General features: G+C 43.2%; 2 protein-coding genes across 2 annotated transcripts in view; both read left to right on the top strand.

The window, feature by feature from the left end:
• Positions 1-9675, top strand: part of LOC148981809 (uncharacterized) — a 9814-nt gene extending 139 nt beyond the window's left edge. The window contains exons 2-9 of the mRNA XM_089129196.1: positions 6880-7197; positions 7268-7654; positions 7915-7945; positions 8789-8874; positions 9083-9111; positions 9203-9277; positions 9394-9462; positions 9572-9675. Coding sequence (XP_088985322.1) covers positions 6880-7197; positions 7268-7654; positions 7915-7945; positions 8789-8874; positions 9083-9111; positions 9203-9277; positions 9394-9462; positions 9572-9667 — 1091 coding nt within the window. The 3' untranslated portion in view covers positions 9668-9675. The remainder of the gene's footprint in view (positions 1-6879; positions 7198-7267; positions 7655-7914; positions 7946-8788; positions 8875-9082; positions 9112-9202; positions 9278-9393; positions 9463-9571) is intronic.
• Positions 9676-32630: 22955 nt separating this feature from the next.
• On the top strand, positions 32631-41399 carry LOC120468251 (uncharacterized). The gene is made up of 9 exons (XM_089129334.1): positions 32631-32691; positions 38479-38793; positions 39502-39715; positions 39784-39875; positions 40296-40445; positions 40654-40682; positions 40774-40848; positions 40965-41033; positions 41143-41399. The coding sequence occupies exons 1-9, from the start codon at positions 32631-32633 to the stop codon at positions 41248-41250; spliced, it is 1113 nt and encodes a 370-aa protein (XP_088985460.1). The 3' UTR covers positions 41251-41399.
• Positions 41400-72089: the final 30690 nt, after the last annotated feature.

Raw genomic sequence — 72089 nt, 5'->3', positions numbered from 1 at the left:
TTCTTGCACACATTCACGTTGTGATCTCAGAGTTGTGTATTGATACACACACGTTATACAAAAAAATTACACTTGAGAATCGATCATCCGTTTATTCGTCAACACCAAACGTTACACCACCTCGTTCGTGCTCAAACAACAACAACTGCACTTCCGGGAACTTCATAATATGAGTCACATTTTATTCCCCGTAAACAGTCATGTGAAATCTTAAACAATATTCAGCACAGAGGTATAATGTGCATGAACACATTTTTTAATGTCTTAAACTTAAACTCCCACTCTTAAAAAAATAATAATAATGATCTTTCAATTCAGCATACTAACAGGACTGAACAACAACTTCCTTGAACAGAAATATGGCCTAGTATATTTTAAGAAGCTCTCGAGTCCAACTCAAAGACAGACTGTTTTAATGGCTCTGGAAGCCCCAGACTCAATCTGAATAGTTATGCTCAGAGTGTCTCCCCCTCGATGTAACCCCTCCCCATTAAACTCTATGATAATGTGAAGGTGTGGGTGATACAATGAGGCTGATTGGATTACCATCTATACATGACACTGTTATGCTGATGAGATCAGGGATGGGGAATTTCCGGTAACGAGCTGAATCCTGTGCCTCATTTACATGCTTTGTTTCAGAGTGTCTACACCTCTATGTAACCCCTCCCCCTTGTAAGGTGTATGAACACAAAGTATTTTGCCTTTAGTCAGTCCCTCTATGGGATTTTAGCAGATATTAAATGTCTTCAGGAAGAGTTTCTACACATGGATTACAATGTTCTGCTTATTGTTAGCTACACCAGAGCCCGTCTAACGGAGAGCCTTGGCACTTCCTATTAGCCCCGTTGTGGATCATCTTGGTTGCAGTTCCATTATAATTCCACTGGAGGTGATTGCGGGCGAGCGCAGAATGATTGGGAGTCTATGGGGCTAAACGGCTAAATGTGTGTCTTTCACCTGCTTGTCGTTAAATTAACAAAGATTTTATTGTTGATTGCGCAAGTTCAAAATAGATTATAGGCCAAAAGTCGAATGAACGAGTACTTGTGTCCTTTTGATTTCTTACAGATTTCATCACAGTTTTGAACGGATTTTTAGAACAGATAAGTGAACTTAAAAATGCAATTTTCAGCTGAGTGTATTTTCTTAGCCCTCCCTTTTGAATGCAACTTTCAAATTACTTGACAAAAAATTACATCCTGAGAAAAGTGGATTTATGTGGGTGAAACCCCATTGACTCCCATTTATTCTGCACTCGACCGCGAGCGCCCCCGCATGGACAGAGACGTGTTACTGCAGCCAGTCCACAACCCGGAAGTAACCAGCCAGTGCCAATTCTCTTCAATTAGACATTCTCTGGCTACACCCAGCTAACACCCATAAAATGGCATCTGCCTGCCTCTATGGGACTTTATCATAGGGGTGTCCTGACTGATTCAGTGTGATTTCCAGATGATGGAGGTTTTGCAGGATGCATCTGAACACATTCAGAGAATAGCTCTTCTCAGAACAGATTAAAACACTGATAAAGCTGTGAAGCCCATTTGAGGAAGTGTCTAGAGACTGTGAAACATGCTGTCGAAATGTTCAGCGTTTTCTTATAGCCCAGAGTGTGGTTGTCAATCTTTTTTTCAGCGTGTCACACTATGTCTAAGTTCAAGTTTCACGGGCTGCATATCATTTACATTTAGGGCCAATCCCAATTCTACCCCTTACCCCTTCACTTTCCCCTAGCCCTACCCCTTCGCCTTCCCCTTGACCCTTGAAACAGAGTGGCAATGCGTACGGGTGAAAAGAAATGGGACACCACTACGCCTCCGTTAAACGTCATTATAAGTCGTCGCTAGCGCCTACGTCACAGGAGATGCGCCGATGTTTATCACAACTTCCAAGATCCCGTCGACAGCTGCAGTTATCTCAGTCGCGTGGGTTACAGCTATTTTCTTGCATCTTGTGAAGTTCGCAGGAAACAACGGAGACGACGAAAATATGTTGCGGGACTATCGTTAGCAAACTACAGTAATTTTAGCGATTTCTTTTTTTTTTTTTTTTTTACAAACGTTTCTGTGAAGAAACTGACCGTAAATATGAACACAATATTGAATGTAACATAAAGCAAATCATTATTTGTCGTTATAATACTTATTAAAGCCACAAATACTTAAATTTATGGGTCTCCTTTGTTGCTTGGGCAGCCAGCCTGGGTTAGCAGTGACACTTCTCATACCCCTTCGTTTGAAGTGTGCTCCCGAAAAATCTTCGTTTGAAGGGCTATCTGGCCCTTCACCCTAGCCCTCCCCCTCCAACCAAAAGAGAATTGGGACAGCCCTACCCCTTAACGTGGACGCGCAAAACAGGAGGGGAAGGGGAAAGTGAAGGGGTAGAATTGGGATTGGCCCTTAATGTCACCAATGCAAACTAACCAGATATTGAGCATTAAGGTATCTAAATGATTCCAGTTACATTTATTATTATTATTATTATTATTAGAGAGTATAATTCTACTTACCATTAATGGGACACCTGATGTTGTCGGGAGCAGACCAATTTGGTGAAATTTGTTTTAAAAGGAGTAACAGCACAATGAAGTTGCGACTGTAAGTTGCAGTCTGTAAGACGCGCACGGAAACGTGACTTGATGCGCGTCATTCCATTAGAGGCCGCGCTCGAATGAAGTTGACCAGCTTGACCACAGTGTTCATAACCTCCACGAAGTCTCCATCCACTAACTTGCTCCATAGTGCTTGTTGATGCACAGACTCAGCTACGATTTTTGGACGAAGCAGACTACAGCAATGCAACAGCAATAAAGAACACGGCTTAAAAAGATACTTCCGAGTCTCCTGGTTTTCGCTTCTGAGTTTTCAAACACTTTAGAAGTAAAAGTTCACAATAACGCGCATTCAAACTCTTAGCGGAACGGATATATTCCAAATTACGATGGTCAGTCCAGACAATAAAAGGGACGGTGGAGCCCTCTGACCACTGTCACCATTCCCCCAAAGCCAGGCGGATGGCAAGCAGTTCGCGATTACCGACATCGTAATTACGTTCTGCGGGAGAGAGTCGATGAGAAAAGTAAGCGCACGGGTGTATCTTACCATCAGAGGCTGACCGCTGAGAAAGAACGGCACCTACCCCACCTCAGAAGCGGCGACCTCCACCATAAACTGTCATCCGGAGTGAGAAGAATGGGCACAGAGGTAAAGAGAGTGGAGGTCTTCCACTCGTCCCCCTCTCTAATTCGTACGAGATGGGAAGCGTTACGGAGATCGAGCTTGGAAAAAAACGTTGCTTCCTGCAAGATCTCGAAGGCTGATGACATCAGTGGACAGGGATAGCGATTCTTGACAGTGATGTCATTCAGCCGCTGATAATCAATGCAGGGACGCAGAGACCCGACCCATTCTTGCAAACATAGATTATCCATAACACACAAATTAATGATATGAGCAATAATAGGAGCAATGATGGCAGCTATTGGTTTAAGTCAGGGGTTTTCTAACTGTGGGTCCTGGCCCATTTGTGGGTCTCAGATTGGGAAGAGGTGGGTCGCGTAATCACTATATTGGCTGCAGCTGAATTTACGTTTCATAAGTGACTCATACAAACAGGTTGACGATGAACCAACGTTAAAAAGAAATCGCTATATTGCTTAAGGCGGGCATACACTGTGCGATGTCTGCAGTGCCGGCGCTATGGGGGGCATTAGGGGGCAATGCCCCCTAAATGTATTTTGTGCCCCCCCAAATTGAATTATGATATAATTTACAAAATAATATCAGTTTAATTTAATTCACATTTCAGTGAGAAATAGTACAAGTATATGTCTACAAACGGCTCATTAGCTGAAAATACAATAAAGCCAACATAAAAACCAGTGTGACGCTGTGAGGAAACCCCCCTGCCGCCCCCCCAATCACGCACGTTAATACTTGAATGAAATGATTTTCAGTTGGCGCGACCGCGCGAGCTTCCTGCATTCAAAACAAAACAAAACAAAACAAATCAAACAGATGAAAACTCTCCAAAAATGGAAATTAGAAAATGGTTCAATACCACAGTTTCTCCTTACACATCGGATTACCCCATACAGCAAGACAACGACAGCCCGGCTTTGGTATTTGGTGCTTCTACCGTGCAGTGTTGTAGTCGAGACCGAGACCAAAGACAGTCGAGTCCGAGTCGTAAGTGTAGCTATTTATCTAACTGGCGTACTGTAATGTTCACTATGTGTTGTCATGTGATGAAACTAATAGTTTAGTTGGCCTAGTTTTTGCGCTGCCCATTGTCCTGAAATGTCACTCACTCCCGCCGTGGAGAAACAGGTGTTTAAGCCTATATTTTCTTGTAAATGGAAATTGTAGAATAATATCTGTGTATGTTGTGGGTGTTTTTTATTTGTTAAAGGTGTTAAAGGTTTTATTTGATAAAGGTAACTACATGATGCTTTTTTTAAGGCTACGAATGTAAATGCTTATGTTAGAACAAAGCAGAATAAAGATGAGTAACTTAGCTTTTTTTTTCTCACTTCCGCCATTGAGATAGCATATAAACGGCTATTCTGTCAGTGAGAGACTGTGTACATGTTCGTTAGCTTTGCTATTATAAAGCTGTGGTCAGAGTCGGTCTTGCAATTCTTTTTTTTTTGTATAGGCCTATTTAACCCTTAATCAAATTTCTTAAGAGTCGCTTGTCTTGCAACAATGTGTAATGTTTTATGTGTTTATTGTGTGGGTTGCATTACTTCATGTTAATAGCTAACAGAAAAGGAAGTAGCAATAATAAATATAGGATATCCAATATCCGAAAAAAAAGTCCCCATACTTACCTAGTGCCCACCCATTAAAAATAAATGCCCCCCTGCTAAAAGCGGTCTGAAGCCGACTCTGGATGTCTGTGCCATTTCAGCACGGTACCTACTCACACTGAACGGGTAAATCACATGTGTTACACATGTAGAAAGGAGCAGGCGTCGTTTCTGGTGCAACACATTTAATGATGAGCTGTTGCATGCAATCCTGCAAGACAGATATGATGATCACAAGACAATCACAAGTGAAGTTCCTCAACTCAGTGTTATCATCATCTCGTCTCTGCATTAACTGCTATATTACGCTTATCCAATTCAGGTCCACATTTTCTAATTGCTCATTAACATTCCCTGTTGTTCACTAAACTAAATTAAACAGTCACTTGCAGAGGCAGTTTGTATATCAAACATGTGAACATATATCTTTAGCCCCATAACATGGGCAGCAATAGTCCGCATCGGTCCAATCACTTGACTGTAGTAGATGTCTCCCGATTTCTGATCTTAGAAGTATTTTGAGTCTCCATTAAATGTTATAATCTGTGTCGCCGGATAAATCAAACCGTGTGTTATTCCTGATGTAATTTCATTCTCAGATCTTTAAACTGCGCTCTTCTCTTGGACACTTCTGCTGTTAAATCTGGAAAGATTGTGACATTCATCCCTTTAAAATGTAGGACTTTTCTTGCTTTTCTATTTGTAGAATAGCCTCTTTCACCGCATGCCTCTGCATCCTGACGATCATCGGTCTCGAACCATGTTTTGTAACAGACCCCACTCTGTGTGCAATTACCACTTCAGGTTTATAAAGCAGTTTATCTTTAAATACCTCATTAAAGAGGGATCACATGAATTCGGTTCGTTTCATCCATTCTGTCGTGCTTTCCGGACAAGCCCGACTCCTCGAACTGCAGTTGTAGTTTATTCATTGCCTCGTTTATTTCTTCCTTTTTTTTAGCCGTAGAAGTTATTCTGTAGGACAGACAGGACTGTAAAAACACTGGTCAACGAGTAACTGTGACATCCAACAATCTGACAACAAGACAGAGAAAGAGAGGCTTAGAAGAAGACAAGATAATGAGAGGAGATGAGGAACAGGTGGAGAGGAATGAGCAGAATGAAAAGAGAAAACAGCTGATGTGTGTGTGTGTGTGTGTGTGTGTGTGTGTGTGTGTGTGTGTGTGTGTGTGTGTGTGTGTGTGTGTGTGTGTCCAGCAGAGGGAGACAGAGAAGGAGACAGGATCATTGTTTCCATTAAACACTGAGAGAGTGAATAAGACCGCTGAGAAACAGCAGGAGAACAGGGGAACAAATGTATTATGTGCAATGATGAGAAAGAAGAAAAATGAAGCGATCTGGGGAGGAAAAAGGGAAAACTGGACAGAGCCAACACAAAGAAAAGAATAAAACAGAAAGGATCTTTCTCACCCGTTTCAACTAAACCTTCCGAATACAGAAGAAAAATGTAGAAAGAAAAGTCTTCCCTATACTTCCCTACTCTATCTATCAAAAGAACAATGACAGCGAACGGCACATGCCCCTAAACCTAGTGTGTGTAAACTAAATAAATCAGAACTAAGTGTGTCCGACGTACGTCACGTGACATCACTTCCCTTTTATATATGTAGAAATAAAGGCCAGCGCATCAGCCGTTGATTAGCATTATACATACGGGAAAGTAAAAGGAGGGAGTTGTGACCCCTATAGACAACAGTGTGCCGGATGGAAGAGCCGAAGTAAACTTCACAGAACTGCAAGAAAAACAACAACGCCAAAGTTTCCTTTTCAACTGTCGAGTAATTCCCTTGATGTTTATCAAACTTACGGGAGAAAAAGCACACTGATGGTCCACATCCTCGCCGTCTAGAAGCAAAACTGCTCCAGTAACTCCATGTATCCGCGCTCGCATCAACTTACAACTCAAAGAGCGATCCAAACTCAGCCGAAACTGGGCAGCTTTACAACAGAGCTTTAACACTCTCAGATGCAGTCGAGAGGACAAATATCATCATTTAATACTTCTGTTTATATCATCATGATCACTGACATATACTGTGTTTCAGGAACCAGTGGAGATGATCGCGTGTTCATCAGTTCTGGTGTAGATGTCTCTCTGCCCTGTAATAAAGATCTTTCTGACTGCAAATCAACATCATGGACCTACAAGAACAGCTTCAGAGGTTCAGGGAGAGTTAAACTGATTACTGGAGGGATAAAGAATAAAGACACAGAGAGACATGAGAGACTGAGTCTGGAGTCTGACTGCTCTCTGAACATCAAGAACGTCACAGTAGAAGATTATGGATTATACAGCTGCAGTCGATATGTGAACGGACAGAAACAAGGACCTGATGCTTATGTTTATCTGCATGTTCTTCATGGTGAGTTTATGATTATGTGTTCAATATAAAAAGAGAAGATTCTCCCTTTAAACTCAGATGATGATTGAAGAGTCTGTGATTTGTGTCTTGTGTTCAGTTTCAGTGTCTCCATCTTCATCATCATCATCTTCATCATCATCATCTTCATCCTCACAGACTGAGATCAGTCCAGGCCGCTCTGTGACTCTCTCCTGTCAGTTGTATTTATATACTGGATACTCCTGTAATTCTTTGGTCAGTTATAAAGGAGTTGAGCTGTTGTGGGTGAATCAGGCTGGTGTTGATCTGAAGACAGACTCCAGATATCAGATATCATCATCATCATCATCATCACATCCCTGTATCATCACTCTGACTACAACACTCCTGGATGAAGATGACAACAGAGAGTGGAGATGTCAGCTTACTCAGAGAAATCAACTCCAGACGTCAGTCAGATACACTGTCAAGTATTCAGGTGAGGAAACAGTGTTAGAAGAGCCTCATGATGTCAGGAACACTGAGGTCTATCAGTATCACTGAACCAGAACAAACTGAGGGAACAAAAGCTTCTTTGACTCTCACAGAAGAGGAACTCAAAGCGTTGCTTCAAACTAATGAACTGCAGTGAAGTCACAGTCCAACTGTTCACTCTTTATGTAATGTGATGATCACAGTTAAAATATGATGCTCATATTGTACAGTATGAATCATCTGAACTAACATTGATCTTCACAGATCAAGCTGATTCAACGACAGCAGTGAATCCAGTCCACATCACACACTCTCAGGATCCCTCAACTATAAACACACACGTTTCTAAAGGTACATCATCACTGTCTTTCTCACATCAGTGCTTTTCAGTGCGTAATGCTGGAGTTATCTTCAGTGTTCACTCATCTAAATATGACTGTCATATTCTACAGGACCATTGGCACATTGAGTTGTGTTAGCTTCATTTCATGGACTCGTGTGGTGTGTGTAATTAGCGTACTTATGCATATTACATGACATGTTCAGTATAAACAGTGAGAGTCGTGTGTTGATGAAACGCTCCGGTTCTTTCACTCGATTCTCCCAGAAAGCATCAGATGAAGACGAGATGTTGAGCCGTGAAGCACACTGGGAACCATGAGTATGCAGCATGCATTGCGGCGTGAAGCATGTCACCATTGTTGAGATTCATATGTTGATTCTTGACGTCTGTGTGTGTCTAAAAATCCTGTAATGTATTTAAAAATCAAAATTCAGAATGTCTGATCTGTGGCAAGAAAAGATTGTGTATAAAGTAAATATAATCAGGTCAGGGAAAAGATTAGTGTATTCTACTTTATGATGCTAAAAACCTATATCACCGGATCCTCTTTGTTCCTGGCTTTCTTTGCAATAAATGATGTGTTTCAGTAAACAATGTAGTTTGCTACGCCTCACCTCGTGTCCTCCTCATCCTGGATATTATTATGAAGCATCTCAACTAACATTCATCCTTTTCAGATCAAGCTGATTCAACAAAACCAGGCACAAACTCTCCTGCAATCACAGGTTCATAATCACATCTTCTGTCTATAATTGTCCTCAGTCTGGCCTGTCCGTCTCTGACTCTGAGCTCGATCTCTTCTTCAGTCATAGGGATTTCTGTCGCTGCAGTCGCTGTTCTCCTTCTTGCTCTTCTCTGGCTGATCTGCAGAAAAACAGCTGGTGAGATTCACATTTACTCCTTTACAACAATTAAAAACAGTTCAGATGAGCAAACAAACACATCACATTCAGAAACATGTGGATTATCTGAAATCTCCTGCTCCTGTAATGTCAATCTCAACGAGATATCAAGTCAACAATCATTTAATGCTTCAACAAACTCTGATTGTGCATAAATACTCATATTTCACGAGGCACTTGTTTTCAGATAATAAAGTCGGGACTGGCGACTCTGCGGTGAGTTCAGGAATGCAGTGATTTAGATTTGATTATTGTCTTTAAAGCTCAATAAAGTGTCATTCATGCAGTTGAACTGTTTATTCTGAAGGTCAAAGATGAGGATGAACATAAAGGGACGTATGAGACGATCAACATGTCCATTCCTCCTGATCTAAGAGCCGATGTGAGTCTCTAAATCATCAAACATTACGCTTTAAAAGCTTTTGTGTTATTCTCCATGTTATAGTGAGAGAGATGTGTGTTAAACTCGACTCTCTGTACGTTTGCATTGATGTTTAGGAGCAGACAGATGATGTGACTTATTCTGAGGTCTCTTCTTTCAACACAAAGCCAGTAAAATCACTGGATGTGAGTCGACGCCAGCACACGAGTTTGACTCTCAGATAAATGATGCTCTAATAATGGTAATAATAATCGCTGTGGTTCAAACATTGATGGACAGAATCTGTTCTTTCAGGATCATGATACCGTGACTTACGCTGCCATCAGAGGAAGAGAAGATAAACCGCAGGATCAACTTTACAAGAACAAGACCTTCACAAATACACATTAATGACACAGATCATGCCCACTGAGCAAAATGATGTCCAAAAGACGTCTTTTCAACGTCTTTGTCACAAAAGTCGGACGTTGAAAAGACGTCCACTGAGGGGCCGGAATGAAAGTTTTTATAACGTCTTTTTTCGACGTGTTCTGGACGTCTGAAAAAGATGTTAATGGATGCTTCGTACAAGGTTACAAACTAGTTCAAATGTGGCCATTTGCAACATTATTTATGGTATCATTTAGACAATTTATACTGTTTCTTGACCAAATAAACACTCTCATGATGCATTAAATTAAAACTCAAGTTTATTTCAATGTAATTTCCTTACATTGTTTAGATGGTGATATTTATTTTATTTTGAGTCACCATTGTGGTGATCAGTGTTTGCTGTAGTTGGGCGCTTGGTCCCAATAATTAGTATTCTAGCTTTTCTTTGGCTGTTGTAACTGTGTGTTTGAATAACACCAATGTTGTGACAGAGAAAGCCAAGAAAATTGACTCTCATCAGCTCCTTGTTGTTGTTGTTGTTAATGATGGTGATGATGATGATGATGAAATCAACATAAAGTGGGCATTTAACGTTGTGTTTAGACTTTTGTGTTTGTATCAGGAATTTATAACCACCAATGTTGTGGAACTGCATTAGTAGCATGGAAGTTGGACAAAAAGCAAATTTACACAATGTTTTGAGAAAATCTACCATAGAGTCACACACAGACATGAAGATTTTGCATATGATTCACAAAAATGGTGACAATAAATAAAAAAATGCTTCATGCTGCAATGCATGATGGGTAGCTTTCATAGTACAAAACATCCTCGATTCCCAGGCTTTTTTGTTTTGGTTGTCGCCGTCGTTGAGAATCATATGCAAAATCTTGATATCTTGTGTGTGACTATCTGATTCACTTTATTAAAACATATTATACACAGTGGTCATTATAAAGTTACTGGTCCAAATAATGCAGTTCTAAAAGGTGAATAATTATTTCAGATATAAAAACAGAAGTTTAGATGTTGTTGAATGCTTGCATTGCGTTAATTTTGTCATCATCAACAAGCAGCTGAAGACAGATGATCTTTTATTTTCTTGGCTTTCTCTGCACAATCAATGGTGTTATGCAAACAGTTACAACAGCCAAAGAAAAGCTAAAGTAAGAAGAATTGGGACCAAGAGCCCAACTAAAGCAAACACTGATCACCACAATGGTGACTTAAAATGAAACAAATATCACCATCTAAACCACATCTAAACAATGTAATGAGTTTTAATTTAATGCATCCCGAGAGTGTTTATTTGGTCCAGAAACAGTATAAATTGTCTAAATGAGGCCATAAGTTATGTTGAAAACATGTCCACAATGGCCACATTTGAACTAGTTTTTAATCTTGTCCGAAGGACCCATTAACGTCTATACCGGACGTCCAGAACACGTCACAAAAAGACGTCATAAAAACTTTCATTCCGGCCCCTCAGTGGACGTCTTTTCAACGTCCGACTTTTGTGACAAAGACGTTTAAAAGACGTCTTTTGGACATCACTTTGCGCTCATCACATCAGGAGCCGACGGGAAGATTTCATCCGGTGTTTGGAGGAATGAGTGTGTGAACGAGCAGATATTTGTTGAATGTGAATCATCATCTGGTCTGTCGTCGGTCAGAGCGCAGGATCTCCTCTATATCATCACCGCTACAGTAAAGATGGAGATTATCCGCTCTGGAAACCTTCATCCAGTAGCGGTTCTAGGCACGGGCGAACCGGGCAGTCGCCCGGGGCGGCATTTCTTCATGTCACATGGGGGGCGGCACGCACGAGCAGTTAAAAAAAAATCCTCTGTGCCGCGAAGGTTTTCTATTTTTTTACCATTTCGATTCAATTATTGGCAATGGCGCCCCTAATTGCTGAGAAGGTGCCGTGCACAGAAGCGATGTCAAGGGGGTCTCTTGATTAGTTCACGTATCGCGTCTTTTGCGCGCTCGAGGTCGTTATTTCAAATAGGCGATTAGGCGCACGGGAAGCGCGCTCATTATCCGCTCGGGGGAGGCGCGCTCATAAACTTTTCAGTATGGGAGTGCACGTGCACCCAAACACTTGGGTGTTTTTTCTCTTCTCCATAAAAAAATCTTTTAGCAGAGCTTCAGCAAGCGTTTTTCTGTGGTGGAAATACATTAGCTACTAAAACTTGTTTTTCATTGAGGAGAGCCCAGTGCATGGTTGTATAGCAACGACAGCCATGAGCAAATCGGTCCGAATTTTACTATTAATAATAAAAGATAAGCTACTGTGCATTATAAATGTCAGGAATGTATTTTTATTGACTCATTCTTTTTATAGAGATGATTGAATGCTGAAATATGAGGTATATATTTTTATAAAATCTCTTTTTGTGTTAACCTTATTTTAAGTTTAGTAGGTAAGATAAAAGACACTCCTTTAAAACAAATCTTTAATGTTATTAACTTGGTGAATTGATTGTGTATTAGGCTTTTTGTGTATGTGATCATGTTGGTCACTATAATCATGAAATGAAAATAATTTACATAATGATCAACTTTGTCTTTTTACAGTAGCCTATGCAAAGTACAATTTTCTATTTTCTAACATTCTAACATTTTAAGAGTGACATAGGGCTACAAAAGCTATTTTAGGTCTATAACAGTTTAGTGTTTAATATGAGAGCTGTTCAAAATTATTTAAGAGATAAGTATTGTGTTACTAAATAAGTATCTCTCAGACCCTTTTACTTTTAAAAACTCCATTTCGTGACAAATATTGTTTAACAAGCCATAACTAAAAGTGTGCCATATAATTCAAGGCAATAACCAATGCGCTAATGGTTACTTCCTCTCTTTAAAGTTAGATTAAACTAGCAAAATAACTGGATTCTATTAACTGTGTTTTTCAAATGAACGTTATGTGATTTTATTGTTGGGTTGTTGTTGTTTTGTTTTTTTTTTTGTTTTTTTTTTTTTGGGGGGGGGGGGGGGGCACTCGAAGGGGGTCTCGCCCTGGGTGTAATTGAGAGTAGAACCGCCACTGCCTTCATCTTCATCATCCTCTTGCTTCAGTTTGTATATCAGCGCTTTCTTCTACAGAGAGACGTCCGTCTGAGAAGTACATCAGTGCTTTCATTATACTGCCATAAAATAGTTAAAGTAATTTTCAGTGTGTATATGTTACGAAATTAAATGTCAGTTATTGCTTTTCTCACATGTGACAATAAAGAGCAAGACAAATCATGGGTTAAAGAAAAGTGTTTGTGTCCTCCATTCCTGTAGAAACACACACAACTAAACTTGCTCTTGTTAGCTGGAAAGTTGTTTTAAAATAATAAATTCGAGAGCTTGAAGATTTGAATTTGAGCAGAAAATATTGATGTTTGTGAACTGAAATTTACCCTCATAGTTCTGATGTGAAAGTCTGAATGTTTCGATTCACACAGACCATAAACTAGTCAGACGTTCCCAACTAAGACAAACGTGCAGCGAAGGGTTTATTATGATGAGCATTGCACTGACCTCGTACCGTATGCACACCGATGATGAGGAAACGATGGAGTCTGGTCATCTACAGCTTTCAGATGAGCTTCTGGAGTCGGGGTTTCATCCCTGTTATAGGAATTAAGTCTCATTCAGTGAGAGTCGGTAGTGATGAGTGAACTTCTCCATCTGTCCGTTCTACACTTACTCCCCCGAGAAAATGTGGATTTCTCAGACCTACATTTCTGCATTTTAAGGTGTTTGAAGGTCATAAAAATGGTATTTAAAAGCATGTTGCATAAAAGATTACAGATTCTTAAATATGAGAATGAGGATAAATGTTGAAATGAATGATGAATGAATGTTTCTGCTTATTGTTGACACACAATCCATATTCCGAACAGGAATGGCCTTAATGAGAAATCTTTCAAGGATTATTTTGCATAGATGTTATTTCAATCAAACACCAGTGCAATCTTTTTGTGTCCAGAGGAAAATGAGCAATTTATATATTAGCATTAAAGATTGGTTTCAGCAACTTGTTTCTTTCTAAGGTTAGCTAATCAATATTTTTGGCACTAATCTGTTAAGTTAAAGTTCAATTGTGCACTCATAAAGACAGTCAATAATGCAAGTTGGGCAAACACAGACCGGCGGAGTGATACAAACGGTGAAAAGGCTGATAATATTCAAACACATTCGAGGACCACACAAATATATATTGTAAAGGACCTCTTTGAGAGTTTAATGTGTGCTTTGAGTTGGGTTATTGGTCAAATATTTGTGTAAATCTTGTAACTTATTCAAGTATTTTGTATGTGCTTTTGTTATTTGTGTGTGATTGACTGGAAATTTGGTGCACCTGTAATACTGAGATTTGTCCTTTTGGTGACACCGTAGTTTTGCACAAGGGATGATGAACATTTAAGGGTAGCTGGCGGTGTGAATGGGGAGCGGCCGTGTGTTTGAGCCTACATGTGTGTATTTTATCTGAGATCTCGTGTTTTATTCATGAACTTGAAACTTGACGCCCGTTTATGACGGAAGGGGATTATCAAAATTTGTTTGCATTCCTTTGTGAGCGCAGCGAGGTATGATTGATCATTCATAATACTCTCCATATGTATGGTTTTATTAGATGTATAATTAATGTTTGTTTTGTAATGATGTTTGCAACCGTGAAACCAAGTGTGTGAAATTTTATATGTTTTCAATACAGTTTTCACGGTGCTATGGTGATGATGAAGATGAGTTGAGCTTCATGGTTTGGTGAACTTACTAAAGGACACCTTATGCATCAGTCGAGACTCTCTCTTTTGGATCCAAGGGCTATGAGTTGAGCTTATAGTTTATGTAATTAGCAAATGACATCTGTGTTAAATAGGAATATATTGTAATAATGTTAAAAGGCGTAAAGATAGAGCAAAATTTCTTGGTTCAATCATTGATGATAAACTTTCCTTCCAAGACAATGTGGATTTTATGGGCTACATAAGAAAACTAGACAGCGTTTAAGTCTACTTAGGAAGTTAAGAAATCTTAACCATTGTTTATAGATCAATGATTGAAAGTGTTTTAACTTATAATATTGTTTCATGGTATTACAGTGAAACAGAAGAATGAACTAACACGAGTAATCAATGAAGCAAATAAGATCATCGGCCAAAAACAGCACATTACAAGAGCTATTCACATTTTTTTTTTGAGAAAAGGGCATTATCAATATATTCAGCCCAGACTCATCCCCTCCATTCCTGCTTCGAGATCCTTCCTTCGGGGCGCAGGCTTATCCCTAATGTTTCAGAAACCCCAAAAGTGACCTTAACCCGACCATAACCCGAAAACTGGCTGCATGTAAACGTAGTCATTGTCTGTTTCTCCCTATTTGATCCCCTTGTGTTTGCTGTCCTGTGCCATGTCTATACCTTGTGAGTAGCTTGTCTTAACGAAGTTGTGATCTTGTAAAATCCTGCTTGTTCCTGTATAGTTTAATGTCAAAGTCTTAGTCTAGTGTTATTAGTCTTTATTTTCCCGACCAGTGTTGTTTGCCCCCTCGTGGGTTTTGTTTTCCCAGTTTTCTGTTATCAATAAACGTTGTGTGTTTGCATACTTTCTGCAATTGGGTTCATCTGCTATCCACATAACAGTGTGTATTAATTATTTATTTCTTATGTGGTTTGTAACGTGGTGGTTGTGCCAGTGTCAAAGATGAATTTCTGTCCAGTACATCTGAACAGACAATGAAGTTGATCAAATCAAATTCGCATATTTACTCATATTTACATATTTATGAATGAGACTCACTGTGAGGAACTGCAGGCACTCCGGCCAACGGTGACGTCACGTCCCTCTATTTATAATTTCTGAACATTGAATCTCAGAATTTATTCACCCTTTTCTCATGGTTTCTCAATAGAGTTCATACAAGTATAGAGTAGAAAAGCAATAATTCTAATCATTTGCTCAGTGACAACATGCCCCGCCTGCACAACTGGGACAAAGTTCTCTTAAATATAGGATTTAAACCCGGCTAGTCTGTCTTCTGCTGTCACACCAGCATTCAAGAACTATCTCAAGATATAAGATAAAATAATATCAGACTGCTACGGTTAAATAAATGTTCAGTAATATCTTAAATACATAGGCTATATATTTTTTAAATTCTATAGTGTTGATATGGCAACTAGAAAATTTGTCCGCTAAACTCCATAATGTGTCGCGTTTCAAATCAATGCCAGTTGGAACTCCTAATCAAATGATAACATTAATTACTGCCAGGTGGTGGTTAATTAATTGAATTAACGAGATGAATGCGTTCCTGATCTATTAGAGTCTGAAGAGTGGCTTGATAAGGGTTAGTCTTGGCTGATCTGTCCTCATGGCTGTGAGGGAGATTTGTGTTTGGAAGAAGCTCATTTTCACTCTTTTTCTCTTTGCTGTTGATGGACTTAAAGAACCAGGTCAGTACCATTAGGCTTTGAAGTGAACAGAAGCATTCTGTTTTTATGTTGGAGTTGTTTCCTAAACTTTACAGATGGTGAAAATAAGCTTTGTGAACCATTGAAGCTTTCCTTCAACACCATTACTACTCTTGGTTTGTTTGCCATCCAGTGATCAAATGGATGATGGTCCTGTGTTTTGTTTTTTCTGCTTTGCTTTGTTTCTGGTTTAGATTAGGTGAGCTATTGGCTGATCTGAACCATATACTCTTTATCATCTTTACAGGACATCCACTTTAAGCCACAAAGTTGATATTCTTCGCTGTTTGTTTGGAATTTCTCTTTCAGATGTAATGGTGTCTAAATCTGCAATGGTGTCCTTTTATGTTTGTAGTCGGCAGAGTCAGATTTGTGGACCTCCTGGTTCCTTATTTTGAACCTGGATCAATGCTTAATGGAAAGGTAAGCAAAATGTCATCCTTATCCCAGAAGCCTTCAAATTGTTTCCCTTTCCTAACCTTGATTATTCCTAACAGATATCCGTGACTCGTTTTGATAAGACTCCAGTTGCAAACAAAGTGACGGTGTCGATATGGCTCCAGCAGTGCAGATTCTGGTCTACAGCGTTCTTCCCAGTGAGAATGCAGCTGTGCTCTCTTACCACCCTTGACTCCAGCGTGGACCATCGGCCATTCGGCCTCCCTCTGTTGGACATTACATCTTCTTCGCCATGGACTTGCGGCCCATTCGCTACCCTACGGCTCTCCACCTCTTTCGCCTTTGAATAGCTCCGCCCTCCCTCAGGTTCCACCTCCATCTATGGTTGCTGCAGCTCATCCTCTAACCTCAGGATCGCTGCTTCCACTTCAGAGGTCGGCGCTGTGGCCTAGTAGCGGTCGCCTAGGTCTTTGTGTCTCACTGCCACATCGCTTCTCTGGCTACGTGGTGTGCTCAACCTCCATCACCTCTGGTAATCCCCTTGGTAGTGTTGGGACTCTTCACTCCATGGCTACTCCATTCTGCGCCGCCGCCGTGGGATGCAGTCCTGACTGTGGGCTGGGTCTCCGTCTGCCCTTCCCTGCTCAAGGCCGTCTCCCTGGCTGTCACCACCATCTGTACCAACCTTTTTTCATGGTTCTCAGTCGTCCGTCCCGTCCGCCCAAGTCTTCCGTCCGTCCGTCCGTCCCGTCCGCCCAAGTCTTCCGTCCGTCCGTCCCGTCCGCCCAAGTCTTCCGTCCGTCCGTCCCGTCCGCCCAAGCCGTCCGTCCGTCCCGTCCGCCCAAGTCGTCCGTCCGTCCCGTCCGCCCAAGTCGTCCGTCCGTCCCGTCCGCCCAAGTCGTCCGTCCGTCCCGTCCGCCCAAGTCGTCCGTCCGTCCCGTCCGCCCAAGTCGTCCGTCCGTCCCGTCCGCCCAAGTCGTCCGTCCGTCCCGTCCGCCCAAGTCGTCCGTCCGTCCCGTCCGCCCAAGTCGTCCGTCCGCCCAAGTCGTCCGTCCGTCCCGTCCGCCCAAGTCGTCCGTCCGTCCCGTCCGCCCAAGTCGTCCGTCTGTCCCGTCCGCCCAAGTCGTCCGTCCGTCCCGTCCGCCCAAGTCGTCCGTCCGTCCCGTCCGCCCAAGTCGTCCGTCCGTCCCGTCCGCCCAAGTCGTCCGTCCGTCCCGTCCGCCCAAGTCGTCCGCCCCGTGCGCCCAAGTCGTCCGCCCCGTGCGCCCAAGTCGTCCGCCCCGTGAGCCCAAGTCGTCCGTCCGTCCGCCCCGTGCGCCCAAGTCGTCCGTCCGTCCGCCCCGTGCGCCCAAGTCGTCCGTCCGTCCGCCCCGTGCGCCCAAGTCGTCCGTCCGTCCGCCCCGTGCGCCCAAGTCGTCCGTCCGTCCGCCCCGTGCGCCCAAGTCGTCCGTCCGTCCGCCCCGTGCGCCCAAGTCGTCCGTCCGTCCGCCCCGTGCGCCCAAGTCGTCCGCCCCGTGCGCCCAAGTCGTCCGTCCGCCCGCCCCGTGCGCCCAAGTCGTCCGTCCGCCCGCCCCTTGCGCCCAAGTCGTCCGTCCGCCCGCCCCGTGCGCCCAAGTCGTCCGTCCGCCCGCCCCGTGCGCCCAAGTCGTCCGTCCGCCCGCCCCGTGCGCCCAAGTCGTCCGTCCGCCCGCCCCGTGCGCCCAAGTCGTCCGTCCGCCCGCCCCGTGCGCCCAAGTCGTCCGTCCGCCCGCCCCGTGCGCCCAAGTCGTCCGTCCGCCTGCAGATGACCTTGAGCAGGGAAGGGCAGACGGAGACCCAGCCCACAGTCAGGACTACATCCCACGGCGGCGTTGCAGAATGGAATAGCCATGGAGTGAAGAGTCCCAACACTACCAAGGGGATTACCGGAGGTGATGGAGGTGGAGCACACCACGTAGCCAGAGAAGCGATGTGGCAGTGAGACACAAAGACCTAGGCGACTGCGACTAGGCGCGCGGTGTCGCAGAATGGAGTAGCCATGGAGTGAAGAGTCCCAACACTAGTCTCCCAAGTCTTTGAGGTGAAAAAATATGGTAAGTTGTTGTGTGAGGGCAATTCAATGACAGATCTGAGGCCTTAATCTAAAGCGCTTTGTTTCTGGTTTAGTTTTGCCCAGGTTTGACGTGACTTTAAACGCACTGCAGACCTACAGTGTTGCAGTTATGGGACTGAAAGTTGAGTCTTGTGCCAAGTGAGTGATGCTTTTATTTTATTGTGTTGTGGTTGGTCAGTTCTTTATCTTGTTATGATGATATCCAGATGTACATATGGCCAACCTGTACCTGGTCAAGCCTTAGTGGAAGTGTGCCGTGATCCATTTCCATACAGTCTGCTTCATAATTTGACCGGACAGTGCCTGACTCAAACTGCAAAGGTGTGTGACTCCTGCATTACTGCTGAGGGTTTTTTTTTTGCCTGTGCTTGACTTGTGTCTTTGTTCTCCTACCAGATGAATGTCACTGGCACCAAATTTGAAGACCAAATGCAAGACACATTTCTTGTAAATGTGAATGTTACTGAGGAGGGAACAGGTGAGCTATTGGCTGATTTGAACCATATACTCTATCATATTTAGAAGATATCCACTTTAAGCTACAAAGTTGATATTCTTCACTGTTTGTTTGGAATTTCTCTTATAGATGTAATGGTGTCAAAATCTGCAATGGTGTCCTTCACAAACAAAGCTGTATATCTCTTGGAGGGGAGCAACTGGCCCAACAAACTGCTGTTGAATCTAACCACAAACAAGAATTGATGGGCTGCGTTCTCCCTAAACACTGCTAATCTTAAGGCTGATCTGAATCTGGTGGTACGACTTGTATTTTGTAAAAAATTAAGACTTTCTCTAGCATGATACTGATTAAGTTTTATCTTCCCCAGGTGAGTGCTAATCCAGAGGTTTTTTTATGGTTATAAATCACCATACTTCACTACAGATACAAGGTTTGTTCAGCTTCTCCTACCTGTTTCTCCTGACAACCCATCGTTTAGTGAACTGACTATAGTGAAGCTCAATCAGCCGCTCAAATGTGGTGCTTCGTTTCCAGTGACCGTGGAGTATTCATTTGTTGGAGAGGCTGGTAGCTACAGCGCTGACAATCAATATGGTGAGTGGACATTAGTTTTGTAGTTAAGTTTTCTGGTCTGTTTGTTCCACAACTAGCACACCTATGTCTTCTGTCAGGTCTTATCCAAAGGAGTGATCATCCTCCATGGATTTCAGACGGTTAAAGCAAAGGCTGGTGATGCAGTCACAAGTGGCTCTGTGACGTTCCAGCTGTCTGTCAGCGTTGATATGGCTCCAGCAGTGCAGATTCTGGTCCACAGTGGTCTTCCCAGTGAGAATGCAGTTGCTGCTAGTGTGCCGTTTGACACCGATATGCATTTCCAGAACCAGGTACTGTATGATGAGGCTATTTTTCAATTTGGGAATGTTGGTGTGTGTCCTACAGCGTGTTGGTCCTTGTTCCAGGTGTCTCTGCAGTTTTCTCCAGCTACGGCTGTTCCTGCGGAGGGAAACGTTCTGATGGTGTCTCCTCAAGCAGGATCTCTGTGTGGTAGATCAGAGCATCCGGATCATGGAGCCAGGAAGACGTCTGAGTGCTGAAAGGGTGTCTGTGTGCCTCAATCAGGTTTTTTGTTTGAGCTTTTAATCTGGATATTTCAGTGTGTGGCACTTCTGATTAGAATGCCACTTTAGTTTATCCCAGTGTCTGAAGTACAAGGGCCTGAATTTTTATCGCAACTTCAGTGTCGGTATGTCTGTTACTTTGATTCTTACTCTAGAAATTGGTACATGACTTAAAGATAAAATGAAAAAATGTAGTCTTGTGTTGTAATGGTCTATACTAGCTTTTGTTACTGAATGTGGTCTTTTAATATGACGGTTGGAAGGATGTCCGTCCTTCCGTCCGTGCGTGCGTCCGTCCGTGCGTGCGTCCTTCCGTCCGTCCGTGCGTGCGTGCGTCCTTCCGTCCGTCCGTGTGTGCGTGCGTGCGTCCGTCCGTCGGTCCGTGCGTGCGTCCGTCCGTCCGTGCGTCCGTCCTTCCGTCCGTGCGTCCATCTGTGCGTGCGTCCTTCCGTCCGTGCGTCCGTCCTTCTGTGCGTGCGTCCTTCCGTCCATCCGTCCGTCTGTCCGTCCGTCCGTCCGTCCGTGCATGCGTGCGTGCGTCCGTCCGTCCGTGCGTCCATCAGACACGAAGACCTAGGTGTCACAGAATGGAGTAGCTGTGGAGTGAAGAGTCCCAACACTAGTATCCCAAGTCTTTGAGGTGAAAAAATACGGTAAGTTGTTGTGTGAGGGCAATTCAATGACAGATCTGAGGCCTTAATCTAAAGCACTTTGTTTCTGGTTTAGTTTTGCCCAAGTTTGACGTGACCGTAAACGCACCGCAGACCTACAGCGTTGCAGTTATGGGACTGAAAGTTGAGTCTTGTGCCAAGTGAGTGATGCTTTTATTTTCTTGTCTTGTGGTTGGTCAGTTCTTTATCTTGTTATGATAATTCCCAGATGTACATATGTCCAACCTGTACCTGGTCAAGCCTTAGTGGAAGTGTGCCGTGATCCATTTCCATACAGTCTGCTTCATAATGTGACCGGACAGTGCCTTACTCAAACCGCAAAGGTGTGTGACTCCTGCCTTACTGCTGAGGGTTTTCCTTTTGCCTGTGCTTGACTTAATTGTGTCTTTGTTCTCCTACCAGATGAATGCCACGGGCTATGCCTCTCTTACTGTTGATGCGTCAGTGTTTTTCGACACCAAATTTGAAGACCAAATGCAAGACACATTTCTTGTAAATGGGAATGTTACTGAGGAGGGAACAGGTGAGCTATTGGCTGATCTGAACTATACTCTTTATCATCTTTACAAGACATGCACTTTAAGCCAAAAAGTTGATATTCTTCACTGTTTGTTTGGACTTTCTCTCGCAGATGTAATGGTGTCAAAATCTGCAATGGTGTCCTTCACAAACAAAGCTGTATATCTCATGGAGGGGAGCAACTGGCCCAACAAACCGCCGCGGCCAATGCCCTGTACTCGGACTTCTCCAAGGCGAATAATTTATGCAGATCAGAGTTCTCTCCTCAAGTCCATATACAGCAGCCACTGAGGGCAGGACAGTTCTGCCTAGAGATCAAGACGATTCTCCTCAGCCCATGAGGGCACCGTCTGTTGATTCACGAGGTGACCTTCTGCATTCTCATTCTGTCAGTCACAAAGAGATTATCTCACTGACAATCTAGGAGACCTGAGACTACCAGGCCTCGGCAACTCGGCTAACTTCAAGTCATCCTTTCTCTTCTTATGAACCAACTCAATCCCAACACAAGCTAGCCCATCAAGAAGATGCTACATATCCTCAACCTGGTATTAGGCACATAGATAGACCACGTGGTTACTACAACACAGACCACTGAGGCCATAACTATATGTCCATTGACCAAAGAAATCGCAACCAATATCCCGCAGCTGTTCAGTTTATGCCTCAGGACTATAGTCAAGAGACAGCAGCTACGTATGGGACTTATAAAGATCATAGTCTGAACTGCAAACCCGTGCGCTATTTCCCTTCCACTGAACCATATGGTTATCAGCAACCTTATCATGGGATTCCAGCTACAAGTCCAGTCTATCAAGATGAGAGACTTTCTCCAAGGGATACATTAGCTCACCATGCACATGAGACACTAAGACAACTATGGTCAATCAGCCATCCTAATCCTACAGACAAATCAAGCTTCTTGACCCCCACGACAGTACGCAGATTACGCTCAGCCTGAGACATATCAGCCATACCACCCAGTATGCCCTCCTTCTCTTCCATATCCTCATGTAGAGCCCACCTACAGAGGTCCTATCCCCACCATTTCTGATTTTTGCAGTGAAGATCCCAGAGAGTTTGCATGACTCAAAATTGCACTGGAGAATTTGCTACCTGCCGAGGCTACAGAACGTTTCAAGTACCAAATACTCGTTGATCTGAAACAGGAGAATGCCTTGCTCATTGCAGACTCGTACGTCAACAGCAGGTACCCATACACCAACACCATGAGGTCTCTAACTGCACTTTATGGTCAACCACATCAACTCGCACTACAAAGAATTGCAGAATTGATGGATGGCCCAAAAATCAGGAGTGGTGACACTAAATCTTTGAGAATGGTTGCCCTCAATGTGCGTGCATGAGTTGGAATGCTGCACCAACTTGGAGCTAAAGGATGGACAGAGCTCAAATGTGGGTCACATGTTTCACGTCTCCTTGCCAAATTGCCTCATGATCTTAAAGCAAACTTCAGACGGTTTGTTAACCCCATTCAGAACCCAGTTCCAACACTGATAGAACTCAGCGATTGGCTTGAATATGAGCTCAGAATACAAGAGGATGAGTCACAGTACGTTAGTAATGTAAGCAGAGCCTACTCTCAGCCACAGAGAGAACAGCAAAGGAATTGCAAGCCGGTTCAACGATTTGCTACTGTCTTGGATGGTGGCGAACAGAGTAAACCAGCAAGTGTTACAGCAGTCAAGAAGGAGAAATCGACAAAGTACTGCCCCTTCTCCAACACTGTGCAGCATTACTTCAATCAGTGCGCTAATTTCAAACTGCTGAATCGAGATCAAGTGGAGTCTTGGCTGAAGTCAAATCAGAAGTGCTTTAGGTGTGGCCGTGACCACCAGATCTCACAATGCAATCTTAAAGCCAAATGTGAAAAGAGATATTTAGAAATACTGCATGACTTCAATGCCAAAGGTAAACATGAAACACAAGCTTCAGCAGAAAACGGTTGTCTTGTGAACTCAGAAGTAGAGACTTTGTATATGGACAGACCAACTGCAGGCAGCAAAGTTCTTTTGAAGGTCAGCCGAGTGATCTTGAGAAATGGAGAGAAGGAACTTGACACATACGCTATATTGGATGACGGATCAGAGAAGACAATGTTACTGTATGAAGCAGCACAGCAACTTGATCTTCAAGGACTTCCTGAAGATATAGCCCTCCGTACTGTGAGACAAGACATACGGGTTGTTCATGGGGTGGCTGTTTCATTCTCAGTAGCTTCTGCATTTCAGCCAAACAAATCCTTCACTATTGAAAGAGCTTTTACAGCCAAAGAACTGAGCCTCACAAAACACACTTACCCTGTTAAGTTGCTGCAGAAGAAATACAGATATCTGCAAGGTCTGCCCATTCCCTCAATGCAGCAGGCTCAACCATTCTTACTCATTGGCTCAGATTATCCACATTTAATCACAGCTACTGAGCCAGTTCGTCTCTGACCTCCTGGCGGTCCTGCCGCTGTGAAAGCCAGACTCGGGTGGACTCTGCAGGGCCCCTCAATTGAGATGGCGCCATAGCCAGATTCTAATTGAAAATTTCTGGAAATGTTTCATATGGCATTACCTCCCTGACTTGCAACAACGACAAAAATGGCAAAGAGAATCAGACAACCTTCAAATTGGTGAAGTTGTGGTGATTGTGGACTAGCAAGCACCCAGAGCCTTATGGCAAATAGGTACTGTAGCCAAAGTCATTCCCGGACAAGATGGACGAGTCCGCACAGCGGTAGTGAATGTCAAAGACAAAAGTTACACGAGGCCTGTGGCTCGTCTGATTAAACTGCCTGCCCTACCTGATGACACCAGCAAAGACTAATAAGCCTTTTCTCTAATTACAAATTTGTTAAAGAAATTCGGGGGCGGGTGTGCAAAAGGCTAAGCTTCAATGACGCTGGTGCCCTCTGCTGGACATTTAATTTGTTGCACTTTAGTATATACTTATCTCAGAATCAATTTTCGGACAAACATGTGGCACACCTGAACCCAGCAGTAGGGGAGGGATGCAGGTTTTGTGGAGAGGAAGAAAATCTAGAACATTTGTTTTTAAATTGTTAAAGACTGGAAGGTCTTTCTGAAGTTCTTAATAGATTGTTTCAAGTTTTTGGTGAAGATTTCTCAGAGGAAGTTTTTATAGGGGGTGTGAAATATAATTTTTCAAAAAGAAGGAAGATGTGTCTGTTAAATTATTTAACAGGAACTGCAAAATTGACAATATGGAAAACCAGGAAAAATCAAGGATTGCAGCATAAAAGTATTAATGTTGACGTGATGTTTTTGAAATTAGTGGCTGGTAGACTAAAGATAGAATTTGCATACTATAGTCTTGTAAATAATAAGAAGGGTTTCAGTGATATGTGGTGTGTTAATGATGCTTTGTGTTGGTTACGATGGAAATTTGGTTTTGGAATTTTAATGTGTTTTTTTTTTCCATATATACAAATAATGTTATTTGTTGAATATTAAGTGTTTTAAATAAAGTTTTGTAAAACTCTCTCTCTCTCTCCTCTGGTGCGCAATCTAAACTCAAGTAAAACTCATTGGGTGCAACACTCCACTACGGTTCCGGGTGTGATGGAAACATGCCCGTACTGATTAGCGCTAATGCATTGCAGGTGTGAGAGAGAGAGGAGCGGCGCTCACACAGGCTCCCTGTTTCATAAGCCACGATATAAAAGGGGCATTCAGAGAGTGTTTGGGGTGCGTTCGGTGGGTGTACAGAGTGTCAGGAGTCCAAAGGGTTGACAAGATCAGACATTAAAGTGGGTTGACTCTGGGCAGTGCTGGATACAGGCTTCCTTGGAAAAATCGTTGGGGTGTGGAGATCACCCATTTGAGGCTGCTGGGTCAGAGTGATCGTTTGTGGGAAGACCGCTGGACCGAGCTAGGACTGGATCTGTGCTGTGGAAGGAGAGAGGAAAGATAAGTGAATTGTTTTCATCTTATGAACATTTGAACCGTTTGAAGAGGATACAGTGAATGTGGATCTGACTGTTGGAGGAGCTATGTGTTTCAGAGTGTGATGAGGAGGAATTAAAAGTGAAACCCCTGTAAACGAGCGCAACGGACGGAGTGGGGCCTCTGTCCAACCCTATCGTGTGAGTGAATTGCAGTGCTTTTGCCTTATTGATACACATTGATTTATTGCTGTGGAATTGAAGTGAACACAAGTGTGCTGTGTCTTTGTTGAGAAGTGGCCCTTATCCATGCTTACATGTTCGTGGAAGGTTATTATATCTGCCCCCCGTCAGAAGCCCAGAGTGATACAGTGAACTGAAGAGAGAGTACTGTGTACTGTGAATATCCCCACCTGTTCTACGTGCTGTTTGAGCCCAGAAGCACACAGCATCGCTGGTAAAGTAACCTTATGACTCACTGTCTCCCTATTGTGAACTGAAGAGAGAGTACTGTGTACTGTGAATATCCTCACCTGCCATACTTACTGTCTGAGTCTGGAAGTCTGCAGCACCGCTGGGGGAAGAGTAAGCTTTTAATCCACTGCTTCATTACTGTGCACCAACGAGAGAACCCTGTACTGTGAAGAATCCTTACCTGTCATACTTACTCTTGGGTCTGGAAGTCTGCAGCACCGCTGGGGAGAAGTAAGCTTCAACCCCCCTGGTCCATCATCGTACATCGACGAGAGTATCTTGAACTGTGAGAAACCCTTGGTGTAATAAAGATTGTTACTCCTTTGAAACTTATCTCTGTCTCCGGGTCCTCTGTTGTGTGCCTGTGGTGTCGGCTCCTCACGGTGGTGACTCAGTTAGAGGGGGGTGGTTGGTCACCCGAGCGTTCCTCCCCTCGACCTGTGACATCACCATAGTAACTTTGATCTGTTTGAATATTTTTATCGTCTTTAATACATGATTCTAAAGGATGAATTAAAATACCCGGTATTTTTTTTTTAAAATAAATAATAAATTATTAAAGGTGCATTGCGCAACATTTCATGTTAAAAATAGCCGTTTTCTAACCCATACATGCTTAAACACTTGCCTGATGGGCTGAATGAGCCCTTCTCTGATCACTGAGATCGCCTCTATAATCCTGTACAGTAAAATAAATTAGAGGGATTCGGGCTCGAATCTGAGACTGGCCGTGACGTCATGCGCGTTCACGCTCTCCTGGCTATGTGCCTATGTCTTGCAGGGGGAGTGTATTCGCCACCATTCTCCGTATCAGAGAAGACGACTCGAGCGACACAACTTTAGTCAACTTTCCACAAAAGTTGAAGATGGATTCAAAGTGGCTGTTTAGCCTACATCTGGTCACTTCATGCGTTTTCTGTGATCGGATAGCTATTCGATCGTGAAAAGACCAGGTTGCCCTCCGAAATGCATTCGAGACGGATTTGAATCCGATCGCTCAAATCACTTGAGGACGTGGTCTGGGCCGTATTCCAGACAAAACTGGACAAGTGTAAATGCATCTGGTTGTTGAAAGCAGGCTATAGGTTATGTCATGTTATTTTAGTCATATATGACGACGCACATCACCTCAGATGAGCAGCTGAGCGTCTATTCATAAAGCCAGCGCGCCTCAATCTATCGCAAATCAAAGTGAAAATAAGTCGCAGACTCTTAACACTACCATCTTCATTAAAAGTAAAGAAATGAAATGATCTTACCAGGGCTGTTGCCGTTCTCTCTTATTGCTGTCTTTGCTGATTTTGAAATTAGCCGATGATTAATAAAATACAGCTCACATCTGTTGCTTTCGGTGACGTGCACTTCATGAATTCTGTAGCCTATATAGCGCGGGAATTGAAGATCAGATTATATCCGTTTTGCAAAAACACATTTATGTTTGCATGTGTAATGGAGTCGTTTTGATAAATCAGATAGCTATCCGATCTGAGAAAACGCATTGTGGCCAGGCGTAAACAGCCCCAAAGAGACCGGCTTGTAGTTCATTCCAAACCCCAACGCAAACTCCACATGAGACAAAGAAAATATAACTTCAGTCTGTCCAGTGCCAGTCGTCGGAATAAGACGAGAGTCAACATCGGGAAGGCTTTCAACAAACTGAGAGATCTCCGGTCGGCTCTAGGGCTCAAACGGGTCCTATACAAAGTAATAACTTATATTGTTCATGAACGTGTTTCCATAATTATAGGATACAGTAAGCAATTAAAACAGTTCAATATAGAGATAGATGGAAACTTGTTTTCTACTACCCCTGTTTTCCCCTCACACACACACACACACATAAGTGTGTACTCGAATGCCTTTCCTTTCATATATTTTAAATGACCTGCAGATTTATATCTGTATTACCTCATTATGACTGTAACAAAATATGTGTGCCGGCTGATGCTCCTTTGGTTATGAACAGCTCGTGCAAACGTACAATCAGTATGTGTATGTGTGTGTGAGCGCGCACGCAGTTTCACTTGTCGCCAGAGGGGCGTAGTTCTGCAAAAACTCAGATACTTGCATTTAGCTCCTTTAAAATTTAATAATAATTATTAATCTTTTTTTCTTTTTTTTTTTTTTTGGATCCGGGGCTATAAAAAATCACATCCGGGGCTGAAGCCCTGAATGCCCATGTCTAACGACGCGCCTGGTCTGTATCATGAGCAGTGAAGGGAGGAAAGTGCTTGAAGAATGGAAGACTCAGTTTGCGGTCAACGAGTGAGATGGACAGCCTTTCTGCTTGCTCTGGAATAAAATACTGTCAAATAATGTCAACAAGCATTTCGATACCACACATGAAACTCTTGACATGAAATACCCATCTGGATCTCAGGAAAGAGCTTTAAAGATAACTAGTCTTGAATAAATCCCATTGTTGAACAGAATACATGCGAGCTAGCTTAAAAGTGTCTCAGGCCGTGACATTAGCAACGTTAAAAATGTCCCGGCTCCTTGCTAAACACAACAAACCATTCAGTGACGGAGAGCTGGTCAAGAACTCACAATGTCTGTTTGATGACCTGAGCAACAAGAGCGAGATCATTCACAGGATAAAACGTTTACAGCTCAGCAATGACACAGTTACTCGTCGAATCTCTGAAATGTCTGAGAATTTGACAGAACAGCTAAAAACTAAGCTAGCCACAGCTTCAGCACTCAGTTTGGCTGCGGATGAATCGACGGACATCGGAGATGTTGCTCAGTTTTGCATTTGGGGGAGATGTGTGTATTCTGAGTCTTTTGAGGTTACAGAAGATTTATTGGCATTGAAGTCGCTACAAGAACGAACAAGACGAGGACATTAATGAAGCACTTAGTGAAGCATGCAAAGACATGAACGTACCCGAACCCTCAGTTGTCTCCATCACTACCGACGGTGCGCCCTCAATGACGGGAAAACTCAAGGGTCTCGTTGCTGAAATGAGGAAAATCTCCCCTGACTTGTTGGCATTTCACTGTATTGTAGATCAACAAGCACTATTGAGCAAGTTAGTGGATGGAGACTTCGTGGAGGTTATGAACACTGTGGTCAAGCTGGTCAACTTCATTCGAGCGCGGCCTCTAATGCTCTGCCGTTTTATGACGTTGTTGGGCGAACTGGACATAAGCTTACGGAGACCTCATCCTGCACAGTGAAGTGAGATGGCTAAGTCGTGGAAAAGTCTTGCATCGCTTTCTGGCTGTACTCCCCGAGATTGTCAACTTTCTTAATGAAAGATTTCCAGTCTTGAGAGACAACGAGTGGAAAACAAACGTTGCTTTTCTTTCTTTCAAACATTTTTCTTTCTTTCAAGGCTGTATCTCAATACTAGTCCTACTTGATCTTAGCGCTGCGTTCGACACTATAGATCATATAATACTCTTGGATCGACTACAAAACTTCACCGGTGTCCAGGGACAGGCATTAAGCTGGTTTAGAATCGTACTTATCGGACCGTTCTCATTTTGTCTGTTTAAATGGGAAAAAATCAAAGATAACGTCAGTAGACTATGGAGTACCGCAAGGATCGGTTTTAGGCCCTCTGCTATTCTCAATATATATGCTGCCACTTGGTAATATTATAAGAAAACATGGAATTAATTTCCACTGTTACGCTGACGACACTCAATTATATATTTCATCACGACCAGATGAAAACACTAACTCATCTAAAATGACAGAGTGTCTCAAAGATATAAAATGCTGGATGACGCGTAATTTCCTGCTATTAAATTCAGATAAAACGGAGGTATTACTTATTGGTCCAAAAAACTACTCACAAAACCTCTCACAATACAACTTTAATATAGACGGATGTCCTGTTACTTTATCCACTACAGTAAAAGACCTGGGTGTTATACTAGACCGCAACTTGTCGTTCGAAAATCATATTTCATATGTTACAAGAACAGCCTTTTTCCACCTTAGAAACATTGCTAAGCTACGTAACATGCTATCTATTTCTGATGCTGAAAAATTAGTTCACGGATTCATGACCTCGAGACTAGATTACTGTAATGCTTTATTAGCCGGTTGTCCTGCATCCTCAATAAACAAGCTACAGTTAGTACAAAATGCAGCTGCTAGAGTTCTTACTAGGTCAAGAAAATATGATCATATAACACCGATTTTATCATCTCTACACTGGTTACCTATTAAGTTCCGCATCAACTACAAAGTACTACTACTGACCTATAAAGCCCTAAATGGTTTAGCACCTATGTACTTAAGGGACCTTCCTTCGCCCTACAATCCACCGCGTTCCTTAAGATCACTAAATTCAAGGCTTCTGGTCATTCCTAGGATATCGAAGTCCAGTAAAGGAGGGAGGGCGTTCTCGCATTTAGCTCCAAAACTCTGGAATGGCCTTCCCGATACGGTCCGAGCCTCTGACTCGCTGACACAGTTTAAAACTAGATTAAAGACGCATCTCTTTAGTCAAGCATTCACATAATGCTTACCTTCTAGTCCTCTGTTATGCCATACGGAACCGTTTGCCACTGAAACTGCTTAACGCACCAGTGGGGCTCGACAGCCTCTTAGACAAACGGGTCGGCGCGTATGGTTGGGTTGCGGAGAGTTCGGGTTACGGAGAGTTTGTGAGTTATAACGGAAATCATTATGAACATCAGCTATGCTAATTATTTCCCATCTGCCTTTCTGCTGTTATCTCGGGACGCTTGTCCCGAGAAAAATGGCGTTCGTCAGGTCCAGTTTTGTGTCCAGCCTCTCACAGGGATTTCGGATGCCCCAACGCCTGTGATGAGACGACTCAACGCCTGTGATGAGACGACTCAACGCCTGCGATATGTTATGGCGCCGTTTGATTCATAAACAATATTTATATTTAATATTTATATTTAAACAATATGAATGTAAGCCAGAGGAGAACTGGCCCCCGACTGAGCCTGGGTTCTCCCAAGGTTTTTTCTCCATCCAATCTGATGGAGTTTTGGTTCCTTGCCACTGTCGCCTTGCTTTTGGCTTGCTTTGAGCTTGCTCAGTTGGGGTTATTTAGTGTTTAGCAATGTTGTTGATCTGTGTTGTGCTACTTTCATGTTATCACTGTGAAGCTGCTTTGATACAATCTGTATTGTGAAAAGCGCTATATAAATAAATGTGACTTGACTTGACAAGTTCGTTGTCTGAATATTACACTGAATGAGGAGACACGTGAAATTCACTCAACTACATTCATTCAAATGTAACACATTAAACATCACCGCCGATTAACAACCACGTATATAAACTAGCACTAAACAATATTATCCCTTATAGATTAGAATAGTATTAATACTTTAACCAGTTATGTGGTGGACTTTAGTATTTATGCTAACCATGTGCTCAACATGACAAACTCATGACTCAGTATTCATATAGCAAAACAACTGCGTTAAACACGCGCACAACTCGTTCATATTATTAACAGTGTTTTATGCTTAAATCCGAAGTGTTTTTTTTTCCATTATAATTTGCAGTTACCTTGTTAGTAACAAGACAATGAAGAGAAGGACGCATTTGTCTCTGCATTTACTACGAATGAAGCATCACTAGCGCGCGGGTTACTATGCAATGCGTGCGACGACGTTTGCATGGCTGAATGTCTTCCTCTTATCTGAGTTACAAAGTATTTTTTTAAATAATCCATGCGATCACTCCCGTCCCGTGTGATAACCAATCCATTTTAAATTAACTCAAATACAATACTTCAACTTTCCATATCCACCCCAGCCCGTTTACCTTCAGGAGTCAGAAGGCCTACTGTCCTCGCTTAACTGTCAGACGGCGGGCGCGTGCGAGTCGAAGGCGGATCGACGTCATCTTGTTCCTATGCCAGACACCAAACCATGTGCTGAAATTTCCTAAAAACTGTGGGTCAGATGGGGTGCACTGCCCAGAACCTGCCTAACTAATCAAGTTAACTTGAATATCACAGTCAGGTGTGTGTATGAGGAACTAGGTTTTGTGTAAATCATTGAAATAAAAATATTAGCAACACTGAACCAATCAAATTAACAGTGAATTTGTAAATGGGTTGCAGCAACTATAGCAAACATTTCTTGGACAGGAAAAGATGAGCAACTCAGAAGTGTTTTCTGAATGTGTGAGAGTTCACAGCCGTCCGCCTAAACTGGGTTCACAGATGATGTTGTGTGTGGGTGTTTAACAGTGCGGTCAAACTAACTGAGTTCTCAACGCCAGCGAAGACATACTTCTGAAACACCATTACTGTGGACAGCAAGTTCGGTCCGACACTCGTGAAGTGTGTGCAGATACTTTCTGTTTCACCAAACTGAGCTGATGTTAATCTTCAAAATACCTTAAACTGTTTTAGTATTAATTGTATACAAGTTAGTCGTGAATATTGGAAACCTTTTTAGAAACAAACCAATTGTATCACTAATAATGTCATTTTTTTTCTAGATTTTAGCGTCATGCGATAAACTGCTAAAAGAAAGAAGTGAGAGTAACAGTAATTCTCTTGTGTGCAAAAGTAGCCAATAAACTGTTCAGATCAGATGTGTGTTGAGACAGTGCTGTTAACAGCATATGCACTTCTCACATGTTTCACACACACACACACACACACACCCACACACACACACACACACACACACACACACACACACACACACACACAGAGAGAGAGAGCAACACTTCACTGTCATGGACTGACAGTGTCACTATAGCAACAGATGTCAAAAGTTCATCAGATAAGATGAAGTTAATAACCACAGGAGGAGCTGATGATGATTAAAGGAGGAGCTGTAACTATATATAATGAAGAGGAAGAGCTGTCACTATATCTAATGAAGAGGAAGACGGACAGAAGCAGAAATGTCTGATCAGTGTGATCTGTGTCTGCTGGGACTGATCATTCTCTCTTCACTTCTCACAGGTAAAGAAATCTGTATTTTCTCTAAACACATTTAGTGGAATTAGTCTGGAAAGAGTTGATTTGAACATGCTCAGTTTATTCTTGCACACATTCACATTGTGATCTCAGAGTTGTGTATTGATACACACACGTTATACAAAAAGATACACTTGAGAATCGATCATCCGTTTATTCGTCAACACCAAACGTTACACCACCTCGTTCGTGCTCTAACAACAACAACCGCACTTCCGGGAACTTTATAATATGAGTCCGATTTTATTCCCGGTAAACAGTCATGTGAAATCTTAAACAATATTCAGCACAGAGGTTTAATGCGCATGAACACATTTTTTGTCTTAAACTTAAACTCCAACTCTTCAAAAAAAAAAAAATGTAATAATGATCTTTCAATTCAGCATACTAACAGGACTGAACAACAACTTCCTTGAACAGAAATACGGCCTAGTATATTTTAAGAAGCTCTCGAGTCCAACTCAAAGACAGGCTGTTTTAATGGCTCTGGAAGCCCCAGACTCAATCTGAATAGTTATGCTCAGAGTGTCTCCCCCTCGATGTAACCCCTCCCCATTAAGCTCTATGATAATGTGAAGGTGTGGGTGATACAATGAGGCTGATTGGATTACCATCTATACAAGACACTGTTATGCTGATGAGATCAGGGATGGGGAATTTCCAGTAACGAGCTGAATCCTATGCCTCATTTACATGCTTTGTTTCAGAGTGTCTACACCTCTATGTAACCCCTCCCCCTTGTAAGGTATATGAACACAAAGTATTTTGCCTTTAGTCAGACTCGGCTAAGATTTTTGGATGAAGCAGACTACAGCAATGCAACAGCAATAAAGAACCCTGCTTTAAAAGATACTTCCAAGTCTCCATGCGGTGAGCTCTGCGCCGTAGATCGAACCGTTTCTGGACCCGAATAGCCAGGTCGATGAGATCGTCGAGCCGAGTAGGAACCTCCTGAATGAGGATCTCATCCTTCAACTCAGGAATGAGACCCTCCATAAAGTGAGCGACCAACGCAGGTTGATTCCAGCCGCAGGTGGTAGCGAGGGTCTGAAATTCAATAGAGAAATCAATCCCCTGCTGGAGAGCAGAAAACAGTCGAGAAGCCTGATCGATCGAAGACACGGATCTCATCCTTGAAATGCCTAAAACTGAGATGCAATCCGTCTCCACCTCCCAGTTGGCCACTCCCCATTCCCAAACCTGGAATATGTGAGGGACCTTAACCCGCTCCTTAGCATACGTCACGGCTGAAGGGAAAATACCACCTCGCACTGGGTAAGAAAGAGCGACATTGTGTTGGCTCACCCGAATAGACAGGAGGATTATTAATCCGCGGCTCCAGCGAGTCGTGAGAAGCCGGCGAGGTTGAAGGCTGGAGGAGTCTATTATGGACCTGACATGAGAGATCGGCCGTCTGAGCGACTCGAAAGCGTGTCTGGTGGCGGAAATGTCCTCCTCATGTTTGCCCAGGAGGACACCCTGGAGTTCGACTGCAGACTGGACCGAGCTGCCACTCGCTGAGTCCATGTTCTGGTCAGATCGCTCTGTGATGAGGTTAGAGAAATGAGGTTAGGACAGGACTGTAAAAACACTGGTCAATGAGTAACTGTGACATCCAACAATCTGACAACAAGACAGAGAAAGAGAGGGTTAGGCTACGTCCACATTAATCCGGATACATTTGAAAACGGGGTTTTCGTTTAAAAACGCTCTCCGTCCACACTAGCGTTTTCAGGTGTTTTCCGACGTTTCAGTGTGGATGAGAAACTTCTAAATTCACTTTACTGCGCATGCGTGAAACTTCATAAACGCTCACTGAGATGATACAGATGGGAAAATAAATAATAATCGCACAATAACAGGATAATTTTATTTAGCAAAATATCTCACCATCACGGATGCGTCCAGGTCGCATTCATTCACCATATGTTTGGTCTAAAACGCAACTGCTCTCCTGTTTTGCCGCAGGACAGCAAATGTGAGTAGACTACATTATCTGTCATCTTTGCAGTACTGTGCTATGAAGAATAGCACATATTAAGTAACATAGAAAGTAACATATTTTAGCAATAGTGTAAAAATGAATAACACATAACAGGCACAATACTGATAAACATGAATATCTATTGGTACTACATGGATCACGACTAAACTTACGTCATCGTTTTGAAATACCTCCGGTTTCACTGTCCACACTACAACGCGAAAACGGCGTTTTCAAATTTATCCACTTTGGAGAGCATTTTCCAAACGATACGTTTTTGTTGACTTAAAACAGCGTCTCAGTGTGGACGGACGGCCAAAACGGAGAGAAAAATATACGTTTTTAAACGAAAAGGTACTAGTGTGGACATGGCCTTAGAAGAAGACAAGATAATGAGAGGAGATGAGGAACAGGTGGAGAGGAATGAGCAGAATGAAAAGAGAAAACAGCTGATGTGTGTGTGTGTGTGTGTGTGTGTGTGTGTGTGTGTGTGTGTGTGTGTGTGTGTGTGTGTGTGTCCAGCAGAGGGAGACAGAGAAGGAGACAGGATCATTGTTACCATTAAACACTGAGAGAGTGAATAAGAGCGCTGAGAAACAGCAGGAGAACAGGGGAACAAATGTATTATGTGCAATGATGAGAAAGAAGAAAAATGGGTAACACTTTAAAATAATGGTCCGTATTTAAAGGGCACCTATTATGGAAAATTCACTTTTACATGGTGTTTGAACATAAATGTGTGTTGGCAGTGTGTGAGCAAAACCACCCTAGAATGATAAAAATCCACCCAGTGTTTTTTTTACAATCTCAATAAATCATATGCATTGTCTCAGAACGAGCTGTTCTGAGATCCAGCTCTTTGTGACGTAGAAAATGAGAAAGAGGTTTGATTGACAGTATGGCTGTGGCCTAGACCCCGCCCTCGGTGATCTGTACACATCATCCTCCATTGTTTCAACGACAGCCGGTAATGTCTCTTGGAAACATAACTTAAGTGTTCTGTCGTGGACAAGTGGATTAATCCTGTTGTTGTGGCTTAAAAATTAATCCTCAAGTGTGGATCGTCATCTACTGTTTGCGATCCACCGTCACATCCAGTAACAGTAAGTGTATTTTATGATTTTTGAGCAAATAGTCTTTTCAGTCGATGTCAGCCAATTCAACAACAAATGCGTCTAAAGTTGGTGTCGTCGTAGGATGTCTGTGTATATAATTTAAACCTTGTTTGTATAGTGCGTTTATAAATATATATATTTTTAAAGGTATTGTATTAAAAACCGCATATATGTTCCTGTTCTGTAAGTTAGCCATCTTCTCACATTTGCCACAGAAGCACCTGTATGACAAGTAAACATGACGCCACAGGTCCCTCGCATAAATGTAATTTCGCTTGTAAATTACGTAGCAAACTTTAACGTTGTAACGTTAGTTTAAAAAAATGCGCCAGCGTTAGTGTTTGTGTGTCTATGTGTGTGTGTGTTGCTCCACCATACTTGCAAAGAGGACGCGATTACAACGCTAAAGTACATAAATGTATCAAATAACCATACCGAGACGTACTGGTCCATTCTCATTTGTGTTTATTCTGCCGGAGTCTCTTCGTACTATTTATTTATTCCGATTCAAACGTACGCTGAATGACATTCAAAATAGCGCGTCTCTCACTCCCCTTCTGCTTAGACCGACTGCCATAGGTATCAAGTGACGCCCTCATCCAAAGGCAGGGCGAGGATATGCAGCTCATTTGCATTAAAGTGGCATGCCTCAAAACAGCTCATTTTCAAACAGGCCCCAAAATGACATTTTCAAATGGTTATAATAAATTAACTGTGGGGTATTTTGAGCTGAAACTTCACAAATACATTCTGGGGACAAATGTCCCCCACAAATGACAAAGTAACGCTTAAGTAGTTATTGAAGAGTTAACATGTTTTTCACAAATGATACAAGTTATTTCATTTTATATTTGACACATACTGTACAGGTTGTGTGAGGCACTAATATTCTAACAAACACTGTAATCTGGAAGATGTGGTTTTGGGCGTATCTGTCACGACACACACAGGAGAGAGACAGCAGATCAAATTGCAGTAAAATGTTCTTTTAATAGGGTAATCCGTAAATCATAATCCAGTCCAGGCAGGGGTCAAAATCCAATAAGGCAATTCAAATACAAAACAAGAAAAGATAAATACTAGCCTTGAAATCACACCTGCAGTGTGGGACAAATTACAACGACTCCGTACACATACTAACACAGACAGGGAATATATACACAGATCTAACAAGACTAACACAGAACAGCTGGGAACAATGATTACGGGGAACAGCTGAGTGCAATGAACAGATGAGTGACAGTGACAGACAGAATGCTGGGAAATGCAGTTCCAGAAGTACATGACACTGAGGGGAAGGAGGACATCTAGTGGACAAACAAGGGAACACAACCAGACACTGTGACATTATCGTAACATAAATGCAGCCAATTTCTTCATTAAAGATGCTAATTGTTTTTGACAAGTGATCAATGTTTATATTCATGTCCTAAAGAGAAGTCCTCTTCAGGCAGCTACTGTAATATAAAGTTATAGGTCTTTGGAGTCTGAGATATATGTGACTGACATTCAATAGAGCTCATAATAGTGAACTAATCCAATCATGAGAGCGTCAGCATCACTTCCTAATTATTTAAGGTTTATTTTTAAAAACTGTCTTTATTAGGATTATTTTATGTTTAAGTTTTAAATAAACAGAGAACATGCGTCCATCCTGGCAAGAGTAGTGGTCACAATCTCAACCTAGCTAATGTATTTGGGGGGATGTATAAACTTCATAAACTGGTTTCCACAAAGAACCCATTTGAGGCACGTGCTTCTGAAATGTTATGACCATGTTAAGAGTAAAACCCCCACAATTGTTCACTTTTTAGCCATGTTACTTTTGTGATTAGTAATTAATTGGTTATTATTTCTTAGTTCACAAGTAGTTCTCAATGATGATATATTTCTTTAGTAATAATCAAATACCTACCAAGGAACTACATTTGTACTAAATTACCTATTACTTAATGCTTAGTTAATATTGCTTCCATATTAGTTAATGGTATTAAGTTCGGTGTTAATGCAGTACTACCTATTACTTCCTGCATAGCTACTTGTTAACTACGGACCATTATTTTAAAGTGTTACCGAAAAATGTAGAAAGAAAAGTCTTCCCTATACTTCCCTACTCTATCTATCAAAAGAACAATGGCAGCGAACAGCACATGCCCCTAAACCTAGTGTGTGTAAATTAAATAAATCAGAACTAAGTGCGTCCGATGTACGTCACGTGACACCCTTTTATATATGTCGAAATAAAGCCCAGCGCATCAGCCGTTGATTAGCATTATACATACGGGAAAGTAAAAGGAGGGAGTTGTGACCCCTACAGACAACAGTGTGCCGGATGGAAGAGCCGAAGTAAACTTCACAGAACTGCAAGAAAAACAACAACGCCAAAGTTTCCTTTTCAACTGTCGAGTAATTCCCTTGATGTTTATCAAACTTACGGGAGAAAAAGCACACTGATGGTCCACATCCTCGCCGTCTAGAAGCAAAACTGCTCCAGTAACTCCATGTATCCGCGCTCGCATCAACTTACAACTCAAAGAGCGATCCAAACTCAGCCGAAACTGGGCAGCTTTACAACAGAGCTTTAACACTCTCAGATGCAGTCGAGAGGACAAATATCATCATTTAATACTTCTGTTTATATCATCATGATCACTGAGATATACTGTGTTTCAGGAACCAGTGGAGTGGAAGTGTTCATCAGTCCTGGTGTAGATGTCTCTCTGTCCTGTAATAAAGATCTTTCTGACTGCAAATCAACATCATGGACCTATTTTAACGGCTTCAGAGATTCAGGGACAGTTGAACTGATTACTGGAGGAATAAAGAATAAAGACACAGAGAGACATGAGAGACTGAGTCTGGAGTCTGACTGCTCTCTGAACATCAAGAACGTCACAGAAGAAGATTATGGATATTACAGCTGCAGACAATATGTGAACGGAGAACAAAAAGGAACTGATGCTCGTGTTTATCTGCATGTTCTTCATGGTGAGTTTATGATTATGTGTTCAATATAAAAAGAGCAGATTCTCCCTTTAAACTCAGATGATGATTGAAGAGTCTGTGATTTGTGTCTTGTGTTCAGTTTCAGTGTCTTCATCATCATCATCATCATCATCTTCATCCTCACAGACTGAGATCAGTCCAGGCCGCTCTGTGACTCTCTCCTGTCAGTTGTATTTATATTCTGGATACTCCTGTGATTATTGGGTCAGTTCTTGGGGATTTAAGCTGTTGTGGGTGAATCAGGCTGGTGTTGATCTGAAGACAGACTCCAGATATCAGATATCATCATCATCATCATCATCTCCACGTCGCTGTATCATCACTCTGACTACAACACTCCTGGATGAAGATGACAACAGAGAGTGGAGATGTCAGCTTACTCTGGGAAATCAAGTCCAGACGTCAGTCAGATACACTGTCAAGTATTCAGGTGAGGAAACAGTGTTAGAAGAGCCTCATGATGTCAGGAACACTGAGGTCTATCAGTATCACTGAACCAGAACAAACTGAGGGAACAAAAGCTTCTTTGACTCTCACAGAAGAGGAACTCAAAGCGTTGCTTCAAACTAATGAACTGCAGTGAAGTCACAGTCCAACTGTTCACTCTTTATGTAATGTGATGATCACAGTTAAAATATGATGCTCATATTGTACAGTATGAATCATCTGAACTAACATTGATCTTCACAGCTCAAGCTGATTCAACGACAGCAGTGAATCCAGTCCACATCACACACTCTCAGGATCCCTCAACTATAAACACACACGTTTCTAAAGGTACATCATCACTGTCTTTCTCACATCAGTGCTTTTCAGTGCGTAATGCTGGAGTTATCTTCAGTGTTCACTCATCTAAATATGACTGTCATATTCTACAGGACCATTGGCACATTGAGTTGTGTTAGCTTCATTTCATGGACTCGTGTGGTGTGTGTAATTAGCGTACTTATGCATATTCCATGACATGTTCAGTATAAACAGTGAGAGTCGTGTGTTGATGAAAAACTCTGGTTCTTTCACTCGATTCTCCCAGAAAGCATCAGATGAAGACGAGATGTTGAGCCGTGAAGCACACTGGGAACCATGAGTATGCAGCATGCATTGCGGCATGAAGCATGTCACCATTGTTGAGATTCATATGTTTGTGTGTGTCTAAAAATCCTGTAATATATTTAAAAATAGAAATTCAGAATGTCTGATCTGTGGCAAGAAAATATTATGTATAAAGCAAATATTAATCAGGTCAGGAATAAGATTAGTGTATTCTACTTTATGATGCTAAAAACCTATATCACCGGATCCTCTTTGTTCCTTTCTTTGCAATAAATGATGTGTTTCAGTAAACAATGTAGTTTGCTACGCCTCACCTCGTGTCCTCCTCATCCTGGATATTATTATGAAGCATCTCAACTAACATTCATCCTTTTCAGATCAAGCTGATTCAACAACACCAGGCACAAACTCTCCTGCAATCACAGGTTCATAATCACATCTTCTGTCTATAATTGTCCTCAGTCTGGCCTGTCCGTCTCTGACTCTGAGCTCGATCTCTTCTTCAGTCATAGGGATTTCTGTCGCTGCAGTCGCTGTTCTCCTTCTTGCTCTTCTCTGGCTGATCTGCAGAAAAATAGCTGGTGAGATTCACATTTACTCCTTTACAACAATTAAAAACAGTTCAGATGAGCAAACAAACACATCACATTCAGAAACATGTGGATTATATGAAATCTCCTGCTCCTGTAATGTCAATCTCAACGAGATATCAAGTCAACAATCATTTAATGCTTCAACAAACTCTGATTGTGCATAAATACTCATATTTCACGAGGCACTTGTTTTCAGATAATAAAGTCGGGACTGGCGACTCTGCGGTGAGTTCAGGAATGCAGTGATTTAGATTTGATTATTGTCTTTAAAGCTCAATAAAGTGTCATTCATGCAGTTGAACTGTTTATTCTGAAGGTCAAAGATGAGGATGAACATAAAGGGACGTATGAGACGATCAACATGTCCATTCCTCCTGATCTAAGAGCCGATGTGAGTCTCTAAATCATCAAACATTACGCTTTAAAAGCTTTTGTGTTATTCTCCATGTTATAGTGAGAGAGATGTGTGTTAAACTCGACTCTCTGTACGTTTGCATTGATGTTTAGGAGCAGACAGATGATGTGACTTATTCTGAGGTCTCTTCTTTCAACACAAAGCCAGTAAAATCACTGGATGTGAGTCGACGCCAGCACACGAGTTTGACTCTCAGATAAATGATGCTCTAATAATGGTAATAATAATCGCTGTGGTTCAAACATTGATGGACAGAATCTGTTCTTTCAGGATCATGATACCGTGACTTACGCTGCCATCAGAGGAAGAGAAGATAAACCGCAGGATCAACTTTACGCCTCTGTGAACAAGAACAAGACCTTCACAAATACACATTAATGACACAGATCATGATCACTGAGCAAAATGATGTCCAAAAGACGTCTTTTCAACGTCTTTGTCACAAAAGTCGGACGTTGAAAAGACGTCCACTGAGGGGCCGGAATGAAAGTTTTTATAACGTCTTTTTTTGACGTGTTCTGGACGTCTGAAAAAGATGTTAATGGATGCTTCGTACAAGGTTACAAACTAGTTCAAATGTGGCCATTTTCAACATTATTTATGGTCTCATTTAGACAATTTATACTGTTTCTTGACCAAATAAACACTCTCAGGATGCATTAAATTAAAACTCAAGTTTATTTCAATGTAATTTCCTTACATTGTTTAGATGGTGATATTTATTTTATTTTGAGTCACCATTGTGGTGATCAGTGTTTGCTGTAGTTGGGCGCTTGGTCCCAATAATTAGTATTCTAGCTTTTCTGTGGCTGTTGTAACTGTGTGTTTGAATAACACCATTATTGTGACAGAGAAAGCCAAGAAAATTGACTCTCATCAGCTCCTTGTTGTTGTTGATGATGGTGATGATGATGATGATGATGATGATGAAATCAACATAAAGTGGGCATTTAACGTTGTGTTTAGACTTTTGTGTTTGTATCTGGAGTTTATAACCACCAATGTTGTGGAACTGCATTAGTAGCATGGAAGTTGGACAAAAAGCAAATTTACACAATGTTTTGAGAAAATCTACCATAGAGTCACACACAGACATGAAGATTTTGCATATGATTCACAAAAATGGTGACAATAAATAAAAAAATGCTTCATGCTGCAATGCATGATGGGTAGCTTTCATAGTACAAAACATCCTCGATTCCCAGGCTTTTTTGTTTTGGTTGTCGCCGTCGTTGAGAATCATATGCAAAATCTTGATATCTTGTGTGTGACTATCTGATTCACTTTCTTAAAACATATTATACACAGTGGTCATTATAAAGTTACTGGTCCAAATAATGCAGTTCTAAAAGGTGAATAATTATTTCAGATATAAAAACAGAAGTTTAGATGTTGTTTAATGCTTGCATTGCGTTGATTTTGTCATCATCAACAAGCAGCTGAAGACAGATGATCTTTTATTTTCTTGGCTTTCTCTGCACAATCAATGGTGTTATGCAAACAGTTACAACAGCCAAAGAAAAGCTAAAGTAAGAAGAATTGGGACCAAGAGCCCAACTAAAGCAAACACTGATCACCACAATGGTGACTTAAAATGAAACAAATATCACCATCTAAACAATGTAATGAGTTTTAATTTAATGCATCCCGAGAGTGTTTATTTGGTCCAGAAACAGTATAAATTGTCTAAATGAGGCCATAAGTTATGTTGAAAACATGTCCACAATGGCCACATTTGAACTAGTTTTTAATCTTGTCCGAAGGACCCATTAACGTCTATACCGGACGTCCAGAACACGTCACAAAAAGACGTCATAAAAACTTTCATTCCGGCCCCTCAGTGGACGTCTTTTCAACGTCCGACTTTTGTGACAAAGACGTTTAAAAGACGTCTTTTGGACATCACTTTGCTCAGTGGGTGAGCTCATCACATCAGGAGCCGACGGGAAGTTTTCATCCGGTGTTTGGAGGAATGAGTGTGTGAACGAGCAGATATTTGTTGAATGTGAATCATCATCTGGTCTGTCGTCGGTCAGAGCGCAGGATCTCCTCTATATCATCACCGCTACAGTAAAGATGGAGATTATCCGCTCTGAAAACCTTCATCTTCATCATCCTCTTGCTTCAGCTTGTATATCAGCGCTTTCTTCTACAGAGAGACGTCCGTCTGAGAAGTACATCAGTGCTTTCATTATACTGCCATAAAATAGTTAAAGTAATTTTCAGTGTGTATATGTTACGAAATTAAATGTCAGTTATTGCTTTTCTCACATGTGACAATAAAGAGCAAGACAAATCATGGGTTAAAGAAAAGTGTTTGTGTCCTCCATTCCTGTAGAAACACACACAACTAAACTTGCTCTTGTTAGCTGGAAAGTTGTTTTAAAATAATAAATTCGAGAGCTTGTAGATTTGAATTTGAGAAGAAAATATTGATGTTTGTGAACTGAAATTTACCCTCATAGTTCTGATGTGAAAGTCTGAATGTTTCGATTCACACAGACCATAAACTAGTCAGACGTTCCCAACTAAGACAAAAGTGCAGCGAAGGGTTTATTATGATGAGCATTGCACTGACCTCGTACCGTATGCACACCGATGATGAGGAAACGATGGAGTCTGGTCATCTACAGCTTTCAGATGAGCTTCTGGAGACGGGGTTTCATCCCTGTTATAGGAATTAAGTCTCTGTGGTATGGGGGGCGTGGTTTAGCGCTGTCTGCAGCGGGAGAGCGGGGGAGGAGTCGAGCGGGAAATAAGCGGGTCAAGTTCAAATGATAAACACCTGTCTGTGATTGCAGCGATTGGCGTTGGGAGAGTATATGAACGGCCCAGTTGGACGCTGCGGGAGAGAGAGACTGGAGCTTGTGTGTGTGTGGACACCGTGAGCAGAAGTTTTGGAAGGAGTGATTCGTTCGATTGAGAAGGAAGCTGTGAATCAGCGGGAAAGAGGCTGTCTGACTGTATACGCAAGTTTATTGTGAAGCGCTGAGACGCTGTGGAGAGAGTTTTTGTTTTTGTTTAATAAAGCACACAAGCTCCTGTATTCGCCGACCCCTTGTCTTCTTCCATCACCTCCTTGAACCTTGAACCTTGTCACACTGGTGCCGAAACCCGGGATGGAAGAAGCAGCAGCCGCCGCCAGGAATCCTCTGTCTTCGCCGTTTGCGGAGATCATCCAGGGACTCGCGGGCTTGCACCAACAACACCAGGCAGCCCTGTTGAAGATGGAGGAGCGACAGGAACGCCGGTTCGACACGCTCCTCAAGGAACAACAGGAGGCCCGCGAGCAGTTCCGGAGCTGGGTGGACCAGGGGGTCCGGCCCCCGGCTGCGGCCCCCACGCTGCACAAGATGGGGCCGCTGGATGACCCGGAGGCCTTCTTGGACCTCTTCGAGAGGTCGGCCGCGGCCGGGAAATGGCCGGAAACTGACTGGCCGCTGCGCCTCATTCCATTGCTGTCCGGAGAGGCGCAGCTCGCCGCCCAACACCTGCCCGTCAGTAACCTCCTGGTCTACCAGGACCTTAAACGCGCCATCCTGCAGCGGGTCGGTCGGTCTCCGGAGCAAAGCCGCCAGCGGTTCCGGCCCCTAGAGCTTGGGGAGATCGGCCGGCCCTTTGTCTTCGCGCAGCAGCTCCGGGACGCCTGCCGCAAATGGCTGGTGGCCGAGGGACGCGACATCAACGGAGTCATCGAGCTGGTGGTGCTGGAGCAGTTCATTGCGAAACTGCCAAAGAAGACCGCGCAGTGGGTCCAGTGCCACCGGCCGACGTCGCTGGACCAGGCCATTACGTTGGCGGAGGATCAGCTGGTGGCGTGCCCGGGGGTCGGCGAACCCCAACCATCTTCTCTCTCTCTCTCTCTTCCCCCTCCCTCTCTCTCTTGCCCTGTCCCCGCTCCCAGGTCCCGAGGAGGAGGTCCTCCGCGTCCGGCACCCCGCTGGAGGTCCGGACCCAGCGCTGAGGCGGTCCCGGCGCCCCGCCCTCCACCTCGAAGTGGAACCCTGACTGGGAGCGTCCCTCCTTCTTCGGGCCCCGCGCTCTCCCCTCTCCAATCCCTTGACCCGTTTCCCGCCACCGGAGTGGCGGGTGAGGCCTGGGCCGGCCTGTTGGCGTTGTGGGGACCCGGGGCACTTTATTGATAGGTGTCCACTGATGGAGGTGGACACCTTCATTCGGGTCCCCTATGCGCCACAGGCTGCCCCCGATCAGACTGGGCTGTATCAGATACCTGTAAGTATCGAGGGGGTTACGTGTCAAGCTTTGGTGGATTCAGGTTGTAACCAGACCTCCATCCACCAAAGTTTGATTCAGCCTGGGGCATTGGATAAGAGCCGCGAGGTTATGGTGCGGTGTGTGCACGGCGAGGTGATGGGATATCCCGTCGTGCCAGTTGTGATCCAATTTAGGGGACAAAAGCATAGTGTGGAGGTGGCAGTTAATCCGCACCTCCGGCACCCGTTGATTCTGGGAACTAATTGGCCGGGGTTTCAATCTCTATTGGCATATTTGTGTGCGGGTGCGCCTGGGCAAAAACAACGGCAACGGGCGGGGGCGACTGTTCAGGTGGGCGAAGCTGTGCCGGGACCGTCGGCGGCGGTTTTAGGGGAACAGAGCGGGGCTGAAAATCACATCTTTTCAGACCGTGATGACTTTCCTCTGGAACAGTCCCGAGATGACACGCTGAAAAACGCGTTTGAGCAGGTCCGTGTCATCGACGGACAGCAGGTTCGGCCAGAACAGCCGCTCACGTATTTTGCCGTGATTAAAGACCGGTTGTATCGGGTGACCCAGGATACCCAGACAAAGCAAGATACAACCCAGTTGTTAGTTCCTAAGAGCCGTCGGGAAATGCTTTTCCAGGCGGCTCATTGTAATCCGATGGCTGGACACCTCGGGCAGGCAGCCACGTTAAATCGTTTAATGACCCGATTCTTTTGGCCGGGCATTCATGAGAATGTGCGCAGGTGGTGTGCGTCTTGTCATGAATGTCAGTTAGTGAACCCTCCGGCCCATAGTAAAGCACCATTGTGCCCCCTGCCGTTAGTCGAGGTCCCCTTCGAACGAATTGGCATGGACCTCATCGGGCCATTAGAGCGATCAGCACGGGGGCATCGCTTTGCACTAGTCCTGGTGGATTATGCAACGCAATACCCTGAAGCAGTCCCACTACGCAATATTTCGGCTAAAAGTGTTGCGAGTGCGCTGTTTCAATTAATCTCCCGGGTGGGAATCCCAAAAGAGATTCTCACCGATCAGGGCACGGCGTTTATGTCACGTACGATACGCGAACTATATGAATTATTGGGCATTAAATCGATTCGCACCAGCGTCTATCACCCACAAACAGACGGCCTGGTGGAACGATTTAATCGCACGTTAAAATCCATGATTCGTAAGTTCGTGCGGGAAGACGCCAAAAATTGGGATAAGTGGTTAGAACCCCTCTTGTTCGCTGTACGGGAGGTCCCCCAAGCCTCCACGGGGTTTTCCCCCTTTGAGCTTCTTTTTGGATGTCCTTAGGGAGGCTTGGGAGGACGGACCTTCTAATAGCAAAAACGAAATTTAATATGTCCTGGACCTGCGAACAAAACTCCACACTTTGGGGCGGCTCTCTATGGAGAACTTGTTACAGGCTCAGGACAAACAAAGTCGGCTGTACAATAGGGGGGCTAAGCTACGTAAATTTGCACCGGGAGATAAAGTGCTCGTATTACTTCCCACATCCAGCTCGAAATTACTCGCCAAGTGGCAAGGACCGTTTGTGGTTACACGGCGAGTTAATGATCTTAACTATGAAATCGTTCGTTCAGATAGGGGGGGAGCACATCAAAGTTACAAGTACGGGTCAGAGGCGAATGTAAAAGTGCAATCCCGCCCTCTGGCCGCTTGTGGAGACCACCTCTCACCGTCCCAGATCGCTGACATCCAACAGCTAGAAGCGGAATTCGCAGATGTGTTCTCACCCCTCCCTGGCCGAACGAATCTCATACAGCACCACGTTGAGACGGAGCCGGGCGTGGTGGTTCGCAGCCGGCCGTATAGATTACCCGAACACAAGAAAAAGGTAGTTCAGGATGAATTAGCGGCGATGCTGGATATGGGAGTAATAGAGGAATCCAACAGTGACTGGGCAAGCCCGATAGTTTTAGTGCCTAAAACCGACGGCACCGTCCGGTTCTGTGTGGATTACCGCAAGGTGAATGCTGTATCGAAGTTCGATGCATATCCAATGCCAAGGGTTGACGAGTTACTCGATCGGCTAGGCACGGCTCGTTTTTATTCGACACTGGATTTAACGAAGGGATATTGGCAGATCCCCTTATCTCCAATGTCCAAAGAGAAAACTGCTTTCACGACGCCGTTCGGATTACACCAATTTGTCACCCTTCCGTTCGGTTTGTTCGGGGCACCCGCCACCTTCCAGCGCTTGATGGACCGGATTCTACGGCCGCATGCGGCATATGCTGCGGCGTACTTGGATGATATTATCATCTATAGTAATGATTGGCCGCGGCATATGCAGCATTTGCGAGCGGTTCTCAAGTCGCTGAGGAGGGCGGGGCTCACGGCCAACCCGAAGAAGTGTGCGATTGGGCGCGTGGAGGTCAGGTATCTGGGCTTCCACTTGGGACACGGACAGGTGCGTCCCCAAATTGATAAGACCGCAGCGATTGCGACCTGTCCGAGACCCAAGACCAAAAAGGAGGTTAGACAGTTCCTGGGGCTGGCAGGATATTATAAGAAGGTTTGTACCTGATTATTCGGACCTTGCTAGCCCGCTGACTGATCTAACTAAAAAGGGGGCGCCAGATACCGTCCAGTGGACGGAGCAGTGTCAGCAGGCTTTTACCCAGATAAAGGCAGCTCTGTGTGGCGGCCCGCTCTTACAGGCTCCTAACTTTTCTCTTCCCTTTTCTCTGCAGACAGACGCGTCGGACAGAGGACTGGGTGCGGTCTTGACCCAGGAGATGGAGGGCGAGGAGCGGCCGGTGCTGTACATCAGTCGTAAGCTCTCTAAGAGAGAGACGATGTACAGCACCATTGAGAAAGAGGCGTTAGCCATCAAGTGGGCTGTCCTCACCCTCCGCTATTATCTCCTGGGTCGGGAGTTCACCCTGTGTACCGACCACGCTCCCCTGCAGTGGCTCCACCGCATGAAAGATGCCAACGCGCGGATCACTCGTTGGTATCTAGCATTACAACCTTTCAAATTCAGAGTGATCCACAGGCCGGGTGCACAGATGGCTGTGGCCGACTTTCTCTGCCGGAGGGGGGGAGGGGTTGGCTGCAGGCCGGACGGCTCCCCGGCCTGAGGCGGGCGGTGGGGGTATGTGGTATGGGGGGCGTGGTTTAGCGCTGTCTGCAGCGGGAGAGCGGGGGAGGAGTCGAGTGGGAAATAAGCGAGTCAAGTTCAAATGATAAACACCTGTCTGTGATTGCAGTGATTGGCGTTGGGAGAGTATATGAACGGCCCAGTTGGACGCTGCGGGAGAGAGAGACTGGAGCTTGTGTGTGTGTGGACACCGTGAGCAGAAGCTGTGGAAGGAGTGATTCGTTCGATTGAGAAGGAAGCTGTGAATCAGCGGGAAAGAGGCTGTCCGACTGTATACGCAAGTTTATTGTGAAGCGCTGAGACGCTGTGGAGAGAGTTTTTGTTTTTGTTTAATAAAGCACACAAGCTCCTGTATTCGCCGACCCCTTGTCTTCTTCCATCACCTCCTTGAACCTTGAACCTTGTCACAGTCTCATTCAGTGAGAGTCGGTAGTGATGAGTGAACTTCTCCATCTGTCCATTCTACACTTACTCCCCCGAGAAAATTTGCATTTCTCAGACCTACATTTGTGCATTTTAAGGTGTTTGAAGGTCATAAAAATGGTATAACAATAGCTTTAAAAGCATGTTGCATAAAAGATTACAGATTCTTAAATATGAGAATGAGGATAAATGTTGAAATGAATGATGAATGAATGTTTCTGCTTATTGTTGACACACAATCCATATTCTGAACAGGAATGGCCTTAATGAGAAATCTTTCAAGGATTATTTTGCATAGATGTTATTTCAATCAAACACCAGTGCAATCTTTTTGTGTCCAGAGGAAAATGAGCAATTTATATATTAGCATTAAAGATTGGTTTCAGCAACTTGTTTCTTTCTAAGGTTAGCTAATCAATATTTTTGGCACTAATCTGTTTAGTTAAAGTTCAATTGTGCACTCATAAAGACAGTCAATAATGCAAGTTGGGCAAACACAGACCGGCGGAGTGATACAAACGGTGAAAAGGCTGATAATATTCAAACACATTCGAGGACCACACAAATATATATTGTAAAGGACCTCTTTGAGAGTTTAATGTGTGCTTTGAGTTGGGTTATTGGTCAAATATTTGTGTAAATCTTGTAACTTATTCAAGTATTTTGTATGTGCTTTTGTTATTTGTATGTGATTGACTGGAAATTTGGTGCACCTGTAATACTGAGATTTGTCCTTTTGGTGACACCGTAGTTTTGCACAAGGGATGATGAACATTTAAGGGTATCTGGCGGTGTGAATGGGGAGCGGCCGTGTGTTTGAGCCTACATGTGTGTATTTTATCTGAGATCTCGTGTTTTATTCATGAACTTGAAACTTGACGCCCGTTTATGACGGAAGGGGATTATCAAAATTTGTTTGCATTCCTTTGTGAGCGCAGCGAGGTATGATTGATCATTCATAATACTCTCCATATGTATGGTTTTATTAGATGTATAATTAATGTTTGTTTTGTAATGATGTGTGTAACCGTGAAACCAAGTGTATATGTGTATATGTTTTCAATACAGTTTTCACGGTGCTATGGTGATGATGAAGATGAGTTGAGCTTCATGGTTTGGCGAACTTACTAAAGGACACCTTATGCATCAGTCGAGACTCTCTCTTTTGGATCCAAGGGCTATGAGTTGAGCTTATAGTTTATGTAATTAGCAAATGACATCTGTGTTAAATAGGAATATATTGTAATAATGTTAAAAGGCGTAAAGATGGAGCGAAATATCTTGGTTCAATCATTGATGATAAACTTTCCTTCCAAGACAATGTGGATTTTATGGGCTACATAAGAAAACTAGACAGTGTTTAAGTCTACTTAGGAAGTTAAGAAATCTTAACCATTGTTTATAGATCAATGATTGAAAGTGTTTAAACTTATAATATTGTTTCATGGTATTACATTGAAACAGAAGAATGAACTAACACGAGTAATCAATGAAGCAAATAAGATCATCGGCCAAAAACAGCACATTACAAGAGCTATTCACATTTTTTTTGAGAAAAGGGCATTATCAATATATTCAGCCCAGACTCATCCCCTCCATTCCTGCTTCGAGATCCTTCCTTCGGGGCGCAGGCTTATCCCTAATGTTTCAGAAACCCCAAAAGTGACCTTAACCCGAACATAACCCGAAAACTGGCTGCATGTAAACGTAGTCATTGTCTGTTTCTCCCTATTTGATCCCCTTGTGTTTGCTGTCCTGTGCCATGTCTATACCTTGTGAGGACCTGGGGCTCGTTCTTCGTACGTCGCTAACTCAGTTAGCTGGATTTGATTGTTGGCGATTTGGCATGATCTTGGATCGTTTGGTTCTTCGATGCTCATCCTGGACTTGCTGTCATAGCAACAGGTCCGTCAGCTTGAACCTGCTCGCGAGCAGGCTTATTTCATGTAAACAGGATTAGATCGCGGCTGATACGGGAAGTCCTTCAGCGCAGCGCGATAGTGTGTAGCCTAATTTCTGAGATTTATTTTTGTTTTCTCGTGAAACGATCGTCGTGAGGGTGTCGTTTAAATACATTATTATTTTGTTGGAAATGCAGATTAATGTTTGATTCGATGTCGGGCTTCAACAACAGTACAAAATGTTTGCATTGCCCTAAAATTATTTGCGAGTGGTTTCCTTTACACTACTGGAGATGCGGAGAACTTGATAAGCTTTCTGTCGTGCCATTCACAAAGTAGTGCTCTTAGTTTTTTTTTTTTTTGCCACAATGACATGCTTTGGCCAACTAAAGGGAAGATTTCAGGGTCTAAAAAGCCTGAGGGTTGCACCTGACAGGGCCTGTGACATTGCATGTGCCATATTACACAACACTGCCAACATCAGAAAAAGGAAAAAAAAGTTTCATTAAGCCTAAAATAAAAGACAAGACAAATTTGCAAAACTCTATTTGCTTAGAGTTTTATTTCAATTGTTCTTTGTAAAGAAAAGCCAGTTATTCAGTCATCTTTTTAAAAGATATTATGCAAGGTCAGCAATAGTACTCTGTGATTTTACTCTGAAGTTTATTTTGAAGCAATTCTATTTCTAGTGCAATTTTTTCTTAGTCAAGTTCTGTTTCTCCCCCTGATTTTTGTTTTTTCAAAATACTCTATTTTCTGTTGAAGACTCATATAGGGAACGAATTTAACCCTGTGTCGTTTGTGTCACACATGCCTCATGCAACAAATAAAAAGCAAAAGTTGTCTCTACACTGCCCTCCCCTGTATCACTGCTGTGTGCAGACTCTTCTGTAGGCCTTTCTGTACATGTGGACTCCTCTCAGAAATAACAGGCATAGGCACAAGTAGAAATCAATTAAAGCCATCAATTAAATTAAAGTTCTTCCTCCAAAGGACAGTCATCTGAGAAGTTTTCTTCACTCTCCAGTGCAATGTGATTGATAACTCATGGCAAAATATTTTTACATTAACATAAGTTTATCAGTTTTTACTTTCAAAAGACAAAGCAATTTATCATTACTCAAGATTTAACAGCTGAAATGACTAAACCAGCCAATTTGGATTATAGGTCTACTTCATTTAATGCAGCAACAAATTATTTCACAGTGTACAAAGATAATTTAAATCTCATTTCCCAGTGATGAAGGTGTTGCTGCTGCTGGTCCCTGATGATGTGGGTCTGGAAGAACTGAACCCAGGGATGCCCTTCACAACAGGGCAATTCACATTCAACCCAAGGGTCAGCTCTTCTGCCAGGGTCAGGAGCATCATTATTATTTTTTTCTCAGCCTTTTTCCTGGTTGCTTTTATAAACAGACAATCATTTATTTAACAGTGCCTTTTTAAAAGAGACTAGTAGGCCTATAAGGCCTAAAATTACCATTAAGTAGAATATTTTTGTACTTCACTTTGACCATGTCCATTATTATAGTGCGGTGACTCGACATTACAATGAACAAAGTAATTATGAAATTATGAAAATAAAAATAAAATAATAATAAGTTATTAAAACATCTAACATGGCCACCACAAACGCATTTAATTTGTCTTCTAGTTTTGCCAGCACTCTCTCCTGGCTTTTGCACACTTTGAGGTGTTCCCTGGCGTTTTAATTAAAGACTGAATTTCGCGCATAACCTTGCATTAAAAGCGCTTGCTCTGCTTGGGAGAAAAACTGGGCGTGTTCTTTGGCCATGCTGAACAGCCAATAGCAGCGCTGCTGATCACTGGTTCTGCTATCGATACATGTACCCTTTTAAACCAACGCGAGAACGCGCAGTTATCTCAGATAACTCAATCCAGCGATACTAATCATAAACAACAGGTGTGTTCGAAGAACCCAATTAGCCGGATCATGATTAGCACGATGATATCATCTTAGATCTCTCATTTGATCTCGGATGTTTTAAGCAACGTACGAAGAACGAGCCCCTTGTCTTAACGAAGTTGTGATCTTGTAAAATCCTGTCTTGTTCCTGTATAGTTTAATGTCAAAGTCTTAGTCTAGTGTTATTAGTCTTTATTTTCCCGACCAGTGTTGTTTGCCCCCTCGTGGGTTTTGTTTTCCCAGTTTTCTGTTATCAATAAACGTTGTGTGTTTGCGTACTTTCTGCAATTGGGTTCATCTGCTCTCCACATAACAGTGTGTATTAATTATTTATTTCGTATGTGGTTTGTAACGTGGTGGTTGTGCCAGTGTCAAAGATGAATTTCTGTCCAGTACATCTGAACAGACAATGAAGTTAATCAAATCAAATCCGCATTCATGTTATTATATGCCTATATATAGATGTCAGTCGGATATGGACTTGATTTATGGTAATTGAGAATGAACGTGCACGCGCATCCCATTTACGACAGGTTGGAATTCATTTTAACACACACATTTCACTATGACATCTGATGTTTACGATGTATTTGTAAATCATGAGAAGAGTTTTCAGTTTTTAGGCTATATATTTTCAAAATTCTATAGTGTTGATATGGCAACTGGAAAATTCGTCCGCTAACCTCCATAATGTGTCGTGTTTCAAATCAATGCCAGTTGGAACTCCTAATCAAATGATAACATTAATTACTGCCAGGTGGTGGTTAATTAATTGAATTAACGAGATGAATGCGTTCCTGATCTATTAGAGTCTGAAGAGTGGCTTGATAAGGGTTAGTCTTGGCTGATCTGTCCTCATGGCTGTGAGGGAGATTTGTGTTTGGAAGAAGCTCATTTTCACTCTTTTTCTCTTTGCTGTTGATGGACTTAAAGAACCAGGTCAGTACCATTAGGCTTTGAAGTGAACAGAAGCATTCTGTTTTTATGTTGGAGTTGTTTCCTAAACTTTACAGATGGTGAAAATAAGCTTTGTGAACCATTGAAGCTTTCCTTCAACACCATTACTACTCTTGGTTTGTTTACCATCCAGTGATCAAATGGATGATTGTATTGTTTTTTTTTTCTGCTTTGCTTTGTTTCTGGTTTAGATTAGGTGAGCTATTGGCTGATCTGAACTATACTCTTTATCATCTTTACAGGACATCCACTTTAAGCCACAAAGTTGATATTCTTCACTGTTTGTTTGGAATTTCTCTCTTTCAGATGTAATGGTGTCTAAATCTGCAATGGTGTCCTTTTATGTTTGTAGTCGGCAGAGTCAGATTTGTGGACCTCCTGGTTCCTTATTTTGAACCTGGATCAATGCTTAATGGAAAGGTAAGCAAAATGTCATCCTTATCCCAGAAGCTTTCAAATTGTTTCCCTTTCCTAACCTTGATTATTCCTAACAGACATCCGTGACTCATTTTGATAAGACTCCAGTTGCAAACAAAGTGACGGCGTCGATATGGCTCCAGCAGTGCAGATTCTGGTCTACAGCGTTCTTCCCAGTGAGAATGCAGCTGTGCTCTCTTACCACCCTTGACTCCAGCGTGGACCATCGGCCATTCGGCCTCCCTCTGTTGGACATTACATCTTCTTCGCCATGGACTTGTGGCCCATTCGCTGCCCTACGGCTCTCCACCTCTTTCGCCTTTGAATAGCTCCGCCCTCCCTCAGGTTCCACCTCCATCTATGGTTGCTGCAGCTCAGCCTCTAACCTCAGGATCGCTGCTTCCACTTCAGGGGTCGGCGCTGTGGCCTAGTCGCGGTCGCCTAGGTCTTTGTGTCTCACTGCCTCATCGCTTCTCTGGCTACGTGGTGTGCTCAACCTCCATCACCTCTGGTAATCCCCTTGGTAGTGTTGGGACTCTTCACTCCATGGCTACTCCATTCTGCGACGCCGCCGTGGGATGCAGTGCTGACTGTGGGCTGGGTCTCCGTCTGCCCTTCCCTGCTCAAGGCCGTCTCCCTGGCTGTCACCACCATCTGCACCAACCTTTTTTCATGGTTCTCAGTCGTCCGTCCCGTCCGCCCAAGTCGTCCGTCCGTCCGTCCCGTCCGCCCAAGTCGTCCGTCCAAGTCGTCCGTCCGTCCCGTCCGCCCAAGTCGTCCGTCCGCCCCGTGCGCCCAAGTCGTCCGTCCGTCCGCCCCGTGCGCCCAAGTCGTCCGTCCGTCCGCCCCGTGCGCCCAAGTCGTCCGTCCGTCCGCCCCGTGCGCCCAAGTCGTCCGTCCGTCCGCCCCGTGCGCCCAAGTCGTCCGTCCGTCCGCCCCGTGCGCCCAAGTCGTCCGTCCGTCCGCCCCGTGCGCCCAAGTCGTCCGTCCGTCCGCCCCGTGCGCCCAAGTCGTCCGTCCCGTCCGTCCCATCCCTCCAAGGCCTTGAGCAGGGAAGAGCAGACGGACACACTGTCCACAGTCAGGACTGCATCCCACGGCGGCCATCCGTCCGTAGCTGGAGGAAAGGTTGGTGCAGGTGGTGGTGACAGCCAGGGGGATGACCTTGAGCAGGGAAGGGCAGACGGAGACCCAGCCCACAGTCAGGACTGCATCCCACGGCGGCGTTGCAGAATGTAATAGCCATGGAGTGAAGAGTCCCAACACTACCAAGGGGATTACCGGAGGTGATGGAGGTGGAGCACACCACGTAGCCAGAGAAGCGATGAGGCAGTGAGACACAAAGACCTAGGCGACTGCGACTAGGCCGTGGTGTCGCAGAATGGAGTAGCCATGGAGTGAAGAGTGCCAACACTAGTCTCCCAAGTCTTTGAGGTGAAAAAATACGGTAAGTTGTTGTGTGAGGGCAATTCAATGACAGATCTGAGGCCTTAATCTAAAGCGCTTTGTTTCTGGTTTAGTTTTGCCCAAGTTTGACGTGACCGCATACGCACCGCAGACCTACAGCGTTGCAGTTATGGGACTGAAAGTTGAGTCTTGTGCCAAGTGAGTGATGCTTTTATTTTCTTGTCTTGTGGTTGGTCAGTTCTTTATCTTGTTATGATGATTCCCAGATGTACATATGGCCAACCTGTACCTGGTCAAGCCTTAGTGGAAGTGTGCCGTGATCCATTTCCATACAGTCTGCTTCATAATGTGACCGGACAGTGCCTGACTCAAACCGCAAAGGTGTGTGACTCCTGCCTTACCGCTGAGGGTTTTTCTTTTGCCTGTGCTTGACTTAATTGTGTCTTTGTTCTCCTACCAGATGAATGCCACGGGCACCAAATTTGAAGACCAAATGCAAGACACATTTCTTGTAAACGTGAATGTTACTGAGGAGGGAACAGGTGAGCTATTGGCTGATTTGAACCATATACTATCATATTTAGAAGATATCCACTTTAAGCCACAAAGTTGATATTCTTCACTGTTTGTTTGGACTTTCTCTTATAGATGTAATGGTGTCAAAATCTGCAATGGTGTCCTTCACAAACAAAGCTGTATATCTCTTGGAGGGGAGCAACTGGCCCAACAAACTGCTGTTGAATCTAACCACAAACAAGAATGGATGGGCTGCGTTCTCCCTAAACACTGCTAATCTTGAGGCTGATCTGAATCTGGTGGTACGACTTGTATTTTGTAAAAATTAAGACATTCTCTCGCATGATACTTTTTAAGTTTGATCTTCCCCAGGCGAGTGCTAATCCAGAGGTTTTTTATGGTTATAAATCGCCATACTTCACTACAGATACAAGGTTTGTTCAGCTTCTCCTACCTGTTTCTCCCGACAACCCGTCGTTTAGTGAACTGACTATAGTGAAGCTCAATCAGCCGCTCAAATGTGGTGCTTCGTTTCCAGTGACGGTGGAGTATTCATTTGTTGGAGAGGCTGGTAGCTACAGCGCTGACATAATCTATATGGTGAGTGGACATTAGTTTTGTAGTTAAGTTTGCTGGTCTGTTTGTTCCACAACTTGCACACCTATGTCTTCTGTCAGGTCTTATCCAAAGGAGTGATCATCCTCCATGGATTTCAGACGGTTATAGCAAAGGCTGGTGATGCAGTCACAAGTGGCTCTGTGACGTTCCAGTTGTCCGTCAGCGTTGATATGGCTCCAGCAGTCCAGATTCTGGTCCACAGCGTTCTTCCCAGTGAGAATGCAGTTGCTGCTAGTGTGCCGTTTGACACCGATATGCATTTCCAGAACCAGGTACTGTATGATGTGGCGATTTTTCAATTTGGGAGTGTTGGTGTGTGTCCTACAGCGTGTTGGTCCTTGTTCCAGGTGTCTCTGCAGTTTTCTCCAGCTACGACTGTTCCTGCGGAGGACAACGTTCTGATGGTGTCTCCTCAAGCAGGATCTCTGTGTGGTAGATCAGAGCATCCGGATCATGGAGCCAGGAAGACGTCTGAGTGCTGAAAGGGTGTCTGTGTGCCTCAATCAGGTTTTTTGTTTGGGCTTTTAATCTGGATATTTCAGTGTGTGGCACTTCTGATTAGAATGCCACTTTAGTTTACCCCAGTGTCTGAAGTACAGGGGCCTGAGTTTTTATCGCAACTTCAGTGTCGGTATGTCTGTTAGTTTGATTCTTACTCTAGAAATTGGTACATGACTTAAAGATAAAATGAAAAAATGTAGTCTTGTGTTGTAATGGTCTATACTAGCTTTTGTTACTGAATGTGGTCTTTTAATATAATGGTTGGAAGGATGTCCGTCCGTCCGTGCGTGCGTGCGTTCGTCCTTCCGTCCGTCCGTCCGTCCGTCCGTGCGTGCGTGCGTTCGTCCTTCCGTCCGTCCGTCCGTCTGTGCATGCGTCCGTGCGTGCGTCCTTCCGTCCGTCTGTCCGTGCGTGCGTCCTTCCGTCCGTCCTTCCGTCCGTCCGTCCGTCTGTGCATGCATCCGTGCGTGCGTCCTTCCGTCCGTCTGTCCGTGCGTGCGTCCTTCCGTCTGTGCGTGCGTCCTTCCGTCCGTCTGTGCGTGCATCCGTCCGTGCGTGCGTCCTTCCGTCCGTGCGTGCGTCCGTGCGTCCGTCCGTCCATCAGACACGAAGAAGTCCCAACACTAGTATCCCAAGTCTTTGAGGTGAAAAAATACGGTAAGTTGTTATGTAATGGAAGTTCAATGACAGATCTGAGGCCTTAATCTAAAGCACTTTGTTTCTGGTTTAGTTTTGCCCAAGTTTGACGTGACCGTAAACGCACTGCAGACCTACAGCGTTGCAGTTATGGGACTGAAAGTTGAGTCTTGTGCCAAGTGAGTGATGCTTTATTTTGTCGTCTTGTGGTTGGTCAGTTCTTTATCTTGTTATGATGTTTCCCAGATGTACATATGGCCAACCTGTACCTGGTCAAGCCTTATTGGAAGTGTGCCGTGATCCATTTCCAAACAGTCTGCTTCATAATTTGACCGGACAGTGCCTGACTCAAACCGCAAAGGTGTGTGACTCCTGCCTTACTGCTGGGGATTTTTCTTTTGCCTGTGCTTGACTTAATTGTGTCTTTGTTCTCCTACCAGATGAAAGTCACGGACTGTGCCTCTCTTACTGTTGATGCGTCAGTGTTTTTCAACACCAAATTTGAAGACCAAATGCAAGACACATTTCTTGTAAATGGGAATGTTACTGAGGAGGGAACAGGTGAGCTATTGGCAGATCTGAACTATACTGTTTATCATCTTTACAAGACATGCACTTTAAGCCAAAAAGTTGATATTCTTCACTGTTTGTTTGGACTTTCTCTCGCAGATGTAATGGTGTCAAAATCTGCAATGGTGTCCTTTACAAACAAAGCTGTGGATCTCTTGGAGGGGAGCAACTGGCCCAACAAACCGCCGAGGCCAATGCCCCGTACTCGGACTTCTCCAAGGCGAATTATTTATGCAGATCAGAGAGTTCTCTCCTCAAGTCCATATACAGCAGCCACTGAGGGCAGGACAGTTCTGCCTAGAGATCAAGACAATTCTCCTCAGCCCATGAGGGCACCGTCTGTTGATTCACGAGGTGACCTTCTGCATTCTCATTCTGTCAGTCATAAAGAGATTATCTCACTGACAATCTAGGAGACCTGAGACTACCAGGCTCGGCAACTCGGCTAACTTCAAGTCATCCTTTCTCTTCTTATGAACCAACACAAGCTAGCCCATCAAGAAGATGCTATATATCCTCAACCTGGTACATAGATAGACCACGTGGTTACTACAACACAGACCACTGAGGCCATAACTATATGTCCACTGACCAAAGAGATCGCAACCAATATTCCGCAGCTGTTCAGTTTATGCCTCAGGACTATAGTCAAGAGACAGCAGCTACGTATGGGACTTATAAAGATCATAGTCTGAACTGCAAACCCGTGCGCTATTTCCCTTCCACTGAACCATATGGTTATCAGCAACCTTATCATGGGATTCCAGCTACAAGTCCAGTCTATCAAGATGAGAGACTTTCTCCAAGGGATACATTAGCTCACCATGCACATGAGAGACACTCATACAGCTATGGTCAATCAGCTCCTAATCCTACAGACAAATCAAGCTTCTTGACCCCACGACAGTACGCAGATTACGCTCAGCCTGAGACATATCAGCCATACCACCCAGTGCGCCCTCCTTCTCTTCCATATCCTCATGTAGAGCCCACCTACAGAGGTCCTTTTCCCACCATTTCTGATTTTTGCAGTGAAGATCCCAGAGAGTTTGCATGACTCAAAATTGCACTGGAGGATTTGCTACCTGTCGAGGCTACAGAACGTTTCAAGTACCAAATACTCGATCATCTGAAACAGGAGAATGCCTTGCTTATTGCAGACATGTACGTCAACAGCAGGTACCCATACACCAACACCATGAGGTCTCTAACTGCACTTTATGGTCAACCACATCAACTTGCACTACAAAGAATTGCAGAATTGATGGATGGCCCAAAAATCAGGAGTGGTGACACTAAATCTTTTAGAATGTTTGCCCTCAATGTCTCCATGAGTTGGAATGCTGGACCAACTTGGAGCTAAAGGATGGACAGAGCTCAAATGTGGGTCACATGTTTCACGTCTCCTTGTCAAGTTGCCTCATGATCTTAAAGCAAAGTTCAGAAGGTTTGTTAACCCCATTCAGAACCCAGTTCCAACACTGATAGAACTCAGCAATTGGCTTGAATATGAGCTCAGAATACAAGAGGATGAGTCACAGTACGTTAGTAATGTAAGCAGAGCCTACTCTCAGCCACAGAGAGAACAGCAAAGGAATTGCAAGCCGGTTCAACGATTTGCTACTGTCTTGGATGGTGGCGAACAGAGTAAACCAGCAAGTGTTACAGCAGTCAAGAAGGAGAAACTGACAAAGTACTGCCCCTTCTGCAACACTGTGCAGCATTACTTCAATCAGTGCGCTAATTTCAAACTGCTGAATCAAGATCAAGTGGAGTCTTGGCTGAAGTCAAATCAGAAGTGCTTTACGTGTGGCCGTGACCACCAGATCTCACAATGCAATCTTAAAGCCAAATGTGAAAAGAGACATTTAGAAATACTGCATGACTTCAATGCCAAAGGTAAACATGAAACACAAGCTTCAGCAGAAAACGGTTGTCTTGTGAACTCAGAAGTAGAGACTTTGTATATGGACAGACCAACTGCAGGCAGCAAAGTTCTTTTGAAGGTCAGCCGAGTGATCTTGAGAAATGGAGAGAAGGAACTTGACACATACGCTATATTGGATGACGGATCAGAGAGGACAAAGTTACTGTATGAAGCAGCACAGCAACTTGATCTTCAAGGACTTCCTGAAGATATAGCCCTCCGTACTGTGAGACAAGACATACGGGTTGTTCATGGGGTGGCTGTTTCATTCTCAGTAGCTTCTGCATTTCAGCCAAACAAATCCTTCACCATTGAAAGAGCTTTTACAGCCAAAGAACTGAGCCTAAAATAAGTGCAGAAACTTGAAAAGGCAGGCTATATCTCAAAGCTGACACCAGAGGAGACAGATAAAAGCCGACTGTACACAAGCTGAACAGGAACTTCTGAGACGTGTTCAAGTTGAAAGCTTCCCAGAAGAAATAGCCCCACTCCAGTTAGGTAAACCTGTATCTCACTCTAGTCGTCTTCTAACTCTAGCCCCAGAGTATGATCACGAAGCCAAATTAGTCAGAGTAGGTGGACGCCTCCGCAGATGTAAGCACTTGGACTCAGACACTCGACACCCTATTGTCTTAGATCCCGCTCACCCTCTTTTAAAGCTTCTGATTCAACATCACGACAACCTCCTGTTACATCCAGGACCTGAGTGCGTGTTCGCAGAACTGAGACGAAAATATTGGATCTTGAGAGGCAGTAAAAAGACACCAGCGCAGCTGCTTTGAATGTAAGAAATGGCGAGGGAATCCCGAAATTCCTATGATGGCGGATCTCCCTCAGTCCAACCTTCGGTTGTTTCGTCCAGCTTTTTAAACTCCAGACCATTGGGATCTGTTTCCTCAGACATAGCAGATATAGACCCAGTGACACCTAATTCCCTCCTCATAGGACGTCCATCTTCTGGATTACCACAAGTTGTTTATCCGGAATCGGAAATGCTCAGTCGTAGGAGATGGTGCCATAGCCAGATTCTAGTTGAAAATTTCTGGAAATGTTTCATACGGCATTCCCTCCCCGACTTGCAACGACGACAAAAATGGCAAAGAGAATCAGACAACCTTCAAATTGGTGAAGTTGTGGTGATTGTGGACTAGCAAGCACCCAGAGCCTTATGGCAAATAGGTACTGTAGCCAAAGTCATTCCCGGACAAGATGGACGAGTCCGCACAGCGGTAGTGAATGTCAAAGACAAAAGTTACACGAGGCCTGTGGCTCGTCTGATTAAACTGCCTGCCCTACCTGATGACCCCAGCAAAGACTAATAAGCCTTTTCTCTAATTACAAATTTGTTAAAGAAATTCGGGGGCGGCTGTGCAAAAGGCTAAGCTTCAATGACGCTGGTGCCCTCTGCTGGACATTTAATTTGTTGCACTTTAGTATATACTTATTTCGGACAAACATGTGGCACACCTGAACCCAGCAGTAGGGGAGGGATGCAGGTTTTGTGGAGAAGAAGAAAATCTAGAACATTTGTTTTTAAATTGTTAAAGACTGGAAGGTCTTTCTGAAGTTCTTAATAGATTGTTTCAAGTTTTTGGTGAAGATTTATCAGAGGAAGTTTTTATAGGGGGTGTGAAATATAATTTTTAAAAAAGAAGGAAGATGTGTGTTAAATTATTTAACAGGAACTGCGAAATTGGCAATATGGAAAACCAGGAAAAATCAAGGATTGCTGCATAATAGTATTAATGTTGAAGTGATGCTTTTGAAATTAGTGGCTGGTAGACTAAAGATAGAATTTGCATACTATAGTCTTGTAAATAATGAGAAGAGTTTCAGTGATATGTGGTGTGTTAATGATGCTTTGTGTGTTTACGATGGAAATCTGGTTTTGGAATTTTAATGTGTGTTTTTTTTTTTTTTTTTTTTCCATATATACAAATAATGTTAATTGTTGAATATTAAGTGTTTTAAATAAAGTTTTGTAAACCTCTCTCTCTCCTCTGGTGAGCAATCTAAACTCAAGCGTACTGTGTAACCATAGTAATCATAGTAACTTTGATCTGTTTGAATATTTTTTTATCGTCTTTAATACATGATTTTGAAGGATGGATTAAAATACCCAGTATTTTTTTTTATAAAATAAATAATAAATGATTAAAATTTAATAATAATTATCAATCTTTTTTCTTTTTTCTGTTTTTTTGGATCCGGGGCTATAAAAAACACATCTGGGGCTGAAGCCCTGAATGCCCATGTCTAACGACGCTCCTGGTCTGTATCATGAGCAGTGAAGGGAGGAAAGTGCTTGAAGAATGGAAGATTCAGTTTGCGGTCAACGAGCGAGATGGACAGCCTTTCTGCTTGCTCTGGAATAAAATACTGTAAAATAATTTCAACAAGCATTTCGATACCACACATGAAACTCTTGACACGAAATACCCATCTGGATCTCAGGAAAGAGCTTTAAAGATAACTAGTCTTGAAAAAATGGCCTTGTTGAACAGAATACATGCGAGCTAGCTTAAAAGTGTCTCAGGCCGCGACATTAGCAATGTTAAAAATGTCCCGGCTCCTCGCTGAACACGACAAACCATTCAGTGACGGAGAGCTGGTCAAGAACTCACAATGTCTGTTTGATGACCTGAGCAACAAGAGCGAGATCATTCACAGGATAAAACGTTTACAGCTCAGCAATGACACAGTTACTCGTCGAATCTCTGAAATGTCTGAGAATTTGACAGAACAGCTAAAAACTAAGCTAGCCACAGCTTCAGCACTCAGTTTGGCTGCGGATGAATCGACGGACATCGGAGATGTTGCTCAGTTTTGCATTTGGGGGAGATGTGTGTATTCTGAGACTTTTGAGGTTACAGAAGATTTATTGGCATTGAAGTCGCTACAAGAACGAACAAGACGAGGACATTAATGAAGCACTTAGTGAAGCATGCAAAGACATGAACGTACCCGAACCCTCAGTTGTCTCCATCACTACCGACGGTGCGTCCTCAATGACAGGAAAACACAAGGGTCTCGTTCAGGGGTGGAGTGGGACCAAAAAATCTACCGGGAAATTTCGTAGACCACCGGCCTTCGTCGCCGGCACGATTTTAATAGACGATAGCATTTACAGTTTTACTGATTTAAAAGTAACTTTGTTGTACTATGCTGGAGTAAAGTTCATAAATGGTCGTTCTTTCCCATAGTAATTTCTAAAACTATGTTGGGAGGACTCTGTGCCTCTAGGGGGGTTCGGGGACATGCTCCCCCGCGAGAAAATGTTTTACATTTTAAGGTTAAATGCATCAATCTCATGCTCTCTGAGAGATCACAATTAAGAGCTTCAACCCATGAACTGCTTGAGCTTTTATTTAGGAGAAAACAGCAGCAGCCCATGATGATCGCGTGAGCAAAGTAATCACGCAGCACAAACTGGATGCTATTCTAATGTCAGTTATTATAATGGCGCAACGCCATATCATGGTTTCAATTTTAGTTCGTTGGCAAAATATAACGCTAGAGATATTAATGTTAGGTTTTACATGCATCTTTACATACTGTATGTGTTGGGAAAAGGGAGAAGAGAGAGCGGCAAAAGACGGATTCGAACTCTCGTTCAACGCATCAAAAGCTGAATTCAAGCACTTCACGCCCTACGACCTACGCCACTGAAGCTGTTTCAAGACGGCCGTCGTTTTGCTGGAAAGACAGGCACTTAGTGCAAATATATATGCTCTGTTATAGAAAATGTACAAAAAAAAAAAAATAATGTTTTCTTCCCTTAGCTTGGGCCCCAAGTGCACATGGCGAACTTCCAATAAATACATTTTATCAGACCGGCCCTCGCGGCCTCGAAACACTACCGGCCCACCGGGAAAACTCCCGACTCTCCCGATTGCCACTCCGCTACTGGTCTCGTTGCTGAAATGAGGAAAATCTCCCCTGACTTGTTGGCATTTCACTGTATTGTAGATCAACAAGCACTATGGAGCAAGTTAGTGGATGGAGACTTCGTGGAGGTTATGAACACTGTGGTCAAGGTGGTCAACTTCATTCGAGCGTGGCCTCTAATGCTCTGCCGTTTTATGACGTTGTTGGGCGAACTGGACATAAGCTTACGGAGACCTCATCCTGCACAGTGAAGTGAGATGGCTAAGTCGTGGAAAAGTCTTGCATCGCTTTCTGGCTGTACTCCCCGAGATAGTCAACTTTCTTAATGAAAGATTTCCAGTCTTGAGAGACAACGAGTGGAAAACAAACGTTGCTTTTCTTTCAGACGTCACAGCTCACCTAAACAAGCTGAACTTACAACTTCAAGGTGACGAAAAGCATGTTGATGACCTGTTGGGCTGTGTTGAGAGTTTCAAAATGAAGCTAGGGCTGGACACGGCACAACTCAAAGATGATGATTTAACTCACTTTCCACTTCTGAATGACGCGTGTGAGGGTGTACCGGACATACAACAGAAAGAACGGTTTGTTAAAACTGTCAGTCAAATGCAGGAAAAATTCACCTCGTTTTGTGATTTTGAGTGATAAAATCTGCAGGACATTTCATCAGAGAGACATTGACTTTCCCTGTGGAAAAAATCAAGGACTTGACTGCAACATCGGCTTGTCCCGCCGCGCACTGGAAGATGAACTGATGGATGTTCAGGCAAGAGGACACAGCCATACCGCGCAACAGTCATCCTCAGTTACAGAAATGTGGCGAAACATCTCTGGACTAAACCTCAGATTATTAAGTTCAAAAGTGCTTTCCATATTTGGGTCGACGTACATTTGCGAACCCACATTTTCTGCAATGACGCGCATCAAGTCACGTTTCCGTGCGCGTCTTACAGACTGCAACTTACAGTCGCAACTTCATTGTGCTGTTACTCCTTTTGAGCCAAATTTCACCAAATTGGTCTGCTCCCGACAACATCAGGTGTCCCATTAATGGTAAGTAGAATTATACTCTCTAATAATAATAATAATAATAAATGTAAGTGTAATCATTTAGATACCTTAATGCTCAATATCTGGTTAGTTTGCATTGGTGACGCTAAATGTAAATGATATGCAGCCCGTGAAACTTGAACTTAGACATAGTGTGACACGCTGAAAAAAACGGTTGACAACCACACTCTGGGCTATAAGAAAACGCTGAACATTTCGACAGCATGTTTCACAGTCTCTAGACACTTCCTCAAATGGGCTTCACAGCTTTATCAGTGTTTTAACCTGTTCTGAGAAGAGCTATTCTCTGAATGTGTTCAGATGCATCCTGCAAAACCTCCATCATCTGGAAATCACACTGAATCAGTCAGGACACCCCTATGATAAAGTCCCATAGAGGCAGGCAGATGCCATTTTATGGGTGTTAGCTGGGTGTAGCTAACAATAAGCAGGACATTATAATCCATGTGTACAAACTCTTCCTGAAGACATTTAATATCTGCTTTACAGACACTCGTGAAGTGTGTGCAAATACTTTCTGTTTCACCAAACTGAGCTGATGTTAATCTTTAAAACTGTTTTAGTATTAATTTTCTACAAGTTAGTCGTGGATATTGGAAACCTTTTTAGAAACAAACCAATTGTATCAGTAATAATGTAATTTTTTTTCTAAGCCTAATGCGATAAACCATAGATATCTATATAAAGGCTAGATGTCTTAAGGTGGAGTTTCTATCGCCATCACCGGCGGCCATCTTGTCACAGGTAAGCTGATGTAAGATGAGTGGTCAACACGAACACAAATACTCTTATCTCGTTGAAATCTTGACGGATTTACAAACGGTTTGGTTTCTTTACAAACGAGAGAGCAACACTTTTGTTTCTTACACACAGAGAGAGCAACACTTCACTGTCATGGACTGAAATAGTGTCACTATAGCAACGGATGTAAACAGTTGATCAGATGAGAGGAAGTCAATAACCACAGGAGGAGCTGATGATGATTAAAGGAGGAGCTGTAACTATATATAATGAAGAGGAAGAGCTGTCACTATATCTAATGAAGAGGAAGACGGACAGAAGCAGAAATGTCTGATCAGTGTGATCTGTGTCTGCTGGGACTGATCATTCTCTCTTCACTTCTCACAGGTAAAGAAATCTGTATTTTCTCTAAACACATTTAGTGGAATTAGTCTGGAAAGAGTTGATTTGAACATGCTCAGTTTATTCTTGCACACATTCACGTTGTGATCTCAGAGTTGTGTATTGATACACACACGTTATACAAAAAGATACACTTCAGTATCGATCATCCGTTTATTCGTCAACACCAAACGTTACACCACCTCGTTCGTGCTCTAACAACAACAACCGCACTTCTGGGAACTTCATAATATGAGTCACATTTTATTCCCGGTAAACAGTCATGGGAAATCTTAAACAATATTCAACACAGAGGTATAATGTGCATGAACACATGTTTAATGTCTTAAACTTAAACTCCCACTCTTAAAAAAAATAATAATAATGATCTTTCAATTCAGCATACTAACAGGACTGAACAACAACTTCCTTGAACAGAAATACGGCCTAGTATATTTTAAGAAGCTCTCGAGTCCAACTCAAAGACAGACTGTTTTAATGGCTCTGGAAGCCCCAGACTCAATCTGAATAGTTATGCTCAGAGTGTCTCCCCCTCGATGTAACCCCTCCCCATTAAGCTCTATGATAATGTGAAGGTGTGGGTGATACAATGAGTCTGATTGGATTACCATCTATACATGACACTGTTATGCTGATGAGATCAGGGATGGGGAATTTCCGGTAACGAGCTGAATCCTGTGCCTCATTTACATGCTTTGTTTCAGAGTGTCTACACCTCTATGTAACCCCTCCCCCTTGTAAGGTATATGAACACAAAGTATTTTGCCTTTAGTCAGTCCCTCTATGGGATTTTAGCAGATATTAAATGTCTTCAGGAAGAGTTTCTACACATGGATTATAATGTTCTGCTTATTGTTAGCTACACCAGAGCCCGTCTAACGGAGAGCCTTGGCACTTCCTATTAGCCCCGTTGTGGATCATCTTGGTTGCAGTTCCATTAGAATTCCACTGGAGGTGATCACGGGCGAGCGCAGAATGAATGGGAGTCTATGGGGCTAAACGGCTAAATGTGTCTCTTTCACCAGCTTGTCGTTAAATTAACATCGATTTTATTGTTGATTGCGCAAGTTTAATATAGATTATAGGCCAAAAGTCGAATGAAAGAGTACTTATGTCCTTTTGATTTCTTACATATTTCATCACAGTTTTGAACAGATTTTTAGAACAGATAAGTGAACTTAAAAATGCAATTTTCAGCTGAGTGTATTATCTTAGCCCTCCCTTTTGAATGCAACTTTCAAATTACTTGACAACAAATTACATCCTGAGAAAAGTGGATTTATGTGGGTGAAACCCCATTGACTCCCATTTATTCTGCACTCGACCGCGAGCGCCCCCGCATGGACAGAGAGGTGTTACTGCAGCCAGTCCAGAACCCGGAAGTAACCAGCCAGTGCCAATTCTCTTCAATTAGACATTCTCTGGCTACACCCAGCTAACACCCATAAAATGGCATCTGCCTGCCTCTATGGGACTTTATCATAGGGGTGTCCTGACTGATTCAGTGTGATTTCCAGATGATGGAGGTTTTGCAGGATGCATCTGAACACATTTAGAGAATAGCTCTTCTCAGAACAGGTTAAAACACTGATAAAGCTGTGAAGCCCATTTGAGGAAGTGTCTAGAGACTGTGAAACATGCTGTCGAAATGTTCAGCGTTTTCTTATAGCCCAGAGTGTGGTTGTCAACCGTTTTTTTCAGCGTGTCACACTATGTCTAAGTTCAAGTTTTACGGGCCGCATATCATTTACATTTAGTGTCACCAATGCAAACTAACCAGATATTGAGCATTAAGGTATCTAAATGATTACACTTAAATTTATTATTATTATTAGAGAGTATAATTCTACTTACCATTAATGGGACACCTGATGTTGTCGGGAGCAGACCAATTTGGTGAAATTTGGCTCAAAAGGAGTAACAGCAAAATGAAGTTGCGACTGTAAGTTGCAGTCTGTAAGACGCGCACGGAAACGTGACTTGATGTGCATCATTCCATTAGAGGCCGCGCTCGAATGAAGTTGACCAGCTTGACCACAGTGTTCATAACCTCCACGAAGTCTCCATCCACTAACTTGCTCCATAGTGCTTGTTGATGCACAGACTCGGCTAAGATTTTTGGACGAAGCAGACTACAGCAATGCAACAGCAATAAAGAACACGGCTTAAAAAGATACTTCCGAGTCTCCTGGTTTTCGCTTCTGAGTTTTCAAACACTTTAGAAGTAAAAGTTCACAATAACGCACATTCAAACTCTTAGCAGAACGGATATATTCCAAATTACGATGGTCAGTCCAGACAATAAAAGGGACGGTGGAGCCCTCTGACCACTGTCACCATTCCCCCAAAGCCAGGCGGATGGCAAGCAGTTCGCGATTACCGACATCGTAATTACGTTCTGCGGGAGAGAGTCGATGAGAAAAGTAAGCGCACGGGTGTATCTTACCATCAGAGACATTCATCCCTTTAAAATGTAGGACTTTTCTTGCTTTTCTATTTGTAGAATAGCCTCTTTCACCGCATGCCTCTGCATCCTGACGATCATCGGTCTCGAACCATGTTTTGTAACAGACCCCACTCTGTGTGCAATTACCACTTCAGGTTTATAAAGCAGTTTATCTTTAAATACCTCATTAAAGAGGGATCACATGAATTCGGTTCGCTTCATCCATTCTGTCGTGCTTTCCGGACAAGCCCGACTCCTCGAACTGCGGTTGTAGTTTATTCACTGCCTCGTTTATTTCTTCCTTTTTTCAGCCGTAGAAGTTATTCTGTAGGACAGACAGGACTGTAAAAACACTGGTCAACGAGTAACTGTGACATCCAACAATCTGACAACAAGACAGAGAAAGAGAGGGTTAGAAGAAGACAAGATAATGAGAGGAGATGAGGAACAGGTGGAGAGGAATGAGCAGAATGAAAAGAGAAAACAGCTGATGTGTGTGTGTGTGTGTGTGTGTGTGTGTGTGTGTGTGTGTGTGTGTGTGTGTGTGTGTGTGTGTGTGTGTGTGTGTGTGTCCAGCAGAGGGAGACAGAGAAGGAGACAGGATCATTGTTACCATTAAACACTGAGAGAGTGAATAAGACCGCTGAGAAACAGCAGGAGAACAGGGGAACAAATGTATTATGTGCAATGATGAGAAAGAAGAAAAATGAAGCGATCTGGGGAGGAAAAAGGGAAAACTGGACAGAGCCAACACAAAGAAAAGAATAAAACAGAAAGGATCTTTCTCACCCGTTTCAACTAAACCTTCCGAATACAGAAGAAAAATGTAGAAAGAAAAGTCTTCCCTATACTTCCCTACTCTATCTATCAAAAGAACAATGACAGCGAACGGCACATGCCCCTAAACCTAGTGTGTGTAAACTAAATAAATCAGAACTAAGTGTGTCCGACGTACGTCACGTGACATCACTTCCCTTTTATATATGTAGAAATAAAGGCCAGCGCATCAGCCGTTGATTAGCATTATACATACGGGAAAGTAAAAGGAGGGAGTTGTGACCCCTATAGACAACAGTGTGCCGGATGGAAGAGCCGAAGTAAACTTCACAGAACTGCAAGAAAAACAACAACGCCAAAGTTTCCTTTTCAACTGTCGAGTAATTCCCTTGATGTTTATCAAACTTACGGGAGAAAAAGCACACTGATGGTCCACATCCTCGCCGTCTAGAAGCAAAACTGCTCCAGTAACTCCATGTATCCGCGCTCGCATCAACTTACAACTCAAAGAGCGATCCAAACTCAGCCGAAACTGGGCAGCTTTACAACAGAGCTTTAACACTCTCAGATGCAGTCGAGAGGACAAATATCATCATTTAATACTTCTGTTTATATCATCATGATCACTGAGATATACTGTGTTTCAGGAACCAGTGGAGCGGATCGTGTGTTCATCAGTTCTGGTGTAGATGTCTCTCTGCCCTGTAATAAAACTCTTTCTGACTGCAAATCGACATCATGGGACTACGTTAAGAGATTCAGAGATTCATGGGTTAAACTGATTACTGGAGGAATAAAGAATAAAGACACAGAGAGACATGAGAGACTGAGTCTGGAGTCTGACTGCTCTCTGAACATCAAGAACGTCACAGAAGATGATTATGGAGATTACAGATGCAGACAATATGTGAACGGAGAACAACAAGGACCTGATGCTGATGTTTTTCTGCATGTTCTTCATGGTGAGTTTATGATTATGTGTTCAATATAAAAAGAGCAGATTCTCCCTTTAAACTGAGATGATGATGATTTGTGTCTTGTCTTCAGTTTCAGTGTCTCTATCATCATCATCATCATCTTCATCCTCACAGACTGAGATCAGTCCAGGCCGCTCTGTGACTCTCTCCTGTCAGTTGAATTCTAGATTCTCCTGTAATTATTTGGTCAGTTCTGGGGGATTTGAGCTGTTGTGGGTGAATCAGGCTGGTGTTGATCTGAAGACAGACTCCAGATATCAGATATCATCATCATCATCATCATCATCTCCACATCGCTGTATCATCACTCTGACTACAACACTCCTGGATGAAGATGACAACAGAGAGTGGAGATGTCAGGTTACTCAGGGAAATCAAGTCCAGACGTCAGTCAGATACACTGTCAAGTATTCAGGTGAGGAAACAGTGTTAGAAGAGCCTCATGATGTCAGGAACACTGAGGTCTATCAGTATCACTGAACCAGAACAAACTGAGGGAACAAAAGCTTCTTTGACTCTCACAGAAGAGGAACTCAAAGCGTTGCTTCAAACTAATGAACTGCAGTGAAGTCACAGTCCAACTGTTCACTCTTTATGTAAAGCCTAGTTCACACTACGTGATTTTAAGCCCGATTTAAGCCCGATTTGCAAATCGTTGAGTCGCCGACAAGTCAGGGTGTTATCGCGTGCAAATCGCGGGCAATTAGCGGACGATTAACGCTCGCCAATCCGTTAGTGTGAAAGAGCCAACAACGCATCAAAGACAGCTTGCAGACACCTCGCAGACAGGTCACCGAGCTCAGAAAAATATCTAGCATGCTAGATATCTCGCGCAGTCGCGCGACTCAATCTCAGTGATGTCATGAGTACAGCCAATCATAGCAACGCATGGGTTGAGGTCGAGGACACCAGGTAAATCTTACTTTTTCTTTTTTGCATTTTTTTTCTCAGAGCATATCGTCGAGCAAACAGTGTGCAGCACTAGTTTCTGTCTGACGTCCATATTCACGTGTTGTGTTCTTCTCTGCAGTTTCGCGTCATTTCTGGTTCGTTTTATTGCGTGGTTTTTCGTGACAAAACATGGTTTCTAGACCAGATAGAATCGTGTTGTTGTCAACTCGTTATTTGTTTGATTATTTTCAGGATTTAGACCGTACTATAGTACTGAAACAGCTCTCATTGAGTCACAAATGATATGCTCTTATCATCCGATCGTGGTTGTATCTCTGTGTAGTGCGTTGTTAACTCGTGTAGTGAGTTACGTCCTGTTGTGGATCAATCCCGTTGTGTTGTGTGGTGTGAACAGCTAAACAACTTGAACACTCATGATTTCACTGAGAGCAAGTCATTTAGTGTGAACTGCACAGTTCAGCCCGACATTTTAAAATCATGTAGTGTGAACTAGGCATAATGTGATGATCACAGTTAAAATATGATGCTCATATTGTACAGTATGAATCATTTGAACTAACATTGATCTTCACAGGTCAAGCTGATTCAACGACAGCAGTGAATCCAGTCCACATCACACACTCTCAGGATCCCTCAACTATAAACACACACGTTTCTAAAGGTACATCATCACTGTCTTTCTCACATCAGTGCTTTTCAGTGCGTAATGCTGGAGTTATCTTCAGTGTTCACTATTCAGAATGTCTGATCCTTGGCTAGAAAGTATTGTTGGTAAATATAATCAGGTCAGGGATAAGATTAGTGTATTATTCTACTTTCTGAAGCTAAAAACCTACATCACCTGATCCTCTTTGTTCCTTTCTTTGC

The sequence above is a fragment of the Pimephales promelas genome, chromosome 3 (assembly GCF_988280905.1).
Source record: "Pimephales promelas chromosome 3, fPimPro1.hap1.1, whole genome shotgun sequence".
In the NCBI taxonomy this organism is placed as follows: Eukaryota; Metazoa; Chordata; class Actinopteri; order Cypriniformes; family Leuciscidae; genus Pimephales; species Pimephales promelas.
Note: the sequence above shows the minus strand (reverse complement) of the source record. Positions and strands in the feature narration are given on the sequence as shown.

Bases quoted from the DNA above. Each gene is read 5' to 3' on its own strand.
- LOC120468251 (XM_089129334.1), top strand. From the start codon at position 32,631: ATGTCTGATCAGTGTGATCTGTGTCTGCTGGGACTGATCATTCTCTCT. The intron at 39,876-40,295 runs GTGAAGCACACT...TCACAGGTTCAT, and splicing joins TGAAGACGAGATGTTGAGCC to AATCACATCTTCTGTCTATA. The intron at 40,683-40,773 runs GTGAGTTCAGGA...TTTATTCTGAAG, and splicing joins TCGGGACTGGCGACTCTGCG to GTCAAAGATGAGGATGAACA.